General features: G+C 49.4%; 5 protein-coding genes across 5 annotated transcripts; 1 reads left to right on the top strand and 4 right to left on the bottom strand.

Annotated features, from left to right (window-relative positions):
• Positions 1–2,033: 2,033 nt before the first annotated feature.
• LOC120659997 (fatty acyl-CoA reductase 1-like) lies at positions 2,034–7,308 on the bottom strand. Its single transcript, XM_039938309.1, has 7 exons — positions 7,058–7,308; positions 6,816–6,919; positions 3,881–4,080; positions 3,622–3,722; positions 3,322–3,529; positions 2,968–3,217; positions 2,034–2,859 (listed from the first exon to the last, which is right to left on the bottom strand). Exons 1-7 carry the CDS (start codon positions 7,134–7,136, stop codon positions 2,290–2,292), a joined length of 1,512 nt encoding a protein of 503 aa, XP_039794243.1. The 5' UTR covers positions 7,137–7,308; the 3' UTR covers positions 2,034–2,289.
• A 7,978-nt stretch (positions 7,309–15,286) lies between these two features.
• On the bottom strand, positions 15,287–18,844 carry LOC120659996 (histidine-containing phosphotransfer protein 2). Its single transcript, XM_039938308.1, has 6 exons — positions 18,463–18,844; positions 18,241–18,374; positions 18,038–18,106; positions 16,358–16,429; positions 16,084–16,156; positions 15,287–15,724 (listed from the first exon to the last, which is right to left on the bottom strand). Exons 1-6 carry the CDS (start codon positions 18,520–18,522, stop codon positions 15,695–15,697), a joined length of 438 nt encoding a protein of 145 aa, XP_039794242.1. The 5' UTR covers positions 18,523–18,844; the 3' UTR covers positions 15,287–15,694.
• A 2,980-nt stretch (positions 18,845–21,824) lies between these two features.
• Positions 21,825–34,972, bottom strand: LOC120659995 (flagellar radial spoke protein 5-like). Its single transcript, XM_039938307.1, has 10 exons — positions 34,568–34,972; positions 34,026–34,110; positions 33,801–33,917; positions 33,238–33,302; positions 33,032–33,120; positions 32,866–32,945; positions 32,670–32,781; positions 32,471–32,590; positions 32,156–32,362; positions 21,825–22,067 (listed from the first exon to the last, which is right to left on the bottom strand). Exons 1-9 carry the CDS (start codon positions 34,944–34,946, stop codon positions 32,180–32,182), a joined length of 1,230 nt encoding a protein of 409 aa, XP_039794241.1. The 5' UTR covers positions 34,947–34,972; the 3' UTR covers positions 21,825–22,067; positions 32,156–32,179.
• Positions 34,973–35,791: 819 nt separating this feature from the next.
• LOC120659993 (monodehydroascorbate reductase 3, cytosolic) lies at positions 35,792–40,252 on the bottom strand. The gene is made up of 10 exons (XM_039938306.1): positions 40,032–40,252; positions 39,695–39,766; positions 38,929–38,980; positions 38,753–38,833; positions 38,103–38,221; positions 37,731–37,950; positions 37,460–37,578; positions 37,244–37,369; positions 36,827–36,967; positions 35,792–36,337 (listed from the first exon to the last, which is right to left on the bottom strand). Exons 1-10 carry the CDS (start codon positions 40,083–40,085, stop codon positions 36,014–36,016), a joined length of 1,308 nt encoding a protein of 435 aa, XP_039794240.1. The 5' UTR covers positions 40,086–40,252; the 3' UTR covers positions 35,792–36,013.
• Positions 40,253–52,465: 12,213 nt separating this feature from the next.
• On the top strand, positions 52,466–53,464 carry LOC120662482. Its single transcript, XM_039941621.1, has 2 exons — positions 52,466–52,921; positions 53,033–53,464. Exons 1-2 carry the CDS (start codon positions 52,466–52,468, stop codon positions 53,462–53,464), a joined length of 888 nt encoding a protein of 295 aa, XP_039797555.1.
• The last annotated feature ends 16,250 nt before the right edge of the window (positions 53,465–69,714 follow it).

Raw genomic sequence — 69,714 nt, 5'->3', positions numbered from 1 at the left:
AGCGAAAAAATAAATTACAACCGGGTCCTTCGCCGGCCTTCTCCGCCGTTGCATCATGCCAGTGGTGTTCTGCTAGGCAGGGCTTACCGGGGCTGCAACGGGGAGGCGCGTGAGAGAGAGAGGAGGTCGAGGAACACCCACCGTTGTAGACGTTCGGGTGGAAGATGGTCGGAGACGAGCTCGTCGGCGCTAATGGCGGAGAAAAAGTTCGGTCGCCGGTGGTGTAGGCGAAGCAGGGCTCGGGGTAGAGGAACGTCGCGCGCACGAGCATCGTGAGAGCGTGAGGAAGCTCCTGGGGTAGCTCTCGTGCACGGTCTCCGTCTGGGTTGGCCGGTCCGCGGTGAGTCCGAGCTCGCCGGCGGCGGCACGGAAGGGGAACGGCGACGGGGATGGGTTTGGGCTCGATTCAGCGCGCGTGGAGCTTAACTAGAGTGTGGCGAAGCTGCTGGGGTGGTTGGATGGAGCAATGCGGGGCTGTGGTGGCCGGTCCGCGCGAGCTAGATCTCGCCGGCCATGGCGGACGGTGGAGGGAGGGGGAAGGAGGGGAAGTCGCGCGACGGCGGGGGTTCTGGGGCTATTTATAGGCGAGAGGAGTCCTGGGCGAGGGGAGCGACGTCTGGGGGAGGCCGAACTGGCCTGGGAAGGCTCGGCGGCGAGCTAGCGGAGCGAGCAGGCGGCGAGCTGCATGGCGGGGTGGCGTGGCGGCTCGGGAGTGCGCCGAGGACGCGTGTTAGCGTGGGGAGGTGCCAAGGGGCAGGCCAGGTGGTGTTGGAGAGCTCCCTCGGGTCCACTTGGCCGCAGACGCGCCGTGGACGAGGTCCATCGGCGGCGTACGGCGGGCGGCGGGCGAAACAGAGAGCAACAGAGAGGGGAGATGAAGATGAGGGCCTATTTGTGATTTCTGAAAATTCAGGGACCTCTCGGTAAACTAAAAATATCTCCTTCATAGAGGGCTCAAACGAAAAAGTGTTGAATACCAATTTTGCATAACTTTTCAAGGTCTACAACTTTTGTGTTATGCAAATTTTCATTTGAAACTCACATTTTGAACTATTTGTAAATTTTCAAACTTGCACAAAAGGGCTTTGATTTTATTCAGTTTTTGGGTGGTTTTTTGCTGAAGTTCAATTGAGCACATGTCATTTAAAGTACCTCTCATGAGCCAACTAAATTTTTGTGCACATTTTTTAATTGGATTCAGAGTAGCTTTTCACTCCTTCTTTCTCTTTTAATTTCTTTTGTGTACTTTGACTTTTATTTGACCTCTCCTCTTTGAATTAATTTCCCAAATTTTTCTTTTAAGTTTTAATTGGGTCCAGTGATCTGAATTTAAGGGTACTGACAACTGAGGTGTCACAGGTCCCCGCGCCACTGGGCTCGCCGGAGACGGAGAGAGAGAGAGAGGTGGTGGCAGCAGGCTGCAGCAGGTAGGAGCGCGCAGTGGCCAGCGCGTGAGCAAGCCATGCGGGTGGAGCGGCGTGGCGGCGGAGGGTGGTGGGAGTGGAGCAGCATGGGCGGTTGACACCGGTGACGAGGCCAAGGAAAGGAGGCCAGGGGATGATGGTGGGAGTCCGAGTCCCATGGTAGCAGACGAAGAGGATAAGGAAGAAGGGGAAAAAAAGAAAAGAGAAAAGGAAAAATAGAAAAGGAAGGAAGAAAAAAAAGAAAAGAAATGGAAGAAAAAATTTAAAAATGGAAAAACACGGAGTAGGGAGAGGGGGCGGCGCCGCTCCTTGCGCCTCCTCTTTTCCGCGTCGGCGGCAGTGCTTTTTGCTTGCCTGGTCAGCGCATTCTGTACTCTGTGTCTCGCGGTTGCCATTTCCATCCCTGTCCCTGATTTCTCTTCCTCCTTTTCTTCAGATTTCGGCGCTCCTCTGCGCTGCCTCTTTTTCTCGGTTGCAGTAAGATTACGGTGCCAATGCATACACTGTTCTTCGCTACCTCCTATTGATTCCATGGATGGCGAGATGTGCTTCTCTGCCTCTCTGTGTTGCTCTGTTCGCAGGGTTGTGCTGCAGCTGCTGGCGTTTTCCTAAGCACCTTTACTATTATTCACATTTTGTTTATTTAAGTTTCAAAGTCAACCCACATGATATTGATTATCATTAAGTCGGACGGCGCGGCATCGCGCGCTATTGACCTAGTTATAACTAGAAGTCCAAGCTAAGCTGCTGACTGGATGCATTTCCATCAATAATGTATCCTCATCTTCTTCGCTGAGGATGGATGAGATGTGATGGCACGCTTATTCCAGTTCTTCCCCTCCTCCATTGCTTGGCTTCAATTCGATCACTTGTTGAGCACGTACTTCATGACGCCGGGGATGTGGATGCTGTAGAAGTAGTCGTCCCAGTCGACGGTCTTGGGGTCGAAGTTGAAGGCGGCGCGGTCGCCGGGCGCCATGGCCAGCCGGAGCCTCTCCACGTTGGCGTCGTCGAAGACGCCCCGGAAGAGCGCGAAGGGCCCGTAGAGGCCGACGAGGCGCATCACGAAGGCGTACCGGCGGCGGAGCTCGGCGCAGGGCCGCGCGAGGAGGCCGCACAGCAGCAGGCTCAGCAGCCGCAGCAGCTCCAGCGGCAGCCGGTACCGGACCGTCATGTACGCCGTGAAGCCGGCCACCGTCGCGAAGAAGCGCACCGGCCGGGTGCGCACCGGCCGCCCGCCGGCGCCCACCCGCGGGTGCGCGCTGAAGTAGCGGATCGCCGTCCGGTACAGCACCGCGTACGCCGCCGGGTTCCGGAGGGACGACGTCGCGTGGTACACCGTCGGCGGCGACGCCCGCTGCTGGCCCGCCGCCGGCGGCGAGGCGTGCGCCGCCACCGCGGCCATCATCGCGTTCACCACCATGTCCCCGGGGATCTGCGCGCGTCACACCACACATTGCAGGAAATCCTTTGTATTCTCGTCGGAAAATTAGCTGAAATCCAGATTCGGGTAATGGTACGGTGGTACTGGTAGACTGCTTACGACATCCATGGTGAGGTCGAGGTCGGCGAGGAAGCAGGAGAGGTTCTGCTTGGCGTAGCCGATGAGGATGGCGTCGATGGTCCGGGTCCCCTCGATCCACCCCGGCAGCGGGTCCTTCTGGATGCTGGTGATGATGCTGGGCCGCACGATGGCCACGGGCACGCCGCCGCCGCCGAGCTCCTGCGCCAGCGTCATCTCCCCCAGCGCCTTGGTGAACACGTACGTGTTGGGCCACCCGAACTCCCGGGCCCTGCATATCATTTGATTTAGACAGAGTTCATCACATTCCCATTGTTCGAATTCACCCAGAGTTCATCTGCAATTTACTGGAGAGATTGATAAATTGATTACTACCTGGCGAGGCCGAGCTCCTTCATGGCCTTCCTCTCGTTCTTCTGCTCGGCGTCGTCGCCGGCGAGCTGCAGCTGGTAGTCCCTGGCCAGCCGGAGCTCGGCGTCGACGTCCAGCTCCAGCCGCAGCCGCGCGTCGTCCCCGCGCAGTGTCTCGCCGTGCTTGAACGGCCGCTCCTGGATCACCCCCTGCCTCTCCCCAACCACATAAGCTGCCATTGCAGTTTCAGTTTCAGTCTCTTCTCCGTCAGTGATTAACTTAATTAACCCACAGACATGTGCTAATTCAGAAACTTTTTTTTACCGGTGGAGACATGGAGGATGACCTCGAGGTTGGGGCACTGCCTGGCCAGCCGGCACATGTGCTTCACTCCCATCACGTTCACGTCCAGGGCCACGTCGTACCTGCACGCATTGCAGAGTTCAGACGCCATTTTCAGAGAGTTTCGTCAGGCCATTTTCAGGTCTGCGTTCGTGAAGCATGATCTTCTTCCTACTCTCCGGCAATGGAGTGTGCTAATTTTTTCAGAAGAAGAGAACCGATGGCCGGCCGGCCGGCCGACCTCTCGTAGAAGTTGGTGGTGGCGGCTCCGTTGACGATGACGTTCATCTCTTGGGTCATCTGCGCCAGCTGGGCTCCCTCCACGCCGAAGTTCTCGTGGATGATGTCGCCGGCCAGCGGGACGACCTTGTCGTCGACGAAGGACTGGAACCCCTTGCCGTGCGTCTCCCGCAGGAGCCCAAACAGCTCCTTACCGATCACCTGCATTGCCGTCAGTATAAACATAGTATCAGCGACCACACACATATATGCCAACCAAATTCACCACAAGCAACTTTGCTCATCATCATCTGCTGATTTTTCGAACAAAAATCTGTTGATTCTAAAGATTCAGGCCAGAAGAAAATATTCCAAATGTTTCAGAAAATCGCATGCAATGCAACAAGAGATCCAATCGAATGCAAGGTGGGTTTGGGCTTGTATGGGCCCCCAGACGGAGAGCGAGGTGGACCTTGCACACTACTGCATTACGTACGGCTCAGCCTCGCCAGATGGGTCCATCGTCTCTGTGGCGATCTTGCCATCTTGGTGTATAGGAGAAAGAGATTCTTCGGTGAGCTAGAGATCTAGGTGTCTGAAAACTGAAAATTGCCACTGCAACGATTATTTGCGAGACAGATCTGATCATGGACCACGCTGGGGCCATCTAATACTGATCCAGCATGGAATTTTTGCCGCTAGGGTCCCTACGAAACTTCTCTCACCATCGTCGTCCTTCTTTGTACAGTAGAATAACAGTTCATCCAGTAACACATTATGGCATTCTTTTCATGACTCCAGGTAGAACATAGTTAGGTCTTGTTTAGATCTCAAAATTTTACACCAAAAAATGTCACATCGAATATTTGGACACATACATAGAGTACTAAATAAAATCTATTTGTAAAACTTTTTGCACGGATGGGCTGTAAATCGCGAGATGAATCTAATGAGTCTACTTAATCCATAATTTACAACATTGATGCTACAGTAACCATCCGCTAATTATAAATCATAAATTAATTAGGCTCATTAGATTCGTCTCATAATTTACAATCTATTCGTACAAAAAATTTTATTGCTGCCTGAAAGATGATGTGGGGATAGAAAGATGACGGGGGTTGCTGCCTGAAAGATGATGTGGGGATAGAAAGACGACGGGGGTTGCTGCCTGAACATGGAAAAAAAAGGGAGTAAAATTAACACGAAGATGATAGAAGCATTCTAGTGGACAGTGGGTACTGCGCGGCTGCGCGCAATGTTCAGTCAGGCCTCTAGGGACTTGTATTCATGCTGAGACGACGCAAAACCGGGGGCGCCCAGCCCAGCACATCGTTTCCCGGACGGCATACCAATGGCATGCAATGGTGCTGCACAGTGAACAAGTGCCGAGGGCAATTACTGCTTGCTCCTGACCAGACCCACCAGCAGCTACTCTATTCGCATGCTACGCAATGGCCGTGTTTGGTTTTTTGCGTGGAATTACTGTAGCACGCTTTGACCGTTAATTTAGAGTATCAAATGAAGTCTAATTACAAAACCACCTCCACAACCCCCCGTGTAAATCGCGAGACGAATCTAATGAGGCCTTTGACCGCGTGATTCGGGGATGGTTACTGTAGCATCACTGTAGCAAATCATCGATTAATTACCGTCATTAGATTCGTCTCGGAAAGTTACACTCATCCCTGAAAAGGTTTTGCAAATAGACTTCATTTAGTACTCCATGCGGACGTTCGTCTTTTTGTGTAAACTTGATGTGATGGTTTACGCCATTGGCTCCTACTAGCAGGGTAACCATTTGAGGCCTGCAGCTTCAAATGGCTCTCTCGGGCTCTGAAGCATGCAGGTTTCAGAATTCAGATCTACAACTACTGCAACTGCAAGCAGCAGGGGCCCTTGCCTTGCAAGCAGTTGGATGAACTATTCAAGTATCCTGGACAGATCAGGGGCACAAGTGAAATCCTGCCCTTGTTTAGATGCATCCGTAAATTTTTTGAAAGAAAATTTTTTCACATTTAAAATATTAAATATATACTAATTGCAAAATTAATTATAGATTCCGTCCGTAAATCGCAAGACGAATCTAATGAGCATAATTAATTCGTCGTTAGCATATATTTATTGTAGTAATTTAATATCTAATGATGATCTAATTAGGCTAATTAGATTCGACTCGTAATTTACAAGCAAGCTATGCAATTAGTTTTTTATTTCGTTTAGATTTTATACTCTATGCATGTAAAATTCTTATTTGATGTGATAGTTTTGGAATTTTGAATTTTACATCTAAACAAGGGGCCTGATGACCACTCTTTAAAGAATGTAATCAATCTACACCTATGCCATGCAACTGAACTGTTCCGAGTCTTGATCGTGGACAGTCTGTAGTACAGTACTAGCTTTTACATTTCGCCAAAGTACCATAGTCCTTATTAGGGCTGTCGTCGCAGTGATTGGGAAGGTTGTGTGTGAGGCTTATTCGGTTAATCCCCTCGTAAAATCGGAGGGAGTTGTGAGGTGATTCCATACAAGAGTAGGGCTTCAGTGGTGAATCTAAGATTTACAGACGGGTAGGAAGCTTCGCAGTATTTGCCGTGTACACGCGGAGTAGTGTTTTTAACTTGTACAACGTGCTACATAGTATATCATTTTCTTGTACCACGTAAACAAGAGGAGAAAGATAACAGAGTTAAACAAATAAGCGAACCGTAGAAACACATCAAGCTTTGTCTAAACAAAGGCAACTTGCAAAGTCTGTTACTTTGTCCGAAGAATGTTTCAGGCTCTTTGCGCCATCAACTTACTTAATTAGGCCAATGCGTGCCACCGATTCTTAACGAACGGTTACTTGGAGATCAGGTGAAAGAACCCAATTTTTTCTTTAAAACAACAACAACTAGTACTACTCTAGTAGAACAGAAGAAGCTGGTGTTACTAGAAGTGATTGAACTCACCTCAGTCTCCACCCGTTTCTTGGCCGATTCCGCGTCCGGCGCTCTCACCGGGAGGTAGATCCTCTTGACGTCCGGCTGGACCCTCAGTATCTTCTCCACAAGTACTGCAGCAGCGAGACAGGGCAAGGCACAAGAACATCAGGTGAAGGTGAGCACAATGCATGCAGCAACAAAAAAAGTTTGCTGGATTTTTTCCCCATCTCTTCGTTCAGCGAGACAAGAGAGGCATGCGGCATGCTTACTCTTTCCAAGGAAGCCCGTTGAGCCAGTGATGAGGATGCCCTTGTTCTTGAAGTACCCCGGGATCCTTGCTTCCTCCATTGTTCCAGCAACCCTCTTTTTCAGGCTGTTCTCTGTGTTTCTGTTTTTGCGTATGAGGGAGGGATCGATCAGAGAGAGAAAGCAGGAAGCTAGGGGAGAAGGATAGAGTACTTGGTGCTAGAGACGGTTCAAGTGTGAGAGGCACGCCACACCAAAAGAGGCTCCTGAGCGTGGGTATTTATACACAAGCCAGCCACTGCACCAAGGTGTGCGAGTCTTTGGGGGGTTTGAGTGCACGTAATCTATAATTAGCATTTATGACAATGGCATGATGGACTTTACTGCATGGGATCGACAATGCATGCACTGGGCTCAGAGGATTACCCCCCGTCACTGTCAGGAGAAGATAGTAGTAAGCACTTGAAAGCAAGTTAATCTTCACTGTGCAAACCAAGATACCATTAATCCGTCTTACATGTGCAGCCGTGTGGGGGGAAATAAAAGAACAACCGGCCTATCAGCCAGGTTAAGCTTTGCAACTGAAGAAACAGATCATAGTGCTTTGACAACTGAACAAGCTGTTTGTAACAGAGCCTAGTGATGCAGTTGATACAGGACTATCATGCAGTAGGATGTAGAAGATGGACGCTTCCCAATAAACAAATGAGAAAAATAAAAGGGTAGATTGGATATTGGTTGACAAAATGTCTGCCCTCTCTGCTAATCGTTGACAATAATCTTTTTGTTTGCGCGTTATTGGCTTACACCAGAACAGTACAGCTTTCAGAAGCTAAATCCTAACCACTGGGAGGCATTTCGTTCCTTTCCCTTCTTCATCATACGTGGATAATTCAGGATGCGTGATCTATAGGGGTTCTGGATTCTGACAGGGTACATGTTTGGTAAGCTAATACCTGCTAGAACATGGGCCAGGTGAGTGACACATCAACTAGAACGCCACGCCACACGCTTGGATTGACTTGGTGATTCATCCACAAGTAGGCCACCAAGTATATATATTTGTTCCCTTTAAATTAAGAGTAAATTATACCAGCGGTCCTCGAAGTTGGCTTGGGGTGTCATCCCGGTCCATAAACTTCCAAAATGCGCATTCATACTCATAAACTTGCTAATCATATCACGTGAGGTCCAAATCACAGTTGTTTAAGCTAAATCAAAAGTTATTCAATGTGTTTATATAAAATATTATATAAGTACAGTAATAATTCATACCAATTTACCTATACAAATATATCAAATACAAAAGATCTACATAAAAAAAATCAAGGAACTCATACGATCAGATTTGTCAAAAAAATAAAACAAAAAAGGACAAATATTTGAGGAAATATTGGGAAAGAAAATATTTAGCATAATGTTTTGAAATGAATTTTTAAAAAAAATAAAAAAGTATAAGAGTTGAGCAGAAATTTTCAAAAATAAAATTTAGACCCATATGTAAGCTCCACATAAGTTGAAACCATCCACTTTATGACTCTAAAATAATGATTCGGACTTCATGTGATACGATTGGCAAGTTTGAGAATTTGAATGTGCATTTTGAAAGTTTAGGGATCATAATGACACCCTGAGCCAAAGTTCGAGGATCTACAGTACATTTTACTCTTAAATTAATGTGTATTTGGAGTAGAACATTGCTTCAACAAGAACTCTATCTACCCGCAAAAAAAAAACAAGAACTATACCTACCAGAGTCCAGATGTATGGGATGCTTGTATCTTTTTTTCAGGATCCCGAGAGATCGACCGGGACAATTTTCTTTTAAAATTTGTTCCCCGGGCAAAGAGCGTGTGTGTGTATTCCCTTTGATATAACAACATATTAATATTATATGCCCGATTATGATTATATATATATTTATTGGGGTAGAGAGAGACAATCAGGCAAGTATGGATTAAAGTGGCTGGAATTATGAAGCTGAAAGCGAGTTCGCCGCAACTTTTGAATGCAGCAAGCGTGGTCCCTTCCGCTCTTTCCCTTGGAGGCATGGAACGGATCGTGCTGGGTTTAGTCCCAAACCTGAACGGATCGAGATGTGAACAATTCTCACCCATCGGTTTAGTCCTGAGTTGAACTAGATCTGACGCCTTGGTCCGTTGAGAGCTTCGTTGGCGTAGACAGCTGCCGCGCCGTGGACTCTGACGAATAAGAGTAAGTATTATGATGAGCTACTAGTTGGCTCATATCTATGTGGAGGAGAGAGAATTGATTGAGCAACTAGCACCGCATTAAATAGCAGTGGGACTCGCTACAGTCGCAAGCGCTTTTCCTGTTGCTGCTGGCGAGCAGTCGACGCAACCATAAAACTTGCTCTAAGGTAGCATCATCTGTTGTATGCAACTTTTGGATGCCAATGTATGACAGATGTAATGTAACGAACCTGTTTCAGATATGCAGATTGCTAGTGAGTTGCAGTCCTGATCTTTCTTCCTGACACATGTGATTGCACGAGCTACTTATTACTACAGCATTAAGCATAGCTCATCCTGCACGCTCCTGACATAAAGCTATGAAACGCAAGAACATCTCATTCAGACAGACAGTGTTCTCCACTCGTCTGCCTCAAGCCTTCTCCTTTCTAATAATCTTGATGCATGATGCGTGCGGGCCAATAGAGGCAGAGGATCCCATGCTACATGCATGGAGCAGTCTGCCTCAAGGATCACAAAAAGAGAGGGCAAGCCGTGAATCGCAGTCCAATCGCTTGTCCATGGGCAAGGAAAAACAGAGGTGGCACCAAGATCCGCCACAGGATAAACAAAAACAACACACGCTATTATTCTTTTGTCTCCTCGAGAGTCAAGAGGAGTAGATGAGCATGGGAGGAAATCGTAATCCCTGTCTGTCTGTCTCTGTCTGTTTGTCTGCCTGTCAGTCAGGCTGTCCATCAAGTCATCTGTCAGGGTTAGACCAACCAACCAGATGCCAATGCAGAGCTTCCAGGTCAGCTCGGGCCGCATGTCTCTGTCTGCATGTGCATCAGCTTCAAAGGCTCATGGTGCCGTGGGCGAAGGCTCGGCGGCGACCACAGACCAGACCAGACCTCGCCTCCATCCATCCATGGAGCTGAAGAGCGAGACCGGGACGGGACCGGCTACACACACGGCGGATGCAGTTGGAGCTGGCGAGTTGCCAGCCACACAGGCAGGCAGGAGGAGACCAGCTGAGAGTTGAGAGATCATGGCGCGCCGACTTGCATTTGCAGCGACGACGACGCGATCCAGGGCGTATCCGACGATTTATGGGAGTGATAAATAGGGGCTTCGATGCAATCCCAGCTCGTCGGGGAAACTTGGCTTCGACTTATGAATGATGATGACCTGATTATGAATTCATAATTATATTTTCCTGCCAAACACAATGTGCTCATCATTGTTTGTTCTCCAGTATACCTGCTGCCATGTCTGCCACCTTGAGTTTTATAGGACTGCCAAAGTTTTTTTTTTTGAACGAACGAGAACGAGCACAGACTGTGCGCATTTCTATTAATGAAGAAAGAGACTACCAAAGCTTTAGGATCGCCGAAAACATCTCCTGCTCCAAGATTTAGGTTGGATAGATAGTATAGGTGGATCTCTGCCAAATAAAGAGAAGATTATAGTTTGTAGCATAAATTAAAATGGTTTAGGTGTTTATGCATTTAACTGAAATTGTAGACAAAATGATTTACCTAAGTGCTCGCGGTCTACGTACAGTTTCAGATCCAATTTTTCTTGAAGATACAAATATGCAGCTCCAAAGTATCCACAGAATCCGCTGGTAGAGCTATGCAAAACACGGCCTCTTAAAGAAAAGAAGATAAAGCTTTTTTTATGAAACATGGGGGATTTCCCCAACTGATTATATTATATTAAAAGAAAAAAAAGATGAGAGTAACAAGTTACAGAAACAAAGTTAAGAAACAAAAAAGGTTAAAAAAATTGGTGAATTGCACAAGGGCTTCTAGCCATTCTAACATTTGATCCTTACGTCGTGTTTTTGCTCTGAGAATAACTAGAGCAAATTCTGTCATGAAAAATTGGAAGCATCTATGTGGTGTGGGTTGAATTCCTCTGAAAATGAAATCATTTCTTTGCATCCATAAGCTCCAGTAGAAAGTAATCATGATCTCCATGAAGAAAGGAATGTTAATATGTTCCTTAATTGCTTCCAAAACTTGCCAGGTAGAGTTCCCCACTAACACAATGTTTAACTTGATCCAGCAGGCTAAAGCAAAAGGGCAATCAAAGAACAAGTGGAATAGAGTCTCATCCATCCCCAGGTTACAACAGACACAGACATATGAAGGCAAGATCATATTTCTTTGTCTGAGAATCTCTCTGGTACTGAGTCTATTATGATGAAGTAACCAAAAGAAAACCTTGTGTTTATTTTTGCAAGAGGACTTCCATAGCCATCTGAAAAGGGGAGGAGTGGGCATATGTCCAGTTAAATGTGAGTAAGCTTTAGAAGTAGAAAAGAAAGGAGAGCCCCATATGTAAGACCAGACATCTGTGTCATCAACGGCTGAAAGAGTAATCATATTCTGTGCAAGTTCAATCAGCTGATCAGCAGCTAGAGGGGACAGGGAGGGATGTAAAAATTCTTCATAGTCATCTGCATTTCATGCTTCATAAAGGGAAATGTCTTTGTTTTTGGCAAAAAGAGAACAGTTTTGGGTAATGAATCCTTGGCACTTTATTTAGGCATAACCAGAAAAGATATGATTTTCCATCATGAACATTCACCATTGCAAGTCCTTTAAATGAATCTAATAGCTTTAAGATATCTTTCCACCAGAATGAGCCTACCCTTTTAGTGGCTGATGGTAACTCCCCATTGCTATGATGTCTTTCCCACATCAATTTGACCCACGGTATGCCATGCCTGTTATAGAACTTGTGCAGATTTTTTAGAAGTAATGCTTCATTCTGAGTCTAAAGATTTAGAACTCCAAGACTAGCTTCCTGTTTTGGCAGGCAAACCAATTCCCAGGCTGCCTTTGATGGTGTTCTATCATTGATATCTGAACCTCTCCAAAGGCTGTGTTTTTTGTATTTGTCCACTTGTTTGATGACAGTTTTATGAAGGCTAAATGTACTCATGAAAAACATGGGGAAAGATGTAAAGATGGAGTTTGTGACTTCCAGTCTTCCAGCCTGAGATAAGAAGGATGATGTGAAAGCTAACCTTCTTTCACATTTGGTTACTAAAGGCAAGAAATCAATTAATTTAGGCTTTGTCAGACCAAGGGGCAGTCCCAAATAAGTAAAAGGCAGGGAGCCCATTGCACACCCAAAGAGTTGAGCAAGTAAGTTTGTTCTATTTTCATCCACATTGATTGGCACTAGCATGGACTTGGCATAATTGACATTCAGACCTGTTGAGGTGGAGAAGTCATGCAGAACATTTTTGAGAGCTGAAATTTGAAGGGGGCATGCTTTCATGATCACTAGTGTGTCATCTGCATATTGTAGGATTGGAAAATCTTCACTATATTGTAGAGGTATTGGAAGGTTCAGCAAATTCTGAGATCTAGCATGATTCACCATGCTCCGCAAAAGATCTAGCATGATTCACCATATTCTGCAAAAGATCTAGGTCCAAAGCCTTTATGTTGCATGATACTCATCATTGCTTGATGCTCTACCTTATCAAAGGCTTTTTCAAAGTCCAATTTGAGGATTATAATTCCCTTTCTGGATTAGTGACACATATGCAGATATTCAAGGGCCCATGCTAAGCAGTCCTGAATTGTTCTACTCTGGATAAAACCATACTGATTCTTGTGGATAATCTGCTGAATTAGTCTCTGTAATCTTTTTGCTAGAAGCTTTGTAATGATTTTCATGGAGATGTTTAACAGTAATATAGGTCTGAATTCATTTACCTTAGTTATACCATCAACCTTAGGTATGAGAGCAATAAAGAAACCATTCAAACTTTAAAGACAAATATTTCCAGAGTAGAAGTCCTGACATAACTTATAAAAGTCATGCTTGATGATAAGCCAACATCTCTTTATAAAATCCGTATAAATGCCATCTGGAGTTGGTAATTTGTCTGATGGGAGTGATGCAACCACTTGATCAATTTCTTCAGTAGTGAAAGGGTCTTCTAGAGAGAGCAGATCAGAGTGTGATGGTAAGAGGACATCAAGATTCAGGAGCATGGCATTATATTCAGTTCGGCCCAATCTTTCCTTGTATGCCTCCCAGAGAATTTGGGCCTTATCATGGTGAGAAGAATGCATGATTCCTGCAGGATTCTCAAGACAAGAGATCAAATTTTTCCTGTGTCTGATGGTTGCATTAGCATGGAAAATTTTTGTACTTGCATCGCCCTTAGTCACCCATCTTGTGGATCCTCTTTGTTTCCAATAGATTTTCTGTTGCCTTGAAAGAGAGACAAATTTCTGCTCTAGAATAGATTTGAAATTCCATTCAAACAAGGTTAGATCTCTGAATTCCTCCAAATAACCCAAAAAAGTAAGGAGGAGTTTAATATTTGAGATGGTTGCTTTTAAGCTAGAGAGCTGTGCTTGCCAAGCCTTAATGACCCTTTTGAGATTTTTAAATTTAGCCGTGATGATTTTAGCAGCATTTGTCTGAAATGTTGGCAAGGACCATCCATGATGAACAATATTCATGAATTGTTCATGCTCCATAAGATAATTTTCAAATTCGAAAATTCTGCCTTTAGGGATTGGAGTATTGATCGAGATAAGACAAGGAACATGATCTGATGTCTCCATGGCCAATGTAGAAATAGAAGAACCACGGTAGGAGTTTGACCATGATTGGGAAGTAAAAAACCAATCTAAACGCTCCAGAAGTGGGGATAATTGCTTGTTAGACCAAGTGATTTTTTCCCATAAAGGGGTAATTCCACTACACCCAAAGTACTTAAGGCCTCGTTAAAGAGAAACATATCTGAGATGTCTCCTCCAGGTTTGTTTCTGTTTTCTGGTTTTCTTATTAGATTAAAGTCACCTACAATTAACCAATCAACCTCAGCAGGCATCTGAATATTCTTGAGCCACTGTAAAAAGATATGTCTGCCAGCAGGTGTACATGGGGGCATAGATGTTGGTTAGGACCCAAGTAGAATCATTATGCTTAGATGTAAACTCAACTGAGGCAGAAATCATTGTTGAAAACCAGTTCACCATGAAAGAGATGTGATTTCCAAACAATGAGAATGCCTCCAGAGGCTCCAACAGATGGCAAAAATTCAAAACTATCAAAACAGCTAGCACAATTTTTCTTTGATAAATTGAATGTCAAAGTTTCTCCTTTTTGTTTCCTGAAGGCAAAAGATGTCACAGTTGCTTTCTTTAATTTTGTCTCTAATGGAATCCCATTTCTTCTCGATCCTTATTTTTAGTTCTCATCGATACAAGATGCAGCTCTAGAGTCTGCCGCTGCCCGCTGGGCCCCACTGTCTCTTGCAAAATTAAAAGAAAAAAATGAAAATACTCTATGCGTCCTTGATGGCGTACTTCTCCTTTCCTGCTTTCTGTCCCTGACTCTCAATCACTAGCAGATAAATAAATAAGCAAATGCTGATGCACAGCAAGACCTTCAACGGAATGCGATTTGAAACAATAAAAAAATCCAGTTGAACCTCTAAAATATTCCTCAGAACTAATCCAAGAATGACAACGATGCTATCTGTTCAAGCAGAAAACGGGAACAACCAGTGGCCCATCCAGATAGGCCACCAAACTGCGCTACAAGCATCGTGTTGGCATGGATCAAACCAGTAGTTTTTTCTATCTACCAGATAACGATATCCCTACCTACTGCCTGCCTCTTCACCATTTGTTCCTGGCAGCACATGCCTTCTGAAGTTCTGTATCATTATATATTTATGTATGCATGTGGTATCAATCATATTGGTTTCGACTAGATACCATTTTGATTGCAGCATCATACAATACACTGGTACGGTGAAAAACATAAGAAATTCGAAAGCACCAAATACCACTTGAAATCGGACAACCAACATAGGTGCGGGCGTTCAACTCAGTGAAAAACACACTTCACTGACTCGGGTATCCCAGTTCCCAGCAAACACTGAATAGGGATCATGGACGTTGCATTGTCTGCCCCTGGAAAGAACAGGACAGGTCAGCTGTTCGGAAGGGTATCTCCTGCTTTGGTTCTGAACCTCTCTGCATGCTTAGTGGATCCTAGATAAACCCAAGATTTCAGATCCATCACACATGCCCATTCATAACAGCACAAGTGCACAACAAGCAAGACTTCACAACTTCAGTTACGCAGATAGCACGCTGCGGTACAGATGGATTATACACCCGCATCCATTTCCAAAAGCGAGAAATCTGCTAGCTGAGTTACCAGGCAGCCAGTAAAAGTTTGCATACGATGACAATCCAACAAAAACTTGCTACAGCAACAGAGGCACAACGCTAGACAGTCGTTGTTGCCGCTAACAGGAAGCTTTGTGAGCCAAAGTTTTGTAAGCACGAAAACCTCAATGTCAATGATTGCACACGCGTTGCGGGAATCCAGCGAACAATGAACATGGTCTACATCTCCAGAGATACACTTATCATGTGAGATCACATGCAACTACACTCTTTCTTATTCAATTTATTGTTGAGCCTGGATTTGCTGCTCAAGCTGCATCAAAAGATGACAACAGGTCAATAATGCAAAACAGGTGAGCTAATAAAGCTGTTTATGAGCATGAATTTACATAGTATCACAACTCAAGCATGTGAGAAATTAGCTGTTATTATCTTATCGAGATAACTAGCACAAATTCAATTTTAACTGAGAAATCAAACAACTTAAGCATCAATCGAAAATGAACACGGAAACATTAACTAGACAGGTATATGAAGATACCTCCACAAGACACAGGTATATGCTTCAGAAACCAAACAGTTCTTCCATACAAAATTCAAGAGGAAGCAGCTTCTGTTATAGTTACTAAGTAAACGTTTGTAAGTTAAAAAGGCCATGTAATATGAAACTACCTGAAGCATAGTCTGGAACTTGGTGCGCAGATCATAGAACTCATTTCTCACAACGGCTAATGCCATGATGCACCTGAAATAATGCAAACCCACCAAATTCAATAAACTTGCGAAGCTTGAATAGTTAACTGAAATGTATCAGAAGTTGCTATTCTAACTTGATTAAGAAAAATTCAATCTATCTCAGTATTTAGTCATTGAATATATGAAAAATAAAACAGGAAAATGGGGACCAAAAATCATGTTACAACATCTACTATTACTGAATACTGACCCGTCTCTGTTCTTGTCCTGACATAATTGACGGAACTGCATGCAAGTAAACTTCACTTTCTGAGCACCAACACTGAAACAAGCCAAAAAAGAACAGATCAGCAAAACACCATCAAACTGATTCAGTTAAAAAGGATGCTGAAAAGCATCATATTTATAGCATCGCAAGCAACCACTGAATAACTAAAATATATGTGTTAACCTCAAGGTTCAAGTTCAACTCTGCAGCATGATGACATCTTGAGAAACTTACTAGGGTAGTAAGCAATGGTTAGCAGTGCTAGGGCAATATTGTGGGAGGGCAAGCATAATAAGCATTTTTCGAAAGCATGGCACAAATCTGGTAAGCACATGGCCACTGAAGATGAGGCTCTGGGCTTGATAAGTAGAGTGCAGAGTTTATATTGGGAGGTTTGCCATATGATCCAGTGATCCAAGAACCAAGCTACACAATAAAAGTTCAACATTCAAGTATGAGGTGATTGGATGGCTGCAGCTTCGAGCCAGGCCGTTTCTAGGAATCAGGCTCTCGGTAGCCAGGCTAAAGGCATGCAAGAGCTGTATGTTTGGTTGATTGAATCCACGGATACAGGCTGTACATAGCAAGTGATTGGATGCCTGGATGCTTGCATCTTCCATCTCTATTGCGTGCAGCCAAAGTGCCCCCGGATATACTGTGCTAGCCAGGCTCCAGAGAAACGCTCGATTTCTCCGCACCACGGGAGCCTGGCCGGGAGGTCACTTTTGCATCCGGAGGGCTTGGCTCTAACTCTGACGCAGGTATCCAAAGTTCCAAACAAGCGTGTCTTGCATCTCTTGAGCCTGGACGGAGGGCATGCGGGCAACCAATCAGCCCCGTAGGCTCCTAGTTCTCAAAAGGCAAGAAAAATAGAAATGATCTACCACGACAAGCAAACAATATTTAAGATACCCTATTGTCACTGTCGTATTTCAGTTGGTGAAACTACCATTTCAATAGCTTATCATAGCAAAACAATAGTTTCAGAAAAGCTCACAAGACGACAAATTTGATATCACCATTTACTTGCACAGCTGTAATATTGGCAGTCAAGAATATTTAGAATTCCACTGCAAAATGTTGCAAAACAGTTCTATGACCCCTCCTAGCCATTGACCTATGATGGCACAAACGATAAAACTGGAAACCTACTCATCTAAGCACATGGCACACACCACGCAGAGGCCCTGTTTAGTTCCCACCCCGTAAACGCAAAAAAGTGCAAAGGAATCTTATTAATTTGAAGTACTAAATGAAGTCTATTTACAAAACTTTTTACATGGTTGGGCTGTAAATCGCGAGACGAATCTAATGAGCCTACTTAATCCATGATTTGCAACAGTGATGCTACAGTAACCATCCGCTAATTATTGATTGATCATGGATTAATTAGCATCATTAGATTCGTCTCGCGATTTACAACCCATCTGTGAAAAAAGTTTTGTAAATAGACTTCATTTAGTACTTCAAATTGGCAAGATTCCCACGCAATTTTTTTTTGCAAAAACATGTAAAACGAACTAAACAGGGCCAGAGTCAAAACCACATGCCTACTAGTCTACATCACCAACACCTAGCACGGAGTGGGCACACCCAAACAGCGTCACTAAAACAGAAAAGTAGCGCAGAAATTGAAACCAAAATCAGATGCGGGGTGATCACCTGGCGCTGCTCCCTTTTAGCTGATGCACGTAGGCGTCCACCTTATCGAAGTCCACTACGGGCTGTTCCCTGCACGCAGACGCAAATCCCAGACGAGGCAAGATCAATCGATCGATACTCCATAGTCCATAGCACGGGACGGAGGAATTGCCAGCAGCAGCAGCAGCAATACTAGTAGCAAATCAGGGGCGAAGAGGGCGTACAGCAGGGCGGCGAGCTCGGAGATGACCCTGTCGGCGTCGTCGCAGAAGAGGGTGACGACCTCGGCGACGAAGCCCGGGGTGCCCCCGTCATCCTGCAGCATCTGCAGCTGCTGGAACTGCTCGTCCACCAGACCCTACACCGCAACCACAACAGACCCAAAATTTTTTTTAAAAAAACTCACTTAATCCTTCGGCACGGGGGCGCGGAGAGGCCGGGCTCACCGAGGCGAACATGGAGGAGAGGAGGGCGTTGAGCTGCTCCCTCAGCGCGGCGGCCGCCATGGCAGCTTGCTCGAGGAGCGGGGAGGTCGGAGCCCGCCGCGGTAGCGTAGGAAGCAGGCCGAGCTCGGGATTGAAGGGTGGGAGGGTAGGTGAGTTGAATCCAATCCGGGGCGACGATCGCGACCGGGGAATCTATATATTTATAAACGCGCGCGCCGGTGAGGAGTGGGGGGCGGAGGATTGGATTCGCGAGCGCCGCAAGGTGTGGCCACGGCGAGCCCGGCCGCCCCTGCCCGGTGGTGGTGGCGGTGGACTCGATTCCTCCTCCCCTTCCTGCTGCTGGGGCTTCCCTTCTCGGTTCCTTTCTCCTTTTCCCCTCTCCTTATTTTCCGTTTTTGTTTGAGGGTCTTGCTTTTTTCAGGGCCATCGATTCGACGCGGTTGTACACGTGTACCGCTGCCGCAGCATGGAAGGGGAAAAAGCCGTTGGCTGATTTCCTATTTGGCGATTTTTGTTTGAATTGCATGGTTTCTGGGTTTGTTTGTATCACCGCGCCTACGTTGAATACTTACGGTGAAAGATAAGGTTTGTAATAATAATGAGACACTTTTTATGATACTGTGTCGTGTGTTATCTATCTGTAATAAATCTTTTTGTGCCATGATTTGCCATAAAAGAACAATGATCACCTCGACGTGCCAGCAAAAACTTTTATGCACTGCTTCAAAGGATGCCTTAAAATATTTAATCAGCTGTATACCAGTGGATTTTTTTATTCCATAATTAATTGTTTGCCTTTGAAAGTTGTTCCATGATATGCCAAATAAATGTTTTTTAGGCCATAGTTTAATGTTTACTCTAAAAATAGCTAAACTTACCACTTAAACAATATTGTGACTTAGTTTAATGTTTGCCTAGAAATACTTGGTGCTTTGAAAATAAATGCCATCTTTAGGATATGCCTGGCACTTCTTAAAGCGTTTTTTTACTTTGATTTTGAGAATCACTTTTAATTTGGTTCAAAACCTAGGGTTGCCATGACTAACCATAGATAGTCAGGCTTTTCTAGTCAATTTAGTGTATGATAAATAGTGACTAGAAATTTGTAGATAATTTAGTATATGCCCAAGATAATTTAGTTATGGCAAGTGAGAAATTTGATTAAAAGTTAGGCATATTAAGTTGTGACTTGGAACCAAACACTAACTTGAAACTTGAAATATTATAGTTGCCTAAGAGCATCTCTCACAGATCCCTATTCCCCGGTCCAACTATCGTGCTGGAAGAGTTGGTGCAAACGTAGTGCTTCAGCCTTCAGTGGTCTACCTTTCTCCTTTTTCAATAACTGTTGGGACAAGCCAATAATCAAATCCAGCTCATAAAACCTAGGGGTTGGAACTCCCTCACCAATACGATAGTTTGGATTGAGGTTAGATTATTAAGGAATTTGAAAAAAAAAAAACTCCTCCAATAATCATGAAAGAGCTACCAGCTGGTTGTTTGGAAACGGTTATCCATGATATCTCAAACTGGCCGAGTTCAAAACCAGACATACCATACATAAAAATTCATGATACCCCAGTGAAATTTTTTTATGTTTCTCTAAAATACCATGCCATAATGCGAGCAAAACATCAGAGAAACATTTGATTGTAAAATCATGTTAGTCGTGGCAACCTTAGGCTGTGAACCAAATCAGCCTAGTTCAAAACCAGATATACCATACATCTTTACTGACTGAAATCTGGCTGCAGTAGCGATCAGGGATTCAGCCACGTCAGCAAAAAATCATTCACCGTCAGATCGAGATCTCATGGTAAAATATACCCTGCCCACTTGTTGTTGTAGACTATTCTCCTATCTACTGACGGCATCCGGCCTTGTGGCATCTGAAGGCACGGTTGGCAATAACTGATAAGATGCTTGTTAGAGAAAAGCTAGGAAAAGAGTTTGTTCATCTCAAAATGCCCTAAGATGCAATACGCAAAGATGCAATATTATACCTCTCTTTCTCTATTGGATTTGGGTACTTCAAACTATTTTGGAATTCGACAAACTTGTGCTAAAAATAAGATAGATTATGGGCAAACTCTTTTAGTTGGGTTCAGCTCAAAACCTGAGCTTGTTCAGTGCCTAAACTACTTGCATCTTTGCGTATTGCATCACCAACATCACCGGTAGGAGTGACAATCACCAACCCAACTGATAAGATGGTTAGTGTAAAGAAAAAGAATTTCTCATGCATCTTATATTCAATCTATATCCATATATCAAAGCCTTCAAAGTGCAGCTAGAATCAGTTTGAAATCAATTTGCAAGGTAATATTTTTTTACACCTTTTCAATATATCTCATCAGCACTCTCCAACCTTGTTCACATAAATCTTCATACTCAACTATCAACATCTCAAGGTCTCGCAGAAGTGCTGTTTAGGTCATATTTGTATTTATTGTGGTGAAAGAAGGGGTAAAATAATTTATTAGGGAGGTGGAGCACAATTAGTCTGAAACTTAATATAATTGCAAAATCATATTGCTATTAATAGACATGTTTTTTTAAAATAGTGATTATATTAAAATATAACACGCTATCGTGGAGGTAGCATGAGAAGCTATAGAAAAACGGTGGTACAATATTATATTAAAACCCATGATATCCCAGCGAATTTTTTTATGTTTGCCCTAAAATACCATGCTATAATGCGAGCAAAACATCTTTGCGAGGAGAAACAATTGATTGTAAAATCATGTTAGGGAAGCAAATTTATACTTTTCTTCAATGTTCACTCAAATCTTTGCGAGGAGAAACAATTTGACATTTCTATGCTGTAGCATTTTTTATTGTACAAACTTGATCCATGACATGCGAAATATTTTTATGCCGCAGTTGAAACGTGTCTGTAAGAACATTGATCCACATCAGTGCTCTATGAGTAATACCTCTACTGCAGCTCGACAAAAATGTGTAGAATCCCCATTGAAACTGCAGTGTGATCTGACAGTTGTTCGAGATGAGGATATGCATGCTTGCTCCGGAGATGTTTTGCACGTTGGTGGCCACAACGTCGCTTTCGGTGAGGCTATGATTCTGCCTGTCTCTTTGTTTAAAAAAAAATGATTCTGCATGTCTCTCTGCCTCCACAGCTTTGGAACCTTCACATGACTGTTGCGCCTCCTTTTCTGTTTAAAAGTGGGTCTCCATGGTATCTTCATCAGGGCACACAAACCTGCAGGCCATGCTGGGATTTCCTCTCAACTCCACTCACCCATCACATGATTGGAGCAGCAGTTTCACTTTCACCGGACTGTCAAACCAGGTCACAGGCAGTTGACTAGTCCAATTCCAGTTGGGAAGGTAAAACATATGATAATTGTATTATTGTATTGGTCTAATCAGTACTCGCTAAACAGGGCTATGAACAAATCAACACATTAGCCATCTGCATCGTTGTGTATTTACAGTTTAATAGCTGGGGTTTCCTCCGAGGAGGTTACATGCTGGGGCTCAATAATAGACATTCAGGTACAGGCTTGCCTCAACTGCTCGCTGAGCCGCTAGACTTAAACTAGACAAAAATTCAGAGCTATTGAAAATTGGGCACAAGTGTAACACCTGCCTCGCGGACAATCCGCCAGTCAACGCCCAGATATTTATCTAGATGGTCGTGAGACCCACTTGTCATTCCTCTCTTCCTCCTCTCTCCGTCCAGAGCCGAGCGGAGCTCGTGCGCTCGCCCCGCCGGTGCTCCCTTCCGTCGATCTCCCTCCTCCGGCCACCAAACCTCGATTCCTCGCGCGAGAACCTTCCACGGCACCTCCTCCACCTTCCCAAACCCCTAGACCGGCTTCTTACGGCCGGAATCATCCCCCGCCACCGCCGGTTGCCATTGGAGGTACTTGAAGCTTTGCTCCATGTCGATCCGCTTCTCCGGTCGTCCTCCGCTCGAACCGACCGCGGGAATGGATTTGTGGTGAGTTCCTTGTGCTCCCCGGTCTTTTTCTCCTTCCGCGGTGTGTCGCCGGCGCCGGTGGACGGCCGCCGTCGCCGCCGCACTTGCTGCCGCCTGCGGCGCGGGGCAAAAAGTTGGGTATCGCGGACGGTCCGCCTGGAAGGTGCGGACAGTCCGCCGGTCAGATTAAGTTTGTCCAGAGACGATGTCTCTGGTGGGGGTTCGCAGGATTGAACTGCGGACGGTCCGCCACTTGAGCGCGGACAGTCCGCAGTAGAGTTTAGGATTTTGTCCAGAGACGTTGCCGTCTCTGGTGGTTTGAATACGTGAACTGCGGACGTTCCGCCAAGGGTGGCCGGACAGTCCGCAGGTAGAATTAGAAATTGTTCCAGAGACGTTGTTGTCTCTGGTGGGTCGGTAGAATAGTACGGCGGACGGTCCGCCACTTGGGCGCGGACAGTCCGCAGGGCATTCCAGTTAAAGTAAATTAGTTACATCATTGAGATGCACTCATTTGTTTCATATGCATACGTGTAGCATCCGCAACTGAGAGCGCCGTATTTGAGGTGATTGCGGCACCGCAGGAGCAGCCGACGCAGGCCCAGGAGGAGAGGTGTGAGCACCCGGCCCAAGGCCCGTCTGACCCCAGCTCTGAGCAGCAGCCCGAAGGCAAGCCCCGGTGCACATCCTATTAATTTTAAATTATGACACCTATATATGTATTTATTACTTATGCATTACGTTTAGGAGTTGTTTGAAACCCTAGTTGCATGAACCCTACGTGTCCTTGAGTTGTACTAGTATGTATAGGGCGATAGAAATGCTATGCTAGATAGGGTTCGGTAGAAGTCGAGTAATTCTTGATTACTCGCGAGATATAGGATAGCTTTATGTTTCCAGATATGAGTTACTAATTTAAGGATGAAAGTCTTTAAATGAAAGAAAGAATAGAATCTGAGACCGGGCGGGAGAGGTATAGTTCCGCCTGTGTCGGTTAAGGACCGAGCCGTTGTTGGCCCTGCTGATCATGTTTGAACTGTACTAACCGCATGCCGGGAGTAGGAGGTAGTCGAAACCGGTAAGCCGAGTACTGCTTTGCTTCGAAAGTACAGGAACCCGCACCCAACTCCTGGGGCGAGTCGAGTAGTCGCGGAGAATCAGGGATGCATATGTTTACTTTTGGTGGTCTCACGTTGAGCTCGGCTGACCATATGTCGTTGGGCTGGTTCCTGTAGTTCGAGGCGGGGAGGGGAATGGTTGGTGCGTGTGGTCCGACGGGGCATACGCGTGCCGTGTTGGTTAGGTCCACCTTGCAAGGTTAAATCGAATCGATTCGCCGTCAGTCGCTCTCGGATATGAGCACCTTGGTCACTACGTCGCAGCTTAGTGTTGTGATGGAAAAATGGTTATACAAATATTAGACTATGTTAATTTATATAGAACTTGTGCTAAAATAAGGAAAGTGAGGAATTACTTTAGTTGCTGTTTTCTGCAAAATAACCACCAGCCAAAAGCCTTGCATGTCTATATATGTGGGCTGAGTTATACCCACTGGCCGGGTAAGCCTTGCTGAGTATTAGTATACTCAGAGTTTGTTGCCATAATTATTTCAGGGCACGCAGACGTACACTTCTGTCCCTGCTGCGTCAAGTTCATCCGCCGGGATGTAGAGGGATGTGAGGTTGTGGAGCCAGACGTTTAGTTAGGGATCTCCCTAGCGCACACTTTTGGTAGTTGTAGGCCCCTTTCCTCTAGTTTGGACTCGGATTCCAGTAATGCAAAGTTTGTAAATTATGTATTTATTCGAACTTGGTTTGTAAAACTTAAGGTGAAGTCTTATGTGTATTTGTTGTATTTTCAAATTTGTGTCGTGCTTGTACCATCTGCGTTCACCTTCGCGTGGGACTATCGGTGATGTTTCGATCGGGACGTGGGTTGAGAAAGGATCACCAAATTAAGCCGTTAAGATAATGAGCCTGATGTGTTCAAATGACGGCCATTACGCTTAATTAGAGTTTTAATTTGGCGGTTCCGTCACAGCTGGTATCAGAGCCGAAACGCACCGAGGGTGGTACGGGCATGACTAATTTCAAAGTTGTTCAAAAGTATAAAAAATTTTATTAGAAAGAACGTTGGGTGAACGTGCATATCATTTTATAGTGTTTTCGAGATTTCTCCATAAAAGTTGATGGGGTGTGGGGGTGAGTTTAAGATCTTAAGGACCTTTGTAGGTGACGTGCGGGTCGTAAGGTTTTACAGGCGCGGCGCGAATAGGTTGTGAAAGCGTATCGGTCGGACCGGAGAACACCGTCAGGCAGTTCAAATGTGTTGCGCGGACGGTCCGGTCATGACAAGCGGATGGTCCGCCGGACATTAGGGAAAATTTCCCAGAACCGGTTGAAACTGAGTCGGGTTGACATTATGTACAGCGGACGGTCCGCGCAATTTCAGCGGACGGTCCGGTTAGCTGAATTTTTGGTAAAGCGGACGGTCCGCCCATATACTGCGGACGGTCCGCCATACCATTTTCGGCTGGACCAGGGCAGATCAGTCAGACCGACTGGTTGCACCAATCGATCGCCTGGCCCCGCCTGCAAGCGTCATTCAGAATTGTTTTGAAGCTCTACATTCTGCATTGTGCCATGAATAGAAAGGTTTAGTTACTATCGGTTTTGTTAATTTATCTGAATGATGGAACTAACCCCGTCATGGCTGAATGCAGAATGGGAGAACCACCGAACCCACCTGAGTTGGCCCAGGCCATTGCGGCCATGCTCACCGGGCGCGACGAGCAGACCGCACTCCTCCGTGAGCTCGTGCAGCAGGGCAGAGCGCCGCGGCCTGAGCCTTACCACCAGCCACCAGTTCCTGGGTACCAGGAGTTCCTGGGGACCCAGCCGCCGCTGTTCCACAAGGCCGACGAGCCGTTGTAGGCCGACAGCTGGCTTAAGACCATAGAGTCCAAGTTCACGCTGTGCCCCTACAATTACAACGACAAGGCGTCATTTGCAGCACAGCAGCTCAGGGGTCCCGCACGTACATGGTGGGACAACCACGTGGCTATGTTTCCTGCGGGCACTCGGTTTTCTTGGAATGAGTTCAAGGAAGCTTTTAGAGTACACCATATTCCGGCAGGGGTCATTCGCAGGAAGCTCACCGAGTTCCTAGCCCTAAAGCAGGGTAACAACAATGTGATGCAATATGCTCATAATTTCAACATGCTCTCACAGTACGCCGGTTATCACGTGGATACTGATGAAAAGAAGCAGGCATGTTTCAGGCAGGGGCTTAGCAGCAAGCTCCAGGATCGCCTGGCGATGTTTAAGCTCAACACTTTTAGTGTGCTAGTCAATGGGGCTATCGTTCAGGAGGATGCCCATCTAGCTCACAAAGCAGAAAAGAAGAGAAAGTCACCGGCTATGGGGTCTTCTAGCGGTGCTCCTCAGAGGTTTCGCCTGGTGCAGTCGGGCCCACAGCGTGCCCCCTTTCAGCACCAGCCACCGCAGCAGTGGGGATACAGGCCCCCTCAGCACACTCAGCCACATGGGACAGTCAGGCCTCCTGCCACTCAGCAGAATGAGCGGCCGGGGTGCAGCAGCCGGGGGTACGCCCTAATTTGTTCCCTTGTTACAACTGTGGGCAATCATGACACTTCGCTCGTAACTGCCCAATGCCACCAAAGCAAGGCCAGCAGTCGAGCCAGCAGAACTAGAAGCAGCAAGTGACTCACTTCAAGCCAGGACAGGTGCACTACACCACCCTCGAGGGTATTCCTGAGGGAGCTCCAGTGATGGCGGGTATGTTCTCAGTAAATGAACAACCCGTTACAGTATTATTTGATTCAGGGGCGTCTCATACCTTCATTAGCAAGGGGTGTGTTGTTAGACTGGGATTAAAAATCGAAAGCATGCCCAAGCCATACTATATTCATTCGCCAGGGGGAAAGTTAATCACCAATCAGTTTGTTAAGCAAGTACCCCTATAGTTGCAAGGAAAAAAATTTCCTATGGCCCTGATAATGTTACCAACCCAAAGGAAAGATATTATATTGGGTATGAACTGGATGGAGGGTCAGGGAGTTACTCTGGACACGACCTCACAATCTGTGCACATTAACTCCTCTATTCATGGTAGTATGACTTTGAATTTGAGGGATCCCGTGTCTTTGACTCGTACGGTGAACCACGCCGAGGACAAAAAGCTAGCAGATATACCAATGGTGTGTGAATATCCGGACATCTTTCCGGATGATTTGCCTGGAATGCCGCCTGATCGTGACATGGAGTTTACCATTGAATTGCAACCGGGTACGGCATCGATTTCTAGGAGGCCTTACCGGATGCCACCCAATGAGCTGGCGGAGTTAAAGAAACAATTGCAGGAATTGCTTGATAAGAGCTATATACGTCCTAGCACATCACCTTGGGGCTATCCTGCACTCTTTGTGAAAAAAGAAAGATGAAAGACTCAGGTTGTGTGTGGATTATAGACTTTTGAATGCCGTCACGATCAAGAATAAGTATCCACTTCCCCATATTGATATCCTGTTTGATCAGCTATTCGGGGCCCGAGTATTTTCAAAAATTGATCTCTGCTCGGGTTATTATCAGATAAAGATTAGAGTTGAAGATATTACCAAGACGGCTTTCTCCACCAGATACGGGCTTTATGAATATCTGGTCATGTCTTTCGGGCTAACCAATGCCCCTGCTCATTTCATGTATCTCATGAACTCGGTGTTCATGCCCGAGCTAGATAAGTTCGTCGTGATTTTCATTGACGACATCTTGATATTTTTCAAGAATGAAGAAGAACATGCAGAGCATCTCCGCATTGTGCTTCAGCACCTGCGGGAGCACAAGCTGTACGCCAAATTCAGTAAATGTGATTTCTGGCTCAAGGAAGTCCAGTTCTTGGGCCACATCATCTCGGGCAAGGGGATTTCTGTTGATCCTAGCAAGATTCAGGATGTCCTAAATTGGAAGACTCTAGAGTCTGTTTCAGAGATCTAGAGTTTCCTTGGGCTAGCAGGCTATTATCGCCGGTTTGTACGGGAGTTCTCTAAAATTGCTAGGCCCATGACTGAGTTACTCAAGAAAGGAGTGAGATTTAGTTGGGACGACAAATGTGAGCAGGCCTTTCAGACTTTGAGAAGGCTTCTGACATCTGCCCCTGTCCTTGCTCAGCCAGATATCACCCAGCCTTTTGATGTGTATTGTGATGCATCAAGTACAGATCTCGGCTGTGTTCTCATCCCTGTTTGCCTCCGCCGGATATTAATTCGGCCATTAATACTTGTTGTAATGCACCAGGTACGGGCCTAGACTGCGTCCTTATGCAGGATCAGCGTGTGATTGCCTATGCCTCCAGAGCCCTCAGACGGCATGAAGAGAATTATGCTACTCATGATCTGGAATTAGCAGCAGTGGTACATGCATTAAAGATCTGGCGCCATTACCTTCTGGGCAATCCAGTGCATATATACTCAGACCACAAGAGTCTCAAGTATATTTTTACCCAGAGCGAGCTAAATTTAAGCCAAAGATGGTGGTTAGAATTGATCAAAGACTATGATTTGGAGATTCATTATCACCCGGGCAAGGCTAACGTTGTAGCCAATGCCTTAAGTCGCAAGGCAAGTTGTAGCTGTGTGTCCGCTACAGTTCTGCATGAAACCTTGTGCCAAGAGATGGAGAAGATGAACTTGGCTATTGTGTTTGAGGGCACACTTGCTAATATTACCCTCACACCTACACTTCGAGAGCAGATTATTGCTGCTTAGAAGAATGATGTGGGCATGGATAAGATCATGCAACGGCTTAGTGAGGATGATCCTCAGGTGCAATGCATCCATCTAGATAGTGAGGGGATTCTATGGTTTAAAGACCGGTTAGTAGTGCCTAAGAACTTTGAGCTTCGGAAACAAATTCTTGATGAGGCTCATCTTTCTAGGTATTCTATTCACCCGGGCAGTAACAAAATGTATCAAGATCTTAGGCAGCGGTTCTGGTGGACTAGGATGAAACGTGGGGTCGCCAAATATGTGTCCGAATGCGATATTTGTCGAAGAGTCAAAGCGAGTCATCTCAAACCTTCTGGTATACTACAACCTTTGGATATCCCTTCGTGGAAGTGGGAGGATATTAGTATGGACTTCATTGTTGGGTTGCCTCCCACGTCAAAGGGATATGATTCTATTTGGGTTATCGTTGACCGCCTCACTGAGTCCGCTCACTTTCTTCCAGTCAAGACACGTTATTCATCTCATCAATATGCTGAGATATATATGGCTCGGATTGTGAGTCTTCATGGTGTACCCAAGACAATTATTTCCGACAGAGGCTCACAGTTTGTTGCCTATTTCTGGGAACAGTTGCATGCATCTTTGGGTACTCAGATTATTCGCAGCTCAGCCTATCATCCTCAGACCGATGGTCAAACTGAGCGAATCAATCAAATTCTGGAGGATATGCTTAGAGCTTGTGTGCTCTCTTATAGCAAGAAATGGGATGAATGCCTACCTCTAGCGGAATTCTCTTATAACAACAGTTATCAGGAAAGCATCAAAATGGCTCCTTTTGAGGCGTTGTATGGGCAGAGGTGTAGAACTCCAGTGAATTGGTCAGAAGCCGGAGAAAGAAGCGTGTTCGGCCCTGAGATGGTCAGTGAGGCAGAAGAACAAGTCCGATTCATACAGGAAAATTTGAAAATAGCCCAGTCTCAACAGAAAAGTTATGCGGACAAGAAACGTCAATCCGTCACATTCCAAGTGGGAGACCATGTCTATTTGCGGGTATCTCCAATGAAAGGAGTCCAGTGATTCGGAGTGAAGGGAAAGCTCGCCCCTCGCTACGTTAGGCCTTTTCCTATCATTGAGCGGTGTGGGCCGGTAGCATATCGTCTGGAACTTCCTGCCCAAATATCCGCGGTTCATAATATTTTCCATGTCTCTCAGCTCCGAAAATGCCTCCGTGTTCCAGAAAAGGTGATTGGTATAGAAAAATTGCAACTGGAGCCCGATCTTGTCTATCCGGAGTACCCAATCAAAATTGTTGATCACAAGACCAGGGTCACTCAGAATCAAACCAGTGATTTCTATAAGGTGCGATGGAGTAATCACTCCGAGCGGGAAGCTACTTGGGAGACGGAAGAATTTGTTCGGACTAAATGTCCGGAATTGCTACAAGCCTATCAAGGTACACACCAATTTCTAACTCTCCCTTTAGCCATTCATTAAATCTCGGGGCGAGATTTCTTTTAGGGGGTAGGATTGTAACACCTGCCTCGCGGACAGTCCGCGCGGGAACGGCAGACAGTCCGCCAGCTAACGCCCAGATATTTATCTAGATGGTCGTGGGACCCACCTGTCTTTCCTCTCTTCCTCCTCTCTCCGTCCAGAGCCGAACGGAGCTCGTGCGCTCGCCCCGCCGGTGCCCCCTTCCATCGATCTCCCTCCTCCAGCCACCAAACCTCGATTCCTCGCGCGGGAACCTTCCTCGGCACCTCCTCCACCTTCCCAAACCCCTAGACCGGCTTCTTACGGCCGGAATCATCCCCCGCCACCGCCGGTTGCCATTGGAGGTGCTTGAAGCTTTGCTCCACGTCGATCCGCTTCTCCGGTCGTCCTCCGCTCGAACCGACCGCGGGAATGGATTCGTGGTGAGTTTCTTGTGCTCCCCGGTCTTTTTCTCCTTCCGCGGTGTGTCGCCGGCGCCGGTGGACGGCCGCCGCCGTCGCCGCCGCACTTGCTGCCGCCTGCGGCGCGGGGCAAAAAGTTGGGTATCGCGGACGGTCCGCCTGGGAGGTGCGGACAGTCCGCCGGTCAGATTAAGTTTGTCCAGAGACGATGTCTCTGGTGGGGGTTCGCAGGATTGAACTGCAGACGGTCCGCCACTTGGGCGCGGACAGTCCGCAGTAGAGTTTAGGATTTTGTCCAGAGACGTTGCCGTCTCTGGTGGTTTGAATACGTGAACTGCGGACGGTCCGCCAAGGGTGGCCGGACAGTCCGCAGGTAGAATTAGAAATTATTCCAGAGACGTTGTTGTCTCTGGTGGGTCGGTAGAATAGTACGGCGGACGGTCCGCCACTTGGGCGCGTACAGTCCGCAGGGCATTCCAGTTAAAGTAAATTAGTTACATCATTGAGATGCACTCATTTGTTTCATATGCATACGTGTAGCATCCGCAGCCGAGGGCGCCGTATTTGAGGTGATTGCGGCACCGCAGGAGCAGCCGACGCAGGCCCAGGAAGAAAGGTGTGAGCACCCGGCCCAAGGCCCGTCTGACCCCAGCTCTGAGCAGCAGCCCGAAGGCAAGCCCCGGTGCACATCCTATTAATTTTAAATTATGACACATATATATGTATTTATTACTTATGCATTATGTTTAGGAGTTGTTTGAAACCCTAGTTGCATGAACCCTAGGTGTCCTTGAGTTGTACTAGTATGTATAGGGCGATAGAAATGCTATGCTAGATAGGGTTCGGTAGAAGTTGAGTAATTCTTGATTACTCGCGAGATATAGGATAGCTTTATGTTTCCAGATATGAGTTACTAATTTATGGTTGAAAGTCTTTAAATGAAAGAAAGAATAGAATCTGAGACCGGGCGGGAGATGTGTAGTTCTGCGTATGTCGGTTAAGGACCGAGCCGTTGTTGGCCCTGCTGATCATGTTTGAACTGTACTAACCGCATGCCGGGAGTAGAAGGTAGTCGAAACCGGTAAGCCGAGTACTGCTTTGCTTCGAAAGTACAGGAACCCGCACCCAACTCCTGGGGTGAGTCGAGTAGTCGCGGAGAATCGGGGATGCATATGTTTACTTTTGGTGGTCTCACGTTGAGCTCGGCTGACCATATGTCGTTGGGCTGGTTACTGTAGTTTGAGGCGGGGAGAGGAATGGTTGGTGCGTGTGGTCCGACGGGGCATACGCGTGCCGTGTTGGTTAGGTCCACCTTGCAAGGTTAAATCGAATCGATTCGCCGTCAGTCGCTCTCGGATATGAGCACCTTGGTCACTACGTCGCAGTGTAGTGTTGTGATGGAAAAATGGTTATACTTATATTGATGAGCGTATGAATTATTATTTATTGTTCCACTATGTGTGCTCTAGATTTGGTTATGCAAATATTAGACTATGTTAATTTATATAGAACTTGTGCTAAAATAATGAAAGTGAGGAATTATTTTAGTTGTTGTTTTCTGCAAAATAACCACCAGACAAAAGCCTTGCATGTCTATATATGTGGGCTGAGTTATACCCACTGGTCGGGTAAGCCTTGCTGAGTATTAGTATACTCAGGGTTTATTGCCACAATTATTTCAGGGCACGCAGACGTACACTTTTGGTTATATGTTCATCCGCCGGGATGCAGAGGGATGTGAGATTGTGGAGCCAGACGTTTAGTTAGGGATCTCCCTAGGACACACTTTTGGTAGTTGTAGGCCCCTTTCCTCTAGTTTGGACCCGGATTTCAGTAATGCAAAAATTGTAAATTATGTATTTATTCGAACTTGGTTTGTAAAATTTAAGGTGAAGTCTTATGTGTATTTGTTGTATTTTCAAATTTGTGTCGTGCTTGTATCATCTGCGCCCAACTTCGCGTGGGACTATCGGTGATGTTTCGATCGGGACGTGGGTTAAGAAAGGATCGCCAAATTAAGCCGTTAAGATAATGAGCCCAATGTGTTCAAATGACGGCCATTACGCTTAATTAGAGTTTTAATTTGGCGGTTCCGTCACAACAAGTATATCAACCAAGCAGCAGCATGAACTAAGCTCTGTACTCATCGCCACAATCCCCGATAATATCCATCAAATTTCTTCCCTTCTTCGATACCTCGGTGATGCTGTTCATGTCCTCTTCATCCAATTCAAGTGAGAATATGGCGTTGGTGTCTTTGATGTGCTCGGAGAGTCCCAATCTCACACCTACCATGGAACCCGCAACAGATGTCTGCTCCAAACCAAAGAAAAAGATCATAATATCAGAAGCCATGAGTTGCTGAATACTACAGATGACGACATGAAAAATCTTCAAGCCAGCTTGATGTAAGATGGATACCTGGTTCAGTATGTATCGCACAGCAACAGTTGCGATAGGAACACCATGTTTCAATGATACCTTCTTTAAAGTTTGCAGCAAAGTCTGGAACAAGCTCCAGCCACCCCAAGCATCGACCATCTGTCACAGACTCAAGAATGAGCGTGATGTGAAATGGAAAGGGGTCAAAAGTTCAACCACAACAATACAAGGTGCTCACCCTCTTATACTTCTGCAAAGATGGGGTATTTAGAGGAGGCCCAGCAAAAGGTATTGATACGTTGGTGTCAAGAAACTTTTCAGACAAAAGACCACCCATCACTGTGCCATACCTGCAACAAGGGATAGTGGGTTTGAATTTTGAATGTATGTTCTACTTAGAGAGAGGAAGAGAGGTATGAAGGCAGGGAGCAGACGTTATAAGTTTAACTCCAGTTAACTGGCAAAGCTCTGCCATTCTTTGCTGAGGGCGCATATCAACGATGGAATGTTGAACCTGACAATCGCAACCATCTCATATATTTGAGGGCCATACAATAACAGATGAAAAGAAACCCTCCGCATAGAGTTGGAGAAATATACCTGGTTGCTAACAACTGGGATTCCGTTTTCTAGAATTATTTGCAGTCTGTCTGTATCGAAGTTTGTCAGAGCTACGGTCTTTATCTTGCCTTTAGAATTTTCAGAACAAAAACGTGTTATGTAAGAATCCATTCATACTGGAAAGGCATGAGAGCATAAATGATAAGAGCTAGTATCTGGTTTAAATTTAGAATTTAGAGTTTTACCTTCCTCCTTCAGGTCTGTGATGTGCTTTAGTGCATCCAAATATCCAGGATTTGCGTAATCCCACCTATTTTATTTTAGGGTATAAGGTCAGCTGAATTACCAGCTGCGACAGTAGTTGTATAATAGAAATTATAATATTCATCTGCATCCCTCAAGGAGTACACACACTATCAGATATCACAGGTTCAAATCAACTTGGCATCTCTGAAATTTTGGGTTTCTAGTACCAAATAAGCACATTTACCTCAGAAAGATGTACTGAATTACAAACACTCAACATTACTTCCAAATGTCCTTCAAATTGATCTCTCATGCAGTACAATTAAGAGCAATGACAATTGGCAAAAGAGACAACTCTAATAAAATTACATCACATATTAATAAATAGTATTTTTTGAATGGTATATCATTGCAAAATGGACTGCAAAAACTGAACTTTAAAGTCACTTGCAAAATCATTCCCAAATTTCAGCAGTGGCTTCTAGCATGGAAGATGTCATGCTAAGAAAATGGCACACAAATATTATGACAGCTATGGTAACTTTATGAGCAATAAACATACCAGTGGAACTGCAACATGTCCAATGCAGCAACATCCATCCTCTTCCTAGATCTATTGATATTATCCTCAACGTAACTTCTTGTCATCTTAACGGGAGGCGGCACCCACTTTGTAAGCCTGCATGATTAAGTCAGAAACAATTAAAGATAACAGAAAAATATCTAAGAAGCCTAAGATGCATACAAGTGGTAGAGACCATGAGGAAATGATCAGCTGATCACTCACCCCTTGATTTCTTCAAGCAACTCAGGTGGGCGCTCCCACCTGACTCTATTGATGAACATGCCATACAAATCCTCTGCTGGCCCATCTGCCAGGACGACAATTATATGCCAGTGTCAAATTGAAAACATGGGGGCTCCTACATTACATATCCGAACATAAAAGCATGATTCAGCCTAAAAGGCTAATTGGAGCTGCTGTAGTTCAGTTCTCATCCAAAATCTAATAAAATTGCAGCTCAAAGAAGTAAATAGAACGTTGCCTATTTTCTGAGACTTATGGACATGACCTATGAACACACTGTACAAGTTCCTAGTTCAAACAAGAAACTAAAAAAATTTCTCACTGGCATTAACAGTTTCAGCTATGTGCAGCGTTTGCACATCAATGGGCAACACGCACCGGGATCAGAACATGTGACAGCACTAGATACAGTATCGCTTCACCATAGAGCAGGAGAGCAAACACATGCACACAGCACACTAGGTGTTTCTGCGAATGCCCAGCAGAGAGCGCGCAGAGAAGGGAAGGGAAAGGGCAAGTACAGTGGTCGGCCATGTCGAAGGTGGTGAGTCCGGCGTCGGCGTACGTGAGCATGGATTCGACAGCGGCGTCGCGGTCGATGCGCCCCCACCCTCCGCTGGTCTGCCACATGCCGTTGAGCACCCGGCATATCGCCAGGGAGTCCCCGCTGTTGCTGACGGTCGCCACCCTCGCCGGCCCCGCGGTGGCCGTCTCCGTCGCCGCGGCGCCGGCCGTGCACCTCGCGGGCCTCAGGCGGCGAGGGAGGGGAGGCGGCGCCGCGGCCGCCGGCGAGACGGCGCGCGCTGCGGCGGACGACATGGGTCTTGCGTGCGTGCGAGCACGCGTGCCACGGAGACGGAGGAGAAGGGATAAGGCGCTGTTGGCCCTTGGGCCTCGCATTTGGGTTTGGGCTGCTCGTGTCTCTTCGCGGAAAAAAAAATCTTTCTAGTAGTTTCTTCAAAAACGGAGAAAAAATTATGCTACTAATTATGTGATTCAAAAGCTTACATTTTCAGTCACACTTTTGGATCAACCAAAGTGTCTGGATATTGATACTTGATACAAAGGTAGACAATGCTATTTTTTGTATAAAGTTGTTTTCTATGAAAGTATACAGTGATAATTGAAAAACGGATTATTTTTAAGGACAAGAAAATTAGCAAAACTGAAGAAAAAAACATAAATTGTGGTAAGGGAAGCATGTTACCGTACACCAATCTCAGACGCTGGAGCTGAGCGTCGCTCAACTAACTTTGTTTTCTCTAGCGAGGATGGAAGTAAAAAAGCATATGCCAAACCCGGAATGCGAAAGGCGCGCGAACGTGGCGCCGAGACAGGCAGCCTAATCCAAAACGGGAGATGCGGGGGCCTTGCAACAATCCCCTTACATATGTCCGCCATGTCGAACGTGGCGAGGCCGCCGTCGGCGTACCGGAGCATGGCGTCCACGGCCGCCGCCGGCTCCGCGCGGCCCCACGACGCGCCGCTCACCTGCCACATGCCGTTCACCACCCGGCACACCTCCAGCGCGTCCCCGGCCTTGCTCTGCATCGTCGTCGTCCTCCCGTCCGCCGCCACGCACCGCGGCGCCAGACGCCGCCGGGGCCGGCACCGACACCTCGATCTCGCCGCGGGCGTCAGCCGTGGAACGAGACAGCCGCTAGCAGCGGCGGCGGCCATTTCAGTGCCTGCTAGGACGCGCGCGAGCGAGCGGCGAGAGAATACAAGAACAAGAGGGCTATCTGTGCTCGTTGAACCCTGAGGCTGCAGACAACAGCTTTATTCAAATCTCAAGTGGTACAGCAAGTGTGCGTGTATGTGTAGTTCAGACATCACGATCAGAAACGGAATGTCATGTGGTTCAAGTACGCATGGCAACATCCGTCGTAGAACACTGCGACCATAAACACAAGAACACCTAAATGATGACGCGAGATGTACATGGAACAATGAAGCAGGAAGCGGTCTCAGATCTTGCTGGCGAACTGGAGGCCCTCCTTCTTGAGCTCCTCGACGCTGGCGACGGCCGGCTGGGTTTTCGCCACCTTGGCGATGGCCTTGTTCTCGTCCGGTGACCCACCTTCCAGGAAGGCGCCCAAGACCTTGCCGTCCTTGATCCAGTACGACCCGAACTTGGGCTTGCTGGAGGTGGGGTCACTATCGCCGAACAGGATGGTTTCACCGACGTTGTCGCCGTAGAACTGCCACCCCAGGTCGAAAGATCGGGAGTAGAAGTACGGCAGGTAGTCGTACTCTGGAACTGATTCCCCGGACTCCTTTCCCTTGATTGCCTGAAAGAAGATGCAATAATATCACAAGCAGCTCAGATGCTGAATGGATAAAACCAAAGCCCGAATCACACTTGTTCTGGAACTCCACATTCAAGTATTTCCCACACTGAAAGAAGGTTTCACACAAAACAAAACTAGTTCACATTGTTCTTAGTGCAACTGCGGCGTTTCCTACTATTTTGTTGTGTGGAACTGTGGAAATGGAGATAGACTGACAACTGAATTCTGCCTATCACAGCTCACACAATTCCAACCAGATTCGCATTATTCTTGCATATTTCAATATTACCAAATACTACTACTAATCAACAGCAGTACGGCACATCATGGAGAGAACTTTAAATAGATGAAACTCTACCAGGCTGGTCTAAGACTCTGAATGCTGCCAGTGTTTATGTGTGTCTATTTATGTGTTAATATTATATTTTGAGTCCTAACAAACCTTATACGAACACAAGTCAGAGATTAAACAAAGTGGGAGTGCCTCACCTTTACAGCCTGCTCTGCAGACTTCCTAGCATGGTCAACGTGTTCTACTCTCCTCAACTCATTGTACATCTTCAAGGGGAAGGTAGCAACATCGCCAATAGCATATACTCCAGGAACACTTGTTTCGAAGAAAGCATCAGTCTGCATGAAATTTTCAGACACATCAGATATTAAGGTGTAAGCAGAACAGAAACAAGTTCGATTTATCAAAGGGATAACTCAAGGAGTGCAACCAAGATGGAAAAAATGCGGAACATGCTGTTGATTAAAAGATAGAACATGCATAACTGCTGTTTTTAACAAGTAAACAAAAAATATAAAATAGAATCATCATGCACATTTTTTTATTGAAACATCCATAAAACTTTCTGCAATTACTGCTCTAAGTTAAAAATGGTAAGTTAGATGCTAACTAACCTTGATTCCACCTTTCTCCTCAGCAGCTTGACCTTTGAAGAGTGTAGTCAATGGTCTGCCTCCAACACCGACAACAACAATATCAGCTTCAAGTACTGTGCCATCCTTTAGCTTAACTGCATTGACCTGTAAGCAGGAAACAGATTAAAGCAAATAAACATTTGCATCTATAAATAGAACTCTACAATTGAAATTAGGTTTGGAAATTATACATACATCACCATTGGCATTGGCATCAAAACCAACAGCTAATGTGCCCTTCAAAATCTTTACCCCTTTGTTAGTATAGTAAGCCTCGTAGAAAGCAGCAATATCGGCAGTGAAGAGCCGGGGCACTACAAGAAATGCCATAGCAGTTCATCGTGTCAATAATTTTTCCACTTCAATTTCATTTAACAGCATAATCACAAGAGCAAAGTTTTTTCGAATGCATAATAAGTAGTATTAGAAAAAGTATTGGCAGCAATATGTAAATGATGACACTTACTGCACCAAGGTTCAGGAAACACCATAGTGACATCATAGTCATTGAGCTTCAGTGCTGCACTAAGTTCAAGCCCAATATAACCTCCCCCAACAACCACAGCCTTCCCACCCTTCTTTGCCTGGATAGCTGCAACCAGCTTGTCAGCATCATCAATTTCCCTTAGGTATAGAATGTTGTTAGAATCAGCTCCTTGTGTGCCAAAATCAGTGAGCTTGATGACCTGAAAAGCGAGTGCAATTAGGTGTGGTTCATTATGTTGAAAAATAGCAGTAACTATGAGTATTCAGTGAACAAAATTTAATAGTTTCTGAGGGCAACATTTTGGGCCATCATCCACAGATAACAAAAAAACTATGAGAAATAAATACATACCGAGGATCCAGTTGCAATGAGCAGGACGTCATATGTAAAGGTTGCTCCAGCTGCACTAGTCAGAGTCTTGGTGGAAAGGTCAGCTTTGACAATTTCTGTGCTGAGCATCAGCTCAATACCTGCCAACAGATGTACTAATATATACGACCAGTACCCAAAATAATAACATAGCAAACATATGGATATTCTTGAAGCACCAAATAAATCCTGGAGATGCAGATGCCATACGTTTGAACTGACCAGCACATTTTCTATTCATGGTTGGACTTTCAATAGTAGCAAAATTCAATTACAACACATCTAAGATTAAAACGAACATTCAGCCAAACAAACATATCATTATAAAACAAACATTTCTCATCAGTGAACTGGAAATTTGTAAGGGTAAAGCAGCAAGGCACCCTCATATTGTGCCGACACAGTGAACTAGATATGGGTGAACAGGTGATAGCTTTACAAGCTAGGTTGGAAAATTTGAAGTTCCATCAAGCATACTCCTTAAAGGACTACCCAGCAGGCAGCAGCTAAGTTCAAATGGACAGTGTAAAATGAAGGATTTTACAAAAGCATTGAAACGCTTTCTCTGAGTACCAAAAGCATTGAAACGCGATTTAACACTGTAAAGTCTGTAAGAGAATTTTGATTTGTACCTTTCTCTGAGTACCATTCAGGCAATAGCCTCTCTCCACCACTTCCGACACACACATAAAATCCTGGGAGCCTTGCAGCATCTATTGACAGTAAGACATAACAGACTTTTTCATAAGCCTATGTGGTGCAGTAGATCAGATATTAAAGGCAAGAAAACATTGTTCGAAGTACATACTCTGAGGGAAGAGGTAACCCTTGCTGAGGGCAGGACGCTCGTATGGAGCCACCTGCCAAACGAATTGTGGTTAGAGATGTGTTGTTTATGCATTAACAAACAAGAACAGTTATAAAGAACAAAAAGAGGCCAGGTGATCACTAGCGCTTGCGAAAATGTGGACAAGGAAGACAAGTAATTTCCTCTCCTGCAACATCCCTGTTCCTATGCGTTTGCCGTGTACTTATGCTCAGTATTTGCCTAGTCAGTTGACTCAGTTCACTACGTTAGGCATTCTTGTAAGCATTAAGGTATTCATAGGTGTACCTGAAGGCAAAAGGTTAGTTTCAACATTTTACAGCAAGTCCATACATGATTAATACTACTACTACTAACAAGTGCGAGTTCTGTGAAGGCAAAATGTTAGTTTCAACATTTTACAATAAGTCCATACATGATTATTAATGCTACTACTAACAAGTGCGAGTTCTGCGGCTTAAGAAAAAGTAGCAACTATCATGGAAATAACACATGCAAAGTGATGATTTAGTAAAGGCACGAGGACAACTACTACAGATACTTCAGCACAAGGCACCATGATTGCATCTGTACCAGTTCAGTACTTCAGTTGCATCTGTGGTCTGTGGAGCACATTTTGGTATTCAGTTCTCTAACAATTGCAGGTGTGAACCCACTTCGCTCAGTCAATAAGAATATCTCATGGGAAAGCTAAAAAAAAGCTGTGGCAAAAGGATCAGGGCATGGACCGCGGAGAGACAACACATACCGCCTCCTTGGAGATGATGGCGAGCTCCCCTGGCTGAACTCCCTGCTTGGCGAACTCCCGGGCCGCGTACCCCTGCAAAATTGGCCGCAAGTTGAGCAAAAACGAGTCCGCGCACGAGATCTAGAGACCATTCAGATGGAACAAGAAACGGATTGGAAAATCGCTCGTTGCAGACAAACAAGCGGGACAGGGGGCACGCCCGGTAAAATCTCAGTGAATTTTCGAGTACGAAGAAAACCATCTCTCGATCTCATGTAGAATCGACGAAACAGGAACCCCGAACGGGGAGGGAGGGACGGAAACTGATCGGGAGATAGGGAGGAGCACGGGCACGCACCGCCGCGACGCCGCCGCCGAGGATGACGTACTTGAAGTGCTTCCCGGACGCCATGCCTGCCTCCGATGATCCGATCGATCGAGCTACCAGTGACCAGTGAGTCCACTCTGCGCGGCGGGCCTGGCCTTGGCGATTGCAGAGGACAAGGAGGATTTGGGAAGGGAGGGAGCGAGACGAGGGGGGAGTGGGAGCGGAGCGGGTGGGGATTAATAAAATACTACCCCTGCTTACCAGAAACCAACCGGGGCACCCGCCCTGCGCTCGGTCGAGCGACTGCCACGCGGGCCTGGAAGGATCCGGGACCCAGTGTCAGTGACTATAGCCCTCGACGTAGGCGGACCATCCGGGCGCTGGCCTTGGTGGTGGCTGCCCATTGGCTGGCTTCGTCCAGGTAGGCGGACCACGTGGCGCGGTCCAGGCCGTTGGGAACTTGGGATGCGTGATCGCGCCGGGCTCCGCCCGGACGGCCTCGCAGAAACAAAGGAGATTCTAGAACAATCTAGAAATCCGGATGGATCTGTCGTCCAGGTTCTCCTCAATCCTCATCCATGGCCGCGTTTGGTTAACACTATAAATAAAATTTCAAAAAAAACGAATGCATGCATAGAGTACTAGACGAAGTCTATTTGCGAAATTTTTTTAGGAATATGTGTAATTTTTCGCGACGAATCTAATGACGGTAATTAATTCATGATTTGCTACAGCGATGCTACAGTAACCATTCTCTAATCGCGCGGTCAAAAATCTCATTAGATTCTTCAGGATCACTAGCGCGGAGTTCTGAAGTTGGTTTTATAAACTTATTTTGTTTGACACTGTAATTAGTGATCAAAATTATTACTATTCTTAGCGCGCTATAATTGTAGCGCGAACCCGGCAAAGAGAAGAGCCGAGAAAGAGACGACAGAGCAGGAACACGAGCACACGAGGAAGAAGATTCCTCTCACACTAATCTGTTCACACCTTCTACTTCTAAAGGTAGTAGCCGATAGCGACGCCAAAAATTAATTAATACGCTACCCCATCCCGTCGCCATCGTTTTCACTGGGGGTGTTAGGTAATATTTAGTTTAAAATTTTTTCCTACAATACATGCATAAAATATTAAATGTAGTTAAAAATAACTAATTATATAATTTAACTATAAACGACGAGATTCATTTTTTAAACATAATTAGTCCATAATTAAACATTCCTTGCCAAGTAACAACTAAACATTCCTTGCCAAGTAACAACGAAAGTGCTATAGTAATAAAATCTAAAAAATTTCACGAACTAAACAAAATCTTAATTGGTGAATTTTAAGTGCACCTCCAACTTTCTTTAATTTAAAATTTTATACTAACTTTTCAAAATGAGATTTCTTTTTAAAAAAATAGTACAATATTTTGAGCTAAAGGGAATTTGAGGTGCACCTTGGACCACCAATTTTGAGCTAAAAAGTAGTACAACACATGTAAAGTGAGTGAGGAGAGAGAGACAAATATTTGTTAAATGCATATAGATACCTATTACTATAGACTGCTTTATAAGCTAGTTGCACAAAACATAAAGGTGGCTGAATGAGTTATTTATTGGCTATGGACTGCTTGTGTGTTACTCCACCGTCTGTGTCGGTACCCAGTAGTAGGGATACTCACTCCTACTGCAGCAAGGCAGGACTCGCGTAGTCATCCATAACTATGCCCTAAGGGGCGGAGCAGCCGGGCCCCAGGGATCCGGCACCTACCTCACCGGGCCAACGGCCCCGGACCCGTTCTCCGCTCTGGGAACGGGTCCGGTGATGCCACGTGTCCCTGAGGAGGGGAAGCTCCGCGCCAACAGCCGATGGCTCGGACCCCATAGGGTGGAGAAGAGAATTTAAAGATCTCATCAAAATATAGGGTTATTTCGAGGGTCTACTAAAATTGCTCTAACATACTGCCGAAACTACTTGGAGAACCCAGCCTAACCTAAACAACTACTCCATGCATGCAAAAAAAAACATATCACCCAGTGGTAGGATGGTCACAGAGCATAGCCCTACTGCTTTCTTCACAATCCAACTTGACCATTATATATTTTAAACTTAAAATTGTATAATATTATAGCTCGGTCTATAGATTTCCATTTGGCTTGCAGCCCGCAAGCCTGGCACAAAGCCCGAGATTTTTGACCCGGCCCAACATAGCATGGCCCAAAATCCTTAGGGCCTGAGCCAGGCTTGGGCAGTAACCCTGGTACGTCGAGCGGCCCGGCACGACCCGCAAAACCACCGCCGGCTCGGTACCTGGGGTCATATATGTTGGCATTTCTTAACTCAACTCTAGATACATAACTAAATACATGTCCTACCAACGGCATCAAGAAATGCTTAACATTCCCTAGCACAATTACTAAAGAACACGGGTATTCCCTAATTCATGATAATTTCGCAAGTGCACAGAATATACCGGTGTAGCATTTTACCCAGTGAGTATATCGAGGTGTCATTTATATTTCCGCAGCGAAGGCGGCGGTGTAAAGAATTTATTAAGTTAGGGAGAACTGCTACCAATTAATATTCAAATTTAAATAGGGGTAAATGATAATATATGGTAAAGGTAGTGTGACACAAGATGAACTTATAACAGATATAACATTTATTGACTACAGAGAAATAAAGAGCAGACAAGGGCACTAGAAGCATTTACTCAACTTAAGCAAGCATGAAATATATTGGAGTTGTTTATTCAGATACATGATCAAATTGGACTAAAGATTCATGGCACAACGGGGAGAACCACATATGTCAGATAGATATGACTGCCTGGCCATCATGGATATTTATGCACCTCCTACCCCCTAATCTAACATGAAGGATTACGATGGCACTGAATAGGGTTGTCACTACCTGCGGGCCACATCTACAAATCGTTGGAATATGGCGACATTCAAACATAAACTTTAACCCAAACACCATGTTTGCATTAATGATTACTATTCTAACCTTGCGCAAGGGCATCTGTCTCTACCAGGAGCTTTAGTTCTAGAACACCCAATTAAGAGGGATGAATTCCAGATTGTGCCAAAATCTTACTAACTCAAATTGACATACAAGATAAACTAGCTCAAATATTCAAGAAAATATCTTAAAGTACTAGATTGACTTCTCTGACGTTCTTTTCTTTTCCGACTTATTCAAGTAGCAGGCTTTTCCTTCTTTGTAATTTGTTTTCGCAGTGAATGCACTTTCTGAGTGAAAGGGGAACGGTCTAACATCTCTGTTTGCCGTGGGCTTTTTCCGCAGCTCTCTTCACGCTCACTTTACGAGCGAAATATCAGCTTACGGCACTACAATTCTTATTTTTTACTTGGGAGCCTTTTGAAACCTAAGTGCGAACATAAAGTCTTAGCAAGCATATGAACCAAACATACCAAATTGAATGAAATAAACACCTGATACAAAGTTAAAGTGATCGGAATATGATCTTGACTGAATATGCACTACCGGCCCGCGCAAAATTTCTTCAGGCGGCGGCTCGCTAACTGTAGCTTCAAGCTAGCAGCATTCCGATTCCGACTGGCAGGCGGCGGCCGAAGAGTCGTAACGGTCGATTCGTGGTTTATTATTATTGGGCTGCTCGCGGGCTACTTGTTGTTGCTCATGGGCTTCTCACGTGCTGCAGCTTTGTTGGTTCTTTTGCTCTCGAGTTGTTTGCGAGCCAGCTCCTTACAAAAATACAACATGGCGAGACAAATCAGCTGTAAGCCAAGCGAGCTAACAAGTTATGACCATTTTGTCCAGCTCTAGCTCCTTCATTATAGAGTTCTCTCTAAAGGCTGAAGATGATTAATTCTAGATGAAAATCATTTTTAAATATATCTCTATAGATGAATAATTATTTAAAGGAAGAAACCCATTTTACACCCTCCAACTATCGCCGAAGTCCGAATTTCCTCCCTCAACTCCAAAACCGGACATATCCAACCCCGAACTATCAAAAACCGTTCAAAATACCCGCTCGGCGAGAAGGACGACGGTTTCTGCTGACGTGGCATGTGGGACCCACTTGTCAGGGCGACACGTCATTTTTTCCTTTTTTTTCTTTTTCACTCTCTCTCTCCCCTCTTCTCCCCCCTCTCTCTCCTCTCTCCCTCTCTCTCCTGGCGCAGCCGGGCACTCGGTGCCGCGTCCTCCACCGACGCGTTGGGCCGCGCCGCCCTCTACCGGCGTGCGGGGCCTGCGCTCGGGCCCTGGCCGCCGCGGGGTGCTGCCTGCGCGGCGACCGCCGCCCGCGGTGCGTCGCCGCCCTCGCACCGGCCGGCGCCACCGCGCGTAAGCAGCAGCCCACGCGTGGTGTTGGTGTTCGTCGAGCTTCGGTGCGGCATCCGTGCGAGTGCTCCGCCGGCCGCATGCCACTCCTCTGCCGGGCGCCGCCGCCGCCAGGAGCTGCAGCCACCGGGCGTCGCCGTCCTTGGTCGGGGCTGGGGCCGGGCGCCGCCGCCCTTGCGCGAGGCCGGATGGGGCCGAACAACCAGTGGGCGGTGGCCGGTGGCGGGGGTAAGAAGACGGTCAGGTCTAAGGCGGGTGGCGTGGTGGTGGATGGGTGGACAGCATGGTGGCAGCAGCCGCCTGCTAGGGCTGTGGACGAGGAGGTGGAGTCGAGAGGAAGAAGATGATGAGCGTCGCGTGGGCTGGCCCTGGCTCCACCCCTGACACCGCATGAGGTGCCGCCCTCACCCCGAGCTCGGCGCCGCTTGAGCTCCACCTCCACACCGAGCTTGGTGCCGCCTGAGCTCCACCTCCATGACAAGCTCGGCTTCGACCAAGCTTGCCTACATCCGCCCGCTGGCATCTGCCGCTACTCTGAGCGAGTAGTTGTGGCTGTGGCCACACTTTACTGCTAGCTGTTGCAGCTCGCACCGTTGCGGCCACCACCCCACACCACTGCGTACACTACTACAAAAACGACATTTTGTCTTGGTTCCACAGGGCCATTTGTCCCGGTTTTGGAACCGGGATTCGCCTTCCGGGACAAAAGGCTGGAGGCTTTTGTCCCGGGTGGCAGAACCAGGACAAAATGTCCCACACGCTAAAATTTTTTTGCACCCCGCGGGATTCGATCTCAAGACCTCTTATCTAGTGCATGGTTTCATTGCCAACTCACCTAAGCAGTACATGTGACTCAGTATATAATAACTTTCTTTTGAACTGTCACGTGGATGGTCTTTTTGTCCGGGTTAGTGCCACCAACTGGAGTAAAAAGGTCATTCTTTTGTCCGGATTGGTGTTACCAACCGGGACAAAATGAGGACTTTTTGTCCGGGTTGGTACCTCCAACCGGGACAAAAGGCCACTGTCCCCCGCTGGCCCGATTAACCGTTGGACCCGGGACAAAAACCACTATTGTCCCGGGCCCAAAAATAATCGGGACAAATGGCATGGAACAAAGATCTGTTGCTACTGCCCGCTGCCGGCCTGCCGCTCGCTGTGGACTTTGTCGGAGTCACTCGGCCTCGCCACCTCACCGGAGCAGAATCGCTTGGGCACGCCCTAGAGCTTCGCTTCGTCAAGCTCAGGCTGGTGATTGCCCTGTCGCCTATTTCTCGACATCTTGTGCCGTCCAAATAGGGTGGCTCCGTTCGAGTAATATTTTGGAGTAGACATCCCGAATCCTAAGCGAATGTTCCTAGTTTAGGATATCACGCGCTCTCGAATCAAATGAGAAATATGACAGCTCCATCCCCTCCTCAACCAAACACTACCTCGAGTCAAAAAAAAAACCCAAACATTACGTAAGAGAACTCTTCTCTGGTTCTTGTTATAGCGAATTGGTTTTGGGGCATCTTTCTTATAGAAAATGTTGAGGATATAATTAAGAAGAAGGCCGACTTATTGGGGAAAAAAAGAACGGGAAAAAAGCCGAAAAAGCGCAAGGCCGACAGATGTTGCAAAAGGAAGGAAGCGCATGCGTTTGTCAGACTGTCTCGCTCACATACACACGCACAAACGCCAAGCAGATGGGTTTGACGTCCATCAGAGAGATGTAACTGTAAATAAAACCGGGGTGCCGTGCCCGGAGCAGGGTTCACATTCCCGGTGCTACTGTAGCGAAACCGTTTATTTTTAAAAAATTTGACTTTTGTATTTTTAAATTATGAACCGAAAAATATTAAAAACTGGACCGGTTTTCACCTCCCGGTCATCACCGGGAACAGGAAATTTTCCCGGTTTTCGGCCTTCCCGGACCGGGAATGTGAACCCTGGCCCGGAGCCCCCGCGAGTGCGTCCACATCCGACGCCGCCGCGACCATTGCGCGGCCGGCAGTAGCCACCCCTGCCGCCCCCGGTGGCCGGTAGCGCGGTACCGCCCAGCTGCCAACTTCATTACCCGGCCGGGCTGGCCTGCCGGTTCGCCGTTCCCAACTGGCCGGCGGGCGCCAACCAGACGCACGGCAGCCGAAGGACCCGGACCGCGCGGGCGTCGTCGTCGTCGGCCGCATCATCCAGCCGAGGAAGCCAGTACATATGCATGGCTGCGACGGACTGGACACCACGGGCGGCGTGGGCGTGGCCGGCACGACGGATGGAGTCGACGGTCGACCACGGCCCGCGGGCCCGCGGCACGACGCTGCGCACGGGCACGCCCCGACGACCCTGCCCCCCGTCCTTGTCCTCCTCTACGTACTACGCGCGTACTTATGCCAGCTAAGCTCTCCTTTTCTATAATCGGCACGGCAGAGGTCGTGCGACGCACCTCCTCCGTCAGCTGATCGTTCCCTTGCCGCAACCAGCAGCTCGGACCGACCGGACGGCGTGTGCCGTTCGGGTGTCACGTTTGCGTTCGTTTTCTCTCTCTTGATTTCTTCATCCCCGACGACGATGCGCGCGTGCCGTGGTGACGTCACGCGCGATGATGCATCGATTGATGCCCATCTCCCATCCGCACGACGCGGTCGCGAAACGACACACCGCATTGCTAGCCTAGCTAGCGTGTCAGATGCGCCGGCTGGTTTGAACACTCATGCACTAGTACGTGACTGTGAACTGCGCATTCATGCGTCGTGCGGGTATCGTCGCTGCCACAAGAGTACCAACGCTGCACGCACGTACTGTACCCATCGTCAGCTGTGGACGACTGGACGCCGGCGGCGGCGTGCTCGTCTCGCCACGCATTTAATCCGGTTAGGCCAGTGCCGTGACAAAGGAGTGGCGGCGGCGGCGGCGGCGGCGGCGGCGCGAACCGGCCGGTCTTGACTTGCTGCGATGCCAATGCCAATGCCGCGTGGGAAACAAAGGGGAGGTTAATGATGCGCGGTTAGGACAGGAAGCACATCATGGGAGTACGCACGCACGCCCGCAGTAATCTCTCGCCTCTGCCTGTCGGAACACTGCCATAATGATCGGATCGCTTCCTTTCTGACACCGGGGAGAGCGAGCGAGGGCGTGCCGACCAGATCAGATCGCGCACGGGTCGGTCGCACGCCGTATGGATCGGTGCTGTGCCGGCACCCCCTGCACCCGCAGCTCCAAATCTGCGCCAACATGGTTCTGTGCTTCCTATGCTGCGGCTGTGTCTACTCCCTTCATCATAAAATAAATACAATTCTAGAACCAAATATATAAATCAATGTTAGGTGCAAATTATTAAATTGCTTCTTGTCTTTTGTAAGAAAAATACTCTCTCCGTATTGGTAAAGGAAGTCGTTTTGAACAAAGTTTGGGTCAAACATTGAGAATATAAATCATCAATAGTTTTTAAGTTGTTGAGTTTACAAATGTGAAAATTATATGAATAGATTTGTTTTGAAAAACATTTTCATAAAAATTTATGTATATCACTTTTTTATAAATATTTTTTTAAAATAAGAGACCAAAGTTGTGTTTTGGAGACCGTGTCGCTGTCCTAAACGATTTTCTTTACCAATACAGCGGGAGTATCTAGACATTGGCTTGCCTTTTGTATGAGAAGTTTCCGGAGACACTTGTTTTTTGTGGTTGCTAGGTCAAATTTGTATTTTTTGTGAGACAAATTTTAAATCATAGAAATTATATTTATTTTGGGACGGATGGACTCTAATTTCATCCTGCAGAGAGAACGGGACTGACCAGCAACAGCTGAGGCAAAACTCCACGTCACCGGTCCATGTCTCGTTAACCCGGTCAAGGAACTACTGTCAACAAACGCCTTGAATGCGTCAGCCCCGACCGCTCTGCCGCAGATACATACACACATAACATAAAGGATGGATACATTGCAATTTGCAAGTTTGCAACCTCATCTCATCAGAAGAGAAAAATACTGAAAAACAAACAAAAACAAGCTCACCAAACCAAAAAAAAAGAAACAACAAAGCCCATTCTGTTCTTCCGGCGGCCGCGGCAGCGGCAACAGCAGCATCATCTTTTGATCCGTTTCCTCTTCTTTTCCAATGGCTGTGTTTAGATCCTCTGAAAGTGATCGGGTGCTCTAGCCTAAGAGGGGGAGGGGGTGAATTAGGCACTAATAAAAACTTAGACCTATGGCTCCAACTAGTTTGCACAAAGCTTAAACTAAAACAAGCTATCTAGATGTGCAACTAGGTTGTTCTAGTGTAAAACCCCTATCCCAAAAGAGTTTAGCAACCTATAACCTTTCCTATCAAGAAACTATTCTATGAAAGTAAAGGCATACAAATTACTAGAATGAAATGCGGAAGCTTAAAGAGCGGGATAGGAGATAGCAAACTCTTGACGCGGGTGTTTATCCCGTGGTTCGGTTAGCCACAAAGGCACACCTACATCCACGTTGTTGTAGCACTCACTAAGAGTATTGCTACTCGGCCACCAAGTCTCTTCCGTGAACACAATCACGGTCACCTTGGCCCCGGGTTCCACTAAGGAGCTTCTCCACAAAGGATGGGGGTCTCCACGTCCCCCGCACAAAGGTGTCGTCGCCGCTCCACACCAAGTCGGAGGGTCGATGACGTTGCCGGCGAGCTCCACGCTCCAAGGTGCCGGCGCACCAAGCTCTTGTTTTGGTTCACTAATGAACCACAGCACAAAGGCTCTAAGCCTTGCAAACTCACTCACTAAGAGCTAATCCTTTACACAACACTCTCAAAGTGTGCTAAGGGCTAAGGATATGATCTTGATGCTTTTGTATGGCTTGGAGATGTTCTTGGGTGTGTGTGGGATGTCCAGCAACTCCAGCAATCTTCAAATGGCCAGGGTGAGGCGTATATATAGGCCACCAAGTCTTGTAGCCGTTGCTCCAACGGTTAGCTAAAAATCTGCGTACCACCGGAAGAACCGATGCCTCTTGGCAGGGTAGCGTCGGTTCATCCGGTCACTCATAACACGAAGTAGCCGTTGGACTCCTTATGGCTGACGCAGAGACCACCGGTTGAACCGATGCTTTGCACCGATGCCTCACCGGTTCAACCGGTGCTGAAGGAATCTTCTCCTGGATGCTGACGTCATTACACCGGTGGTATGCACCGATGCACCGTCGGTTGAACCGGTGCTGAAGAAACTTCTTCTGGGCACTTGACATCGTCTCTGGTACAAAGGACGGCCATTGCACCGATGCCCTATTTTAGACCGTCGGTTCAACCGGTGCCTATAGGCTGACTTGGCTTCGATTCCCTTCTGCACCAAAGTATCAAGGCGTCGGTTCTTCCGACTACCATCGGATGCTCCGATGCCCTGGCGTCGGTTCTTCCGGTGCTCCTGAATCGAAGAGCTTGAACCTATTTTCTCTTTCTCTTTGTCATCACTTGAACCTAAAAGTCTGAGAATGATCATCTTAACAATCATATTAGTCCAAGTGTTGTGCTCCGATACTACCAAAGTATGTAGGGGCTGCCCTTCGGGCCTTGCTACGCCTATTTTCTCTTTCTCTTTGTCATCACTTGAACCTAAAAGCCTGAGAATGATCATCTTAACAATCATATTAGTCCAAGTGTTGTGTTGTCATTCGATCACCAAAATCACTCGAAATGGCATAAATGGTGCCATGTTCGTTACAATCTCCCCCTTTTTGGTGATTGATGACAACACAATCAAAGCAAGCATAGATTTGCAAAAATTGACAAATTTAACCACTAGATACCAATTGAAATCAATTGAGAACCGCTTACGCTTGCTTGGATGTTTACCATCATCCAATAATGACTTGGCCTCCCCCTAAAACCATGATTCCCCCTTTGAACCTCCCCTTATGTTGATACTTCTCCCTCATGACTTGATTCACTTAGGTATTTCTCCCCCTTTGGGATATACTTCTTTTCCTTGAGAAAAATACATTGCTTTGATCCATATTTCTCCCCCTTTGGAATCAAATCACCGAAAAGGTCTTGTTCCTAAAAACAAGGTCTTGCAAAACAATATAGCTCAAGAGAAGATTAGTAGCCTAGGGAGTTAGTTCATGATTCATGATCCAATTGTATGATATCAATGAAGATACCAATTGAAAACTATACTATGGTGGATCACAAAATCACGAAACTAGCATATCATGAGCTAAGCTTTCCATAAGTATGTGCACAAAATGATAATGTGAAAATCAAGTGCACAACTAGAAGTAATAATTAGAAAGCTTAGATCATATCATGCACGGAGGTAGCTCTAAAGTAAATAGGATATGACAAAGATACCAATTTAATTAGTTTAGAACCTTACATACCTCCGGGGGCTTCTTTGTTTACCTTGCATGTACTAAAAGAAAGTGACTTGCAATCAATTGAAAGTCTTTAAACAAGAAGCACTTGGTACACCAAGGTTAAGCAAATGTATGAGTACATAGCCTATGAACTTAGATATGAGCATTTAAGTTCAATAGAGCATGACTCAATATGCATGAAGCACAATTTATCTAATCACTCTTGTAGAGTTGTTTATTCACATTGATCGTGAGAAACATTCTCTTAGAGTGTTAACTCCACGTGAGACTACAAAAGATAAGCTAGAAAACATGTTAGTCTCAAAAATCACAACCTATAGGATGAACTCCCCCTAAAAGTGTGCATTTAGTGTTTGAATCACCAAGCAAATGTATGCACATTAATTTTGACACAATTAGGAAGTTTACCCTATAGCTTGTGTTCATGGTACACATATGAAATACATACCTTAAGAGATGCATGTACCATGAAGGGTAACCTTGTGTAGCTTTCTACACACTTATCAAACCATGTAGGTTGCTCATGGGTTAGAGTCATGACACAAGCAACCCACCATATATAACACTAGGTGATGCAATGCAAACAACCTAGCAAGAGCAATGGAGCTACATGATGCTTGAATTGAAACTTTTAGCTACCATTACCTTATGGGGGACTTGGGCAATCAAATGTCCAAGTTGTGAGCTTAGCTTCTTTGGTTTGAACCTTCACTTCAACTTGTGAGCTAAGCCTCCAAATCCCCCGAAGCTATTCCATGGGCTTCAAATCTCCTTTGGAACCCACACCATTTGAGGCCCCTTCATATTGATGATGACATCCTTGGGCACCCAAATGGGGCGGTTCCAACTCCTTTCTTGCTTCCCAACCTTGTGGGCAACCACCTTGCCATTTGTTTTCTTCTTGATCACATAGGAGGTGCTATTGCTTTTGTTCCTCCGGTTGGGCTTGGTGTAGATGAGAGAACTTTTGATTGTTAGCTTCTTCTTGTTCTTCTCATCCGAAAGCTTCTTTCTTGGTTGAGGACACTTGGTGGACTTGTGGCCTTCTTTGTGGCACTTAGGGGCTGCCCTTCGGGCCTTGCTACGCCTATTTTCTCTTTCTCTTTGTCATCACTTGAACCTAAAAGCCTGAGAATGATCATCTTAATAATCATATTAGTCCAAGTGTTGTGTTGTCATTCGATCACCAAAATCACTCGAAATGGCATAAATGGTGCCATGTTCGTTACATCCTCAAAATTTGACTTGAAATTTTAAAATTCCAATCACATCAAATCATTAAATATATCAAAAGACGCATGCATGGAGTATGAAATGTAAGTAAATAAAATAACTAATTTCACAGTTTAGATATACATTTCGAGACAAATTTTTTGATCCTAGTTACCCTATAGTAAAATAATATTTACCATAAACAAATAAAAAATACTACAATTTTTTTCAATTGGGAACCGTGCCAATTTTCAGGATCTACGACACAGCCGATGTCTATCCGACATTCTTGCGATGCTCGCTAGCAGTAGCACACTACGGAGCCAGCCAAGCAAGCCACATCAACAGGCGTGGAGCCCAGCCGGGGGCCTCCGCCTCCAGCTCCTACCAGAAAGCCACCACGGACACGCAGCGCCTTTCCGTTTCGTCTCCACCCGGCCTGCCTCCTCTTGGCAGCTGCCGAGGTCGACCCTCCCCTCCTCGTGCGCGCGTGTGACTCTGTCGTCCCGTCTCGCTCCCGTCCCGTCGTCGCCCTCCCACCCCTTCCCTTCCCTTCCCTTCCCTCGCCTCGCCTGCTCCAGGAAACGCCGGCGGCGCGATGCGGGACTTCTCCTGCTTCGGCGACGGCGCCGTCGGCCTGGCCGCCGGGGCCGCCGCCGGCGGGGGAGCCGGCGCCGCGCTCGACCGCTCGCTCCAGGCGGCCACCGCCAGCGTCTACAGGGTCGCACTCTCGTCGCGCAAGGAGCTCCGGATCAGGGTCACCTGGACCCGGGGCGTCGCCGGGGCCGCGGCGACGGCGGCGGCTAACGGCGCGACCGGGCTCGCCGTGGCCATCGACGACGGATCCCGCGCTCTGCCGGTGGCGGCGCCGCTCGGCACGCCACGCCGGACGACCGCGCCAGCGGCCGCGCAGCATTTCCTGCAGAAGAAGCGCGGGACGCGGTCCTTCGCCACCGAGGCCGGCACGGCGGTGTCCATCTACTGGGACACGGCGGAGGCCAAGTATCAGCACCCGGGCGCGCCGGAGCCCTCCCGCGACTACCACCTCGCCGTGGTCGCGGACGGCGAGCTCGCGCTCCTCCTCGGCGGCGGCGAGGGCGCGCGGGAGCTCGGGCGGCGCTTCGCCCCGGCGCCGCGCCGCGCGCTGCTCAGCCGGCGCGAGCAGGTCCGCGGCCCCGCGCACGCGCACGCGCAGCTGGTCCACACGACGCGGTGCCGGTTCCGCGACGACGGCGCGGAGCACGAGGTCACGGTGGCGTGCCGCGGGGAGGAGTGGGGCGGCGGGCCATCCAGGGACGGCGAGGTGGCCGTCAGCGTCGACGGCAAGAAGGTGGTGGAGGCGCGCCGGGTCAAGTGGAACTTCCGCGGGAACCGGACGGCGGTGCTGGGCGACGGCGCGGTGGTGGAGGTCATGTGGGACGTCCACGACTGGTGGTTCGCCGGCGTGTCCCCCGGCGGCAGCGGCGGCGGGGCGCAGTTCATGGTCAAGGCGCGCGGGGCGGCGGACGGCGGCCGGGTGTGGATGGACGAGGAGATGGCCAGCAAGGGCCAGCCCCCCGCCGGGTTCTTCCTGCACCTGCAGTGCTACCGGCGGTGACCTGCCGGCCGGCAGCCGGCGCGATCCCCTCCCGTTCCGTTCCGTTCCGTTCCGTCACCTACGGACCTACCTGGTCGTCGTGATCCTTCGCAGCCGTGTCAAAGCTCCTCCCATTATATGCTGTTGCTGACGACGTTGATAGTTCCGCTGCTCCTGTCTGGTTGTCCGTTCAAGAGGTTGATGGTTGAGACGACTCCGACAATGGAGAGAGAGGAGACCATCTTCCCTCTCCGTCGGCCCGTCGCCATCGAAAAACACTGACGAAAATGAATCAAATATTCAAATCCGAGAATGGTCACAAAGTTTCAATTTTTTTCAATCTCTTCCTTTTTTTTTTGAAGAAAACAATCTCTTCCTCGTTGAGCAGCCCATCTTTCGAGCAGAAGCAGGGCTATTTGTTTGTATCCTCCGCTGCATCTCTCCTGGCTCCTGCCGCCGGCCACGCCCAGCGCCTCATTACTGCTGCGTCACGAGGCTCACGGGGGCGGGAGACAGTGGCCTCGACCTCCGCTCCGCTCCGGCGTGCCTTGTGCTGGAGACCGGCTCGGAATGCTTTCTGGTGGCGCGGCCGCCATTAACTTCGACGGGGGTGGGTGCGCGGCTGCTGCTGCAGTTGCCGGTCGCCGGCGAGAGCGAGATGACGCCGGGCCGCGCCAGGTGAGGCCAGATCGTGTCAGCCACAGGCCCGTTAGGCTACCCGCACTGGGGTCCGTACCCCATCCTGGAGTACCCCACAGGTGAGTCGCGCTGGACGTGTGCCACGTCGGTAGCCAGCTCTGCTGAACCGGCCGTCGGGGCGTTGACTTTGACCGTCGGCGTGGTGCTTGGGCTGGGGCCCTCGTGGCAGTAGCACAGATACGGCGACGAGCCGCTAGCGCCATGCATGTCTGGTGCTGTCGCTTGCTCAAAGTGCGCAAAAATGCATTCTTCTTGATTTTCTGTTTACTTCTAATTTTACTCAAACGTGGCAGGATTGAAGAATAAGATGTGCATGTTCTATTTTGCAAGCACGCGCACTGGTCTTTGTAAACTTTACATATACTAAATTATTCACTTTCAAGTTAGGCTAAAAGTTACATCTATTCTATGATCATTTAGAGTTTTTGTTGCACTCCGCATGTTTCTAGCTATAACATCTTTTTTTTTGCGAGGTAAAGGGAGCCATTTTTATTAAGTCATAGGCGCGCTACAATCTTTGAGCAGGAGGTGCTCGAAACATGGAGGCACACCCGCTACACGCCTGTCGAAATGTCGAATTCATCCGACTCATGCGCTACTAAATTCACGGCTCTCGTTACAAGATTCAACTTTACATAACCTATTGCCGACACAGGGGCGGAGGACTCGGTATGGCGAGGTGTGGCGCTCGCCGTACCTTGATTTGGCCACGAATGAGTGCAATAGCTCATAGCTACTGCCATCTTATGCTCCTATGCTTTTGATTTCGCCATACCTCAATTCGATTTCGTCCTCCGCCACTGTGCCGACATAAGGTCTTTTGCATCCATTATCCATGACGCCATTTGCAACTGTCCATCTCATTTGAGGATAGGCTTTTGATACAAATGCTGCTGTCCGATTCCAAAACAAGAGAAGCCTAACACCATTGGGAAGCCACATGAAGCCCATCATAGCATGCATGGTGTTTAATTGGTGAAAAATTTTGGCGAAACATTTTTGCGATGAGAATTTTGCCTTTTAAGAGTGGAAAATGTAGACTAATTATAAAAATAATTACAGATTTCGCCTAGAAATCACGAGACGAATATAATGAGGATAATTAATAATTAGCAGATAGTTACTGTAGCATCACCTGAATTCGTCATGCAATTTACAGTCTATCCGTATAATAAGTTATTTTTTTATCTATATTTAATACTTCATGAATATAAGAATCTCTTTGATGTGATGGGTGAAAAATTTTGGGTGGGGAACTAAACAAGCCTTGCAAAAAGCAATCAAATAAAACTCGCCAGGCTGAGAAGATGGTCGTACCCTGATGATTCTTGATGACGACACCCGTGCTTGCTTGCCCCGTTTCCACAATGAAACTAGCATCTACATTGAGTTTCAATCAACTTTGTTGTGGCGCCTGCCATTTGGGGATCAGCTGAAATGCTTTTGGAATATCTGCCTGAATTGCCTGACTTGGTTTCGTATTCATTCCTACGACCTGCTTTCCCTTCACATCATTCTCTTGGCTGTCAGTGTTTCGAAGAAACCATGCATTTAGCATTGCGTTAATAGCACAAACAGATCCTTACACAGAGAAGAATGTTCCACCATGTGTGAGATCATTCTGAATACTCCAATTCTTCCTTAAGGTCATAAGCAACGCTGGTCTTGCTTCAACTGGAAACAATCCGGTCCAGTGTGGCTTTGGACCCAAAAGACTATCTTGGATGTTCTCATACTGTGCCGCCTCTGCCCTCCCTCCATTACGAGGGAAAAAATGCTGCTGCTTCGGCCCCGTTCCTCATAAGTAAAAAAGCTAACACTCTCGTTTATTCCATGAAATTTCTCACTGCTCCTCTGGAGGAATATTGGGTAGCAAAAACTAAAATTTTTTACCGAATAAACCAGAATTACTGCAGTTATAGATCACAGGATTACCACTAGACGCGCGGTTGCGAAACTTTTGTAGCACGTCGGTGTAGTGCAGATGGAAACCGCCAGTGCAGTTGCGTGAACCTCCTCACAAACGGCTCGTCCTTGTGCAGCAAGCGTAACACCTCCACGAAGTCAACACGTACGGAAAGAAGCTTCGCACTCCGGATTGCTAGATCCGCGAGAACGAATTAGGACTTGATGCGCGGAGGAGGAGAGGGAGGGGGCGCCAACTGAGGGGGGCGGCTAGGGTTTGCTGGTTGGGGCGCCCCTTCCCCCTCCTCCCCTCCATATATAGCCCCGGTGGGCGCCTCTAGATGGGCCCTAGTGGGCCCCACCTTGGGCGCCCCCTTCAGGTGGGCTGCTCTAAGCCCCACCAAAACTCCAACCCTATGGGCCTCTTAAGGCCCATTAGTGCATCAAAGCCCAGTCTAATTTGAATCTCATTCTCATTAGACTTTTGGCCCTTAAGTGTGTGACCCTATGGGCTCACGCGTGAATAGACATGGCCCGGTACTCCTACTGGCCAATAGTTGATAGCGGTCTCTAGCAAGACGTGTCAACTCCTAAGCACGCGCGAATCATATCTGTCGAGCCGTCACAATCTTATACATGTTGTTCCCTTTGCCTCACGATATTTGGTCTAGTTTGAAGTCAACCACTCTTTCTCGATCATGTATCCTTGGTTAACTCTTAACCCCAGCATGTCCATGCATTTCTTAATTCGAATCACTCGAGGGGCCCAGAGATATCTCTCTCTTGTAGAGATGGGCAAATCCCATCTTGACCGACTATGTCTCACAGCATGCTTCTTGACAGACCCGAAAGCCACCTTTTTAGCTACCCAGTTACGGTGCAGCGTTTAATGACTTCTAAGTAAGTCGGTTCACATCTTGAGTACATACGACGATCTCATGTCTTAGGACACAGCATACATATTGTGTAATGAGAAGTCATCATCTCGTGTTGGGTCAGTTCAATCTCATGTCTCACATAAGCCCACATTATTAGTTTGACATCCCCATGTCCATGACTTGTGAAACATAGTTGTCGGTACCCTGCAATAGGGATACCCACTCTTACTGCAGCAAGGCAGGACCCGCGTAGTTATCCGTAGCTGCGCGGGAAAGACGGAGTAGCCAGGCCCCACAGGCCAGGCTTTTCCCTAACCAGGCCAACGGCCCCGGACCGTTCCCCGCCTGAGGACGGGTCCGGTGACGCCACGTGTCTCCATGGAAGGGAAGCTCCGAGCTGACCGCCGAGGCCTCGGACCCCAAGAGGGGTCTGGGACCTCCTGCGCCCGTCCGGACTCCCCTCACCGTGTAGGGGTCCGGAGCCGCCACGTGTCCCGGAGACGTGGGATCGTGCGCGAGTCTTCCGCAGGAAGACTCACCCACCTACCGCATTTAATGCGATGGACAAGGCGTGCTCTGCCGCCGCGGTACACAAGACAGCCTTTTGTCAGGCCCCGCTGCGCGCCGCGTATTACCAAGGAGCACAGTGCAGCCGCCTGAGCCGCGCCCGCGCAGAGCCCGTCTGCCGCGTTAAATGGATACGACGACACGGCACTTTTCCATCATGCCACCTACGCCGCTCCCTACACAGCCGTTCAGCTACTTGGCAGGCGATGCTACTAGCTACGTCAGGCTCCGTCTCGACAAGACAGCGCCAAGACATGATGGACGGAGGGCTCCGGGAGCAGGCGAGGGAATCCAAGAGAGAGATCTCCTTTGCCTGCAACGCCATAATGTATGAACAATCCGTTATTTTATATTGCATCGTTGGACCCACCTGTCGGGGATCCAACAGCCGTGTACGCACCCCCTTGGGATATAAAAGGGAGGTGCCCGCTGTGCACAGGAGGATCTCCACAATCCAGACTCAAGCTCTCGCAAACTTCTCACTCTCGTGGGAAGGCAATACAACACACAGTGGACGTAGGGTATTACGCTCCGGCGGCCCGAACCACTCTAAATCCGTCTGTGTTCATCGTGTTCTTGAGTGAGATCGATCTAAGACTAGCTAACCCCCGAGTACACACCCTCTGGGCTAGGGCGGGTGCCTTCCGCCACCCGGCTGTGGTTTGCAGCACCACGACATTTGGCGCGCCAGGTAGGGGTCGCTAGCTGGTCGCATTTCATCATCTTCTTCGTCCCCATGGTTCGCGTGGACGACGAGGAGATGACGGAGGGGGTGGCGTCCTCCACGCCACATGCCTCTCGCGTTCCTGCTCCAGGGGCAACTGTGCCTGTGGAGCAGCCACCGTTGGCGGCGGCGCGCGCCGCCTGCCGGCAAGAGTCAGGGCGCCCATCAAGGGCCCCCTCACAGGCTGCGAGCGGCGGAGCGCTGGCAGCGGCTAGGGAGTTGCTTCGCAACCCCCCGGCTGAGGCAGCCTCGCCAGACGCCCTGAGGCAGTGGCAGGACGACGTCGATCATCTCCTCCATCTGGCTCAGGCCTCCCCCAGTTCTGCAAAGACTGGGCAACGACCTCCGCCTGGCAACGCGGTGGTACCTTACCACCAGCGTCAGGGCGGTGCGTCGGCATCTGTGCGCTCCCCTACCGTGAGGGGTGCACGAACAGAAGACTTGCGGGCGGAGCTCAACCGCCGGCGCGCGGGGGAGGATGCCCGCATCGCTGTCGAGAGGGCGCGAGAGCGCCGTCTCAACGTTGAGGGACGCAACCTCAATGTCGATCTGGACGCGGCGGCACCCAGGCCTCCGGTGAACGCCCGGATTCAGTCAGGTGCACCGGTGGCCGGGGTGGGCTGTGCTGCGCTTGCGGAGCACCTCCGCGCCGTGGCGTGGCCACCCAAGTTCCGCCCCCACCTGCCGGAAAAGTACGACGGTACTACTAACCCGTCGGAATTCCTGCAGGTGTACGTTACCGCCATCACAGCGGCTGGTGGCAACGGCGCCGTCATGGCAAGCTACTTTCATGTAGCCTTGTCTGGGCCAGCCCGGACCTGGCTCATGAACCTCACACCTGGGACGATCCAGTCCTGGGAAGAGCTCTGTGCGAGGTTCACAGCGAACTTCGCCAGCGCCTACCAGCAGCATGGTGTGGAGGCACACCTTCACGCCGTGAGGCAAAAACCCGGGGAAACGCTTCGGGCTTTCATCTCGCGCTTCACCAAGGTACGGGGTACCATTCCTCGTATCTCAGATGCATCTATTATTACTGCTTTCCGCCAGGGGGTGCGTGATGAGAAGATGCTCGAGAAGCTGGCGACGCACGAGGTGGAAAGCGTCACTACGCTTTTCTCCCTGGCAGACAAGTGTGCCAGGGCCGCTGAGGGCTGTGCATGGCACTCAGCCCCCCAAGATGGAGACACCAAAGCTGGTGGCTCCAGTGCTACCGCTCAGGGCGGTGGCAAGAAGAAGAAGAAGAACCGGGGTCGCGGCGAGCCGCAATCTGGCGGACCAGTCGTTGCAGCAGCAGCGCCAGCAGCGGCGCCGGCTGCGGCGGCAGCGGCTGGGGGCCAGAATACACACGGCAAACGCCCTCGCCCACAAGGTGGAAGCGGAGGTTCATGCCCAGTGCATCCCACCGCTCGCCACAGCGCCGCTGACTGCCGCGAGATCCAAAAGCTCGCGAAACGGGTCAGTGGGCGGCGTGAGCAGTCCTCTAAGAATGGCTCACCCCCTCCTCGCCAGCGGGCCGGCAAGGAGAAGGCCTCTGACAGCGGGGCCGCAGCTGGGGAGAAGGAGCTGGGGTACCAATCCCCCGCCCGAGAGCTGAAGGGCGTCTATCACAACGACGACTCCGATTCCGACAACGGCGACCGCCGCAAGAAGCTGTACGTAATGTATGGCGGGAGCTGGGAGCTTGTCTCCCGGCGGGACGTGAAGACCCTTCGCCGGGAGGTCCTTTCGGTGAAGCCGGGGGTCCCGAGGGCGGCGCCGCACCAGAGGTGGATGAACACCACCATCTCTTTCGGGCCATCCGACTGCCCGGAGAATATGGCCGGAGCTGGTGTGCTACCTTTAGTCACCGCTCCTGTCATATCCAACGTGAGGCTCTACCACGTGCTGATTGACGGTGGGGCTGGCCTCAACGTCATCAGTTATGCAGCATTTAAGCAGCTGCAGATCCCAGAGTCCAAGCTGACTCCCTCTCGTCCATTCTCCGGAGTGGGCCCACACCCGGTGTTCCCCCTGGGGAGCATCACATTGCCGGTCACGTTCGGGACCGAGGAGAACTTCCACACAGAGAGCGTCATGTTCGATGTTGCGGAGGTGAACCTCCCGTTCAACGCCATCATTGGCCGACCGGCACTCTACCGCTTCATGGCCATTGCCCACTATGGGTATTTGGTCCTGAAGATGCCTTCCCCTGCCGGAGTCCTCACCGTGCAGGGCGACCGCACCGCTGCCGTCACTGCAGTTGAGAGACTGCATACTCTGGCGGCAGAGGCTGCACGCTCCGAGGAGGATCCGTCCACCTCGCAACCCAGGGCGCCCGCAAAGGCTCCCAAGGTCCAACCATCTGACCCGGACCAAGTTCCCGTGAAGTCGGTACAGATTGGAACAGACTCCACCAGGACCACCCGCATCTCGGGGAACCTGGAGGAGAAATAGGAAGACGCGCTCATCGCTTTCCTCCGGGCAAATGTCGACGTGTTCGCCTGGGAACCATCACAGATGCCCGGGATCCCCAGGGAAGTGATCGAGCACAATCTGAGGATCTACCCCGACGCCACGCCGGTGCGCCAGAAGCCTCGGAAGCAGTCCGTGGAGCGGCAGAACTTCATCCGCGAAGAAGTCCACAAGCACCTACACGCCGGCTTCATCGAGGAGGTCCACCATCCCGAGTGGTTGGCCAATCCGGTCGTCGTCCCAAAGGCCAACGGGAAGCTCCGGATGTGCATCGACTACACCAGCCTCAACAAGGCATGTCCAAGAGACCCCTATCCTCTTCCGCGTATCGATCAGATCGTGGACTCCACCTCCGGGTGTGATCTTTTGTCTTTCCTAGATGCATACTCTGGTTTCCACCAGATTCAGATGTCTAGAGGGGATAGGAAGCATACTGCCTTTGTAACAGTAGATGAGCTTTATTGCTACATTGTCATGCCGTATGGTCTAAGGAATGCCTTACCCACGTTTGTATGAGCTATGAACAAAACCTTCTGTAATCTAATTAGAGATATTATTGAGGTTTATGTCGATGACATTGTGGTCAAGACTAAGGTAGGGTCAACACTAGTGGAGGACCTGTCCCTCGTCTTCGACCGTCTTCGCGCCACGCGCACGAAGCTGAACCCAGAGAAGTGCATCTTCGGCGTCTCAGCAGGGAAACTGCTGGGTTTCCTGGTCTCACATCGAGGCATCGAGGCAAACCCAGCCAAGATCAAGGCGATCGAAGCAATGAGGCCTCCTGGCCGTATCAAGGACGTCCAGAAGCTTACTGGATCTCTCGCTGCTCTTAGCCGCTTCATATCGAGGCTGGCTGAGAGGGCCCTTCCCTTCTTCAAGCTGTTGAGGAGGTCCGGTCCATTTTCATGGACCAAAGAGGCTGAACAGGCCTTCCAGGAGCTGAAGCAGCACCTCACCTCGCTGCCAGTATTGGTGGCTCCAGAACCCGGTGAGCCGTTGTTTCTGTATCTTGCTGCATCTGCGGAGGCGGTCAGCATGGTGCTGGTCGCCGAAAGGATGGAGCAAACTTGCCAGGGGAGCACCAAGGTCCTCTTGGCCAAGGATGGTGAGCTGGACCCCGGACACGGGGGCCCGTCAGCCTCACCCCAGCTTGAAGGTCCGGATCCTGCACGGGCAAGTCCGGAGGAGCCTCATCCCAGTGGGAACCCAGAACCACTGGGGGCCCAAGGGACAGATGTGGTGGACAAGGGCGAGCCGGACCCAGGAACTAGGGTCCGGACCGTCCAAAAGCCAGTCTACTACGTCAGTGAAGTCCTCCACGAGGCAAAGGCCAGGTATCTTGAGACGCATAAGCTTATCTATGCAATACTTATTGCGTCCAGGAAACTGCACCACTACTTTCAAGCACACCGAGTTGTTGTAGTGACCTCTTACCCATTAAGAGCGATCCTACACAACTCCAACGCCACAGGCAATATCGCCAAGTGGGCAGCAGAGCTGGCAGAATTCCAACTGGATTTCCAGCCACGCCATGCGGTCAAGAGCCAGATCCTGGCTGATTTCATAGCGGAGTGGACTCCTTCCCCAAGCAACCCTGGGGGTCCGGTCATAAATGTTGGACCCCCGGAGCCGGAAATCAGGACACCAGTCTTCACCGAGCCTCACTGGACACTCTTCTTTGATGGGTCCGCCCGCGAGAAGTGGTCCGGGGCTGGTGTGGTCCTCATCGACCCAAACGGAGATCAGCTGAAGTACATGGTGCACCTTGAGTTCAGGGCCACCAACAACATGGCGGAATACGAGGCTCTGATCTTCGGCCTGACGCAAGCTCTGGTGAAGGGGGACTCCCAGCTAATCATCAAGCAGGTCCGAGGGGATTGCAACTGCAACAATCCCCAGCTCGCGGCATACCTCATTCACGTGAGGAAGCTCGAGAAGGACTTCGACGCCTTGGAACTGCAACACGTTCCCCGCGAGCACAACTCAGCAGCAGAAGATCTCTCTGCGAGAGCATCTACCTGGGCATCTGTGCCCGAGGGTGTCTTTGAAAGACGGCTGCTGAAACCTACCGCCCAGCCTGCCGAGCCGGGTGAGGGGGATCAAGCTGGCACCTCGAAGCTAGCGGTCCCGGCAACATTCCACCTATGGTGCCTAACCGGGGCTGTGTGTTCTGTTGAGGAACCTGGTGTCCTCACGGAGCCACCCCTACCTGCTTTGGGAGCTCCCGATGCATGGATCTCCAAGATCCGGGACTACCTGAAGGATAACATCCTCCCTGATGACGATGTGTCCGCTGAGCGCATAGTCCGATTGGCTAAACGCTACGCGGTGGTAGAAGGGGATCTCTACCGCTGTGGCTCCAACGGAATCCTCATGCGATGCATTTCCCAGGGAGAGGGCCGCGAACTGCTCGCGGAGATCCATGGAGGCGAGTGCGGAAGTCATTCCTCCTCTCGCACGCTTGTTGGCAAGGCCTTCCGGCATGGCTTCTACTGGCCAACAGCACTCCAGGATGCGGCTGAGCTGGTAAGGTCCTGCAAAGCATGCCAGTTCCATGCAAAACAAATACACACCCCAGCTCAAGCCCTGCAGATGATTCCACCCTCATGGCCATTCGCTGTGTGGGGTGTGGATATCCTGGGGCCTTTCCCCCGGGCTGTTGGCGGATACCGGTTCCTCTATGTCGCCATCGACAAGTTCACCAAGTGGCCAGAAGTTACTCCTGTGGTGAATATTACTAAGAAATCAGCAGTCGCATTCCTCAGGTCCATTGTGTGCAGATTTGGCGTCCCAAACCGCATCATCGCGGACAACGGGACCCAATTCAAAAGCAGACTCTTCCAAGAGTACTGTGAGGACATTGGCATCCAGCTATGCTTTGCGTCCGTGGCACATCCCCGCAGCAATGGACAGGTTGAGAGAGCGAATGCAGAGATCCTCAGGGGACTCAAGACCCGCACCTACAACTGCTTGAAAAAGCATGGTGCCAAATGGGTTGACGAGCTTCTGTGTGTACTATGGGGCAACCGGACCACACCCAACCGAGCTACCGGGGAGACTCCGTTCTTCCTGGTCTACGGGGCTGAAGCATGCCTTCCCCCAGAAATTCACCTGGGCTCACCACGGGTCCAGGCCTTTGACGAATCCATGCAGGAGCAGCTGCGGTGCGACGACGTGGACTTCATTGACGAGCGAAGGTGGCGAGCAGCAATCCGAAATGCACGCTACAACCAGGCGCTCCGGCGCTATCATCAACGGTTCGTGCACAGTAGGGAGCTCCGGGCTAGCGACCTCGTCCTCAGACGGATCCTGAACCGAGCGAGGCTCCACAAACTCTCCCCTAGCTGGGAGGGGCCTTTCAAGGTTACAGAGGTATGCCGGCCCGGATGCGTTCGCCTCGCCACAGAAGACGGAGTGTCGCTGCCCAACCCGTGGAACATAGAGCATCTGCGTAAGTTTTACACCTAGGCAGAGCAGGGAAATAACTTTTCCTTTGTAATAAGATAGAGTTAGCGTGCGGCCCGGAGCGGTTGAGGGCCACCCTCGTAAACCCGACCTCTGGCATCCATCGCACTAACGGCTAACGCGCGGCTCAGAGCGGTAGAGGTCCGACCTCATAAACCCGGCCTCTGGCATCCATCGCGCAAGCCATGTACATCGAGATTGCAAAGGAAATAATTTCTCCCAGTTCTGTCTGTGTCAAAATTTAAATTCGCATGCCGATTCTCAAGTTTTTAACCCCCGCGGGGACCTCTACTCTTGTTGCTGCAACTAAGATCTGCATTGAGCTGCTGGACTACCGTACAGGTCCGGACCCTCTTGCTGCTGGAGAGGGGTCCGGACCCCTAGAGACCTACTCTGGGGAGCGGGTACTTGTTTCCTGGGGTGGTTCGGAGCCCAGTGTAGCCGCTTAGCTGGTTTCGTACCCAAAAGCCTGCACTCTCCACCACCCTGTAACGAGTGCTCTAGTACCTGGAGCCGGGTAATTGGGGGCCCGGACCTCGTCCCAGCTCAAGAGCTGGCTTCCTAAGTCCAACACGGTGTGTCCAACACTATATCTCAAAGGATCGAGCACAGCAAAGTGACCTCACCCACTGCTGCGAAGGGTCTGGGACGATGAAGCCAGGTCCGGAAAGATCGTGCTGTTTCCTGGAGTGGTCCGGAGCCCTGCGTAGCGCCTTAGCCTGGTTCCGACCCTAAGCCTACGCACTCCCCCACTCTGTAACAAGCACAGAGCTACCTGGGCCTGCGCATCTAGAGTCCTGGACCTGGTACCAGCCTGGGATTGGTCAGGAATGAGCCCCGCGGGTCTGCTACTAAGCTATAACTTTGAAGTGGTACACAGGTTAAAACCTGGCAGGTGGTAGACAGTCTCAAACCATTGAGCCTACCTACCAGGGGGTCCGAGTATCTGCTTCAAAGCTTTCATGCAGGATAAGAGCCAATCTCGATGGTAGACAGACTCATAGCAACTGAGTCTCTCTCCCAGGGGGCCCAGGGCATCCGCTTTGTCCCAGACATCATGGATGAATTCTGCATGCGTCAAATAGCTAAGTTGCAGCATCGTTGCTACCATATAAGCAAATTTGATTCTTCTCTCTATAGTTCTGTATGCTACGCAGGGAACAAGACGCTTGCTCGTCTTACAAACTATGTGACACCTATGCCCAAGGAGGTCCGGAGTATCTTCTGCGGCTCACGTGGCAGACAGGTCCAAACAACTGAACCTATCCGCCAGGGGGCCAGGGCGCCGGGGTGCCGCATACCGCAAATCAACAACCGACAAACAACTAAGTTGAAGTTTCTTCTATTTCAAAAACTTTCAACTAATACAATGTTTGTTACATAATGCAAAAGGAAAAAAGATACAATCCCCAGCCTAAGGGTCCGCAGGCTCTCGCTTGAAGTAGGCGGCGACGAAGTCAACGACCTCCCGCACGCTGTCCCGAGCGGCGGCCTCCGTCTCTGCTACAGGGCCATCGACCACGGGCGCCAGCGAGATGGCCGGGTCGTGGCTCCGGAGGCAGGTCAGGATGTGCTCCGCCACCATCCGGATCAACTCGCGGCCCTCGGTTTCGAGCTGTCCAGTAAGGACCGGCCCCAGGCGCTGGAGCCTATCCGAAGCAGAGCTCAACACTGGGAGGGCGTCAGCTATCGAAGCTGGCGGCTCCGCCACCTGGATTGGGCTCATTCCAATTGGCACCAGTGCGAGGCTCGCTTCGGCCGCCCAGTCAGCGATCCGCTGGGCTCCAGCGCGCTGGTCTTCCTGGTGCTTCTGGACCGCCTCTTGCACCCGGGTGTCCAGGGCCGCCTTGGCCACCTCCACCTCGCGGGACCTCTCCTCGAGCTCACGGGACCTCTCCTCGAGTTCGCGGGACCTCTCCTCCAGCTTGGTCTCCCTCTGCTCAGCCCGTGCCTTCAGCTTCTTGAGCGACTCTCGCTGGCGCCCGAGCTCCTTCTCTATGCCGGTGGCGTGGGCCTCCCGCTTGGCGAGGGACTTCCGTCCCTCCTCCAGATCCGCCTCGTCGGCGGCCAGCTGGCTGGCTCTCTCCTGCAGTTGCTCGCGCCATCCCTGCAGAGTCGCAGAGAAGACGTTGAGCTCCTGCCTCCGGAACTCGAGGTCCTCGCTGCGAGTCTCCAGCTCGGACTGTTGAACTGCGAGGTGAGCCTCGAGGTCGGACCGCTGAGCAGCGAAGCCAACAACCTCCAGGGTGAAGTCCTGCTCCCGCTGCGCCAAGGATTTCTCTCGGTTTGACACCGCGAGCTCTCGGTCAAACACCTTCTTAAGGTTGACTCGGTAGGCCTCTTGGTCCGCCTTGAGCTTTCACCGAGTTTCCGCGGCGTGGGAGGCTTCAGCCTTCGTGAGCGCCTCCAGGCGGGTGTGCCAGTCGGAGAGGCGCTGACGCTCGCTCTCCAGCGCAGACCACTCCCGCCGGAAGGCCACCTCGGCGGTGGAGGTTGCCTCCTCGATCGAACGCCGAACTCGCAACAGCACCTGAGGAAGCGGAGTCGCATCCTCCTCCGGGGATTGGAGCTGCAGGAGCCGCCTGCCAAACACCACCTCCAACTCTTCCTCCGCAACAGGACCGGAGCTGGAGGTAGGGGCTTCCGCTGCGGCACTTGTCTCCGGCGCCTCCGCTGCTGCCGAGTCGGGCGCGGCCGGACCCAGCTCCGGTGCCTCCGCCGCCGCCAAGTCGGGAGCGGCCGAGCCCAGCTCCGGCGCCCTCGCTGCTGCCGAGTCGGGCGCAGCCGGACCCAGCTCTGGCGCCCCCGCTGCCGCCGAGTCGGGCGCGGCCGAGCCCTGCACTGGCACCTCCACCACCGTGTCGGGTGCGGCTGCACCCAGCACCGGCGCCACCGCCGCCGCCGCTGCTGCACTGAGCACTGCAGAGTCTGGAAATGGCATGACAGTCAGCATCGCATCATGTGCCACGGAGTAAGCAGCAGGACGCTGTACCTGAGGGTCCCGCACCTGCTGCCACCGTCGCTGTCGATGCCGAGGTCGCCGCCGCCCGGGCACCTGCTGATGTGCCAACAGTGGTAGAAGAACCACTGGGGCGGGAAGCCCTGGTAGCAAAGCAGAAAAGCCATCAGCAAAAACAAACAAACAGAACACCGGCGCAAGCGAGGAGAGCAGGATGACACTAACCCAGCAATACTGGGTACCCAGCGTCCCCGGAGCCCGGGCCTCTTCTCTTGTGGCTGCTGCTGTTGCTGTTGCTGTTGTTGCCCCTGCAGCTGCAATGCAGGCGCAACCTGGGCTTGCTCTTGCTGCTGCTGTCCCCGTGGCTGCGGCACGGGCGCAACCCGGGGTCGCACCTGTTGCTGCTGCTGCCGCCCTCGCGTCTGCTGCCGCTGCTGGCGTGGGGCCAGTCCCCCGTCGTCCAGAGTCGGCAGGGTTGCCAGCACCGCCACCCTCGCGGAGTCCTCGCAGAGGGGGGCTATGCCCTGCGGGAGGATCAGGTTCTCCGGGATGAAGGATTCCCCTGTCACGTTCCGCACCAGAACCTCCAAGGCCTCCTGTGTCAGGTCGCTCCCCTCTCCGCGTTGGGTCCTGCTGCAGTCGTTGAGACCGGTGAAGTTCCACGCTGCACGTGACCGCTGCTTCAGGGGAGCGATCCGGCGCTTCACGAAGTCTCCGAGCACGTGCCACGAGGTGAGGCCGCTCTCTGCCAGCGACCTGATCTTGTCCAGCACGGAGTCGAACTCCGGCTGCAGCGACGGCTTGGCCCTCCAGGATGCCTTGTCGGAGGCGGGCCCCTCGGTCGGCAGGGTGAGGCGCTCGTTGGCTTCGGTGGTGGCGATCACCCATTCCCTGCGCCACTCCTCCCACTTCCCGCCAGCCAGGCCGGGAATGTAAGGAGTCGCCAGGTCACTCCTCACTTGGAAGTAGTACCCTCCCACCTCGTCCTTGCTCCTTCCGGATCTCACCAGAATGAAGAAGTAGCGGAAGAGGATGACGCAGGGCCGAACTCCCACGAACATCTCGCATAGGTGCACGAAGATGGACGTCAGGAGGAGGGAGTGCGGCGTCAGATGCTGAAGTTGGAGGCCGAAGTCTTCCAGCAGCAGCAGCAGGAACGAAGAAATCGGCAGTCCCACGCCAGTGGAGATGTGCGAGATGAATAGCACAAACTCCCCGGCGCGGAGGTTGCCAAGGGGAACCGAGCCTGCTCGCACCCCCCAGCCGGTCTCCTGAGCGCTCCATCCCAGCAGACGGCGCACTGTGTTCAACTCTCCCTCGGTCTGGTATCGGCGGGGGTGAACAAGGGATGCCATTGCTCAGTGGAGATGAGAGGCGGCCGGCGCGAGAGAACAAAGGGCAAAGGAGGCTCGAAGGCAAAGGGGCGCAAAGGTTGGAAGGGAGAAGACGAATGCGGGAAAGTAACCGCGGAATGCGGTACACCCCATTATAAAGCCTGACTCAACCGGCGCGCCCCGGAACCGTCGCTGGAACCCAAGCGACGTCCGCACCTAGTGTTAACTGCCCATTCCATGGCAAGGGGGCCCAGGCCCACCTGTCAGGGAGAGCGGGTAACCAACAGAGGTGTGAAAAGGCGGGGTCCGAACCGCCGCCCGCGCGCGTGAAGCGAGGCGGAAGCTGAGCTGACGTGCGCGCATTAATCGCAGGCGTGGCCGAGCTTTTCGGGAACTGCGACGGTGGTAAATATTCCGTTTACTCCGGCCGCAACAATGCCGAGCGTCGCGCGCATGACTAGGTGAACCACTATTATGCGTGGGGATCGTGAGTCAGTAAGCCGTTGCGATGCGATGAGGCAGCAACCAACCCAATGGGTGGTCAAAGCCGGTCAAGACCCCTGCGGAAAGGAGCTTCAAGCTATATAGAGCCAAATCGCAGAAGTGGCCCCACCTGTGGGTTCGTACCTCCCCCAAGGTGGGCCCGGGGGCCACTGTCGGTACCCTGCAACAGGGATACCCACTCTTACTGCAGCAAGGCAGGACCCGCGTAGTTATCCGTAGCTGCGCGGGAAAGACAGAGTAGCCAGGCCCCACAGGCCAGGCTTTTCCCTAACCAGGCCAACGGCCCCGGACCGTTCCCCGCCTGAGGATGGGTCCGGTGACGCCACGTGTCTCCATGGAAGGGAAGCTCCGAGCTGACCGCCGAGGCCTCGGACCCCCAGAGGGGTCCGGGACCTCCTGCGCCCGTCCGGACTCCCCTCACCGTGTAGGGGTCCGGAGCCGCCACGTGTCCCGGAGACGTGGGATCGTGCGCGAGTCTTCCGCAGGAAGACTCACCCACCTACCGCATTTAATGCGATGGACAAGGCGTGCTCTGCCGCCGCGGTACACAAGACAGCCTTTTGTCAGGCCCCGCTGCGCGCCGCGTATTACCAAGGAGCATAGTGCAGCCGCCTGAGCCGCGCCCGCGCAGAGCCCGTCTGCCGCGTTAAATGGATACGACGGCACGGCACTTTTCCATCATGCCACCTACGCCGCTCCCTACACAGCCGTTCAGCTACTTGGCAGGCGATGCTACTAGCTACGTCAGGCTCCGTCTCGACAAGACAGCGCCAAGACATGATGGA

Source organism: Panicum virgatum, chromosome 2N, assembly GCF_016808335.1.
Source record: "Panicum virgatum strain AP13 chromosome 2N, P.virgatum_v5, whole genome shotgun sequence".
Taxonomy (NCBI): domain Eukaryota; kingdom Viridiplantae; phylum Streptophyta; class Magnoliopsida; order Poales; family Poaceae; genus Panicum; species Panicum virgatum.
This window is presented reverse-complemented; position numbering and strand designations above follow the sequence as displayed.

Excerpts from the sequence above, each read along its gene's own strand:
- LOC120659995 (XM_039938307.1), bottom strand. The coding sequence starts at position 34,946 with ATGCGAGGCCCAAGGGCCAACAGCGCCTTATCCCTTCTCCTCCGTCTC. Across the intron at positions 33,918-34,025 it reads TTGCTTGAAGAAATCAAGGG|GCTTACAAAGTGGGTGCCGC; the intron begins GTGAGTGATCAG and ends TTAATCATGCAG. Across the intron at positions 32,946-33,031 it reads TCCCAGTTGTTAGCAACCAG|GTTCAACATTCCATCGTTGA; the intron begins GTATATTTCTCC and ends TGCGATTGTCAG.
- LOC120659993 (XM_039938306.1), bottom strand. The coding sequence starts at position 40,085 with ATGGCGTCCGGGAAGCACTTCAAGTACGTCATCCTCGGCGGCGGCGTC. Across the intron at positions 38,981-39,694 it reads CCATCATCTCCAAGGAGGCG|GTGGCTCCATACGAGCGTCC; the intron begins GTATGTGTTGTC and ends TTCGTTTGGCAG. Across the intron at positions 36,338-36,826 it reads CTGCAGAGCAGGCTGTAAAG|GCAATCAAGGGAAAGGAGTC; the intron begins GTGAGGCACTCC and ends ATCTTCTTTCAG.
- LOC120659997 (XM_039938309.1), bottom strand. The coding sequence starts at position 7,136 with ATGGAGGAAGCAAGGATCCCGGGGTACTTCAAGAACAAGGGCATCCTC. Across the intron at positions 4,081-6,815 it reads AGAAACGGGTGGAGACTGAG|GTGATCGGTAAGGAGCTGTT; the intron begins GTGAGTTCAATC and ends ACGGCAATGCAG. Across the intron at positions 3,530-3,621 it reads CATCCTCCATGTCTCCACCG|CTTATGTGGTTGGGGAGAGG; the intron begins GTAAAAAAAAGT and ends CTGCAATGGCAG.
- LOC120662482 (XM_039941621.1), top strand. The coding sequence starts at position 52,466 with ATGCGGGACTTCTCCTGCTTCGGCGACGGCGCCGTCGGCCTGGCCGCC. Across the intron at positions 52,922-53,032 it reads GCGACTACCACCTCGCCGTG|GTCCGCGGCCCCGCGCACGC; the intron begins GTCGCGGACGGC and ends CGGCGCGAGCAG.
- LOC120659996 (XM_039938308.1), bottom strand. The coding sequence starts at position 18,522 with ATGGCGGCCGCCGCGCTGAGGGAGCAGCTCAACGCCCTCCTCTCCTCC. Across the intron at positions 18,375-18,462 it reads TCTCCTCCATGTTCGCCTCG|GGTCTGGTGGACGAGCAGTT; the intron begins GTGAGCCCGGCC and ends GTTGCGGTGTAG. Across the intron at positions 16,157-16,357 it reads CAGGACAAGAACAGAGACGG|GTGCATCATGGCATTAGCCG; the intron begins GTCAGTATTCAG and ends GCATTATTTCAG.